The sequence below is a fragment of the Camelina sativa genome, chromosome 3, assembly GCF_030686135.1.
Source record: "Camelina sativa cultivar CO46 ecotype springtype chromosome 3, ASM3068613v1".
Lineage (NCBI taxonomy): Eukaryota > Viridiplantae > Streptophyta > Magnoliopsida > Brassicales > Brassicaceae > Camelina > Camelina sativa.
In genome coordinates this window covers 19,579,810-19,651,898 of record NC_141882.1, presented here as the reverse complement: position 1 = coordinate 19,651,898, position 72,089 = coordinate 19,579,810, and the positions used below count along the sequence as shown (strand labels likewise).

At 39.0% G+C, this 72,089-nt stretch overlaps 4 non-coding genes and 1 pseudogene across 4 annotated transcripts; 4 read left to right on the top strand and 1 right to left on the bottom strand.

The window, feature by feature from the left end:
• Positions 1 to 5,490: 5,490 nt before the first annotated feature.
• LOC147947550 (small nucleolar RNA R71) lies at positions 5,491 to 5,597 on the bottom strand. The gene has a single exon (XR_015595659.1). It is a non-coding gene; the product is annotated as a small nucleolar RNA R71 (small nucleolar RNA).
• A 13,891-nt stretch (positions 5,598 to 19,488) lies between these two features.
• LOC147947549 (small nucleolar RNA R71) lies at positions 19,489 to 19,595 on the top strand. The gene has a single exon (XR_015595627.1). It is a non-coding gene; the product is annotated as a small nucleolar RNA R71 (small nucleolar RNA).
• Positions 19,596 to 20,113: 518 nt separating this feature from the next.
• Positions 20,114 to 20,185, top strand: TRNAD-GUC (transfer RNA aspartic acid (anticodon GUC)). The gene has a single exon. It is a non-coding gene; the product is annotated as a tRNA-Asp (tRNA).
• A 10,286-nt stretch (positions 20,186 to 30,471) lies between these two features.
• Positions 30,472 to 50,052, top strand: LOC147947547 (uncharacterized; annotated as a pseudogene).
• Positions 50,053 to 52,368: 2,316 nt separating this feature from the next.
• On the top strand, positions 52,369 to 52,475 carry LOC147947546 (small nucleolar RNA R71). Its single transcript, XR_015596086.1, has one exon. It is a non-coding gene; the product is annotated as a small nucleolar RNA R71 (small nucleolar RNA).
• The last annotated feature ends 19,614 nt before the right edge of the window (positions 52,476 to 72,089 follow it).

Sequence of the window (72,089 nt, the reverse complement as noted above, 5' to 3'; positions counted from 1 at the left end):
AGCATTGTGTCACTTGAAAGTATTTTCTTCTAGTGTAAAGCTTGCATGATCATTGGTGTATCTCTTTATTATTTCGACTTTAATTTGATCTTTAAATTATCTTGCAAATGGACTACGAATGCTAGCTCATGGAAATTTCATTTGGGTTAACAATCTTTATTTGTCACTCTATTTTGATTAACCCAATCTCTTGTCATACCTTTGAACACCGACCTTTTCTTTCAAGCCTTGTGTTGATTTGTTGAGTGAGGCCTCTTTGTTGATAATGCTATAGGTTGTGAAATTTTGAGAGTACTGAGAATAACAAAGAACTGGCTCTTGTTTTAGCTAGGATTGAAATCTTTAGAACTAGCTAATAGGACTGATTTTGTAAGAAATAGGTGGTTAGAATGTTGATTTGGGAAAAGGTTGGAAACAAGAGAGATTAAAGGGGGAGAAAAGGTAAAAATTACTTGGTCAAAAGAAAATAAAATATTTGTTTCTAAGGTTAAATTTGGTTAAAAGCCCTAAGTCTCTTAAGAAGAAAACGAGAAAGAAAAGTCTAGCTGATGTCTCCTAGAAAAGTGTCATAAAAAAAAAAGAGAATGCTAACCATAGTTGAATAAGAATGGGAGTTCATCAAAAGAAGTTTCAAAGAAGCAAAAAAAAAAAAAAAAAAAAAAAGCTTATGTTTAAAGAGAAGCGCTAGAGCATTCCCATTGCACAACCCATGGGGATGTCTTTTATTTGTTTACTAATCTATACTAATAAAAAGTAGGAGCTATAAGCTCCTAAAGGCGTCCACATAGGATTTTAAACCTCCAATTGTGATTAGACACTTCACTAATTAACATTTTTTAAAATCTCCAGAATTTTCTATATTAATAATTATTTTAAATAACCAATCAGGATTTGACATGTCATTCATTAACATTTTTTAAATTTCCAGAATTTTTCAGAAAAAGGAAAATTTTAAATTTATGGAAATAAAAGAACTATGCACAATATCCCACATCGGCTAGAAAATTTTTAGACAATGGTTCAGAACCAGATCAAATAAGATTAATATGCTTCCAACAACGAATGAGCAAGAAAGCTTGATTTATCAGGCGTCTAAGTTTAAAAGTATATTCGGTTTGATCCGGTTTTTTATTTGATCAAATTAAAACTTTAAAAAGTTTGAAAAAAATAAATTATAATATTTAAAAATTTTAAATTTTTTAATATTATAAATATTGAAACTTTTAAAAGTTCTTAGCTTTTAAAAAGTTTTTAAATATTATAATTTTTAAATTTTAAAAGTTTAAAATATTAGAAATATTGAAACTTTTTAAAAGGTTCAAAATTTATATTTCGAAACCTTTCAAAAGGGTTTGAAACTTTTAAAAGTTCTTAGCTTTCAAAATTTATATTTCGAAACCTTTTAAAAGTTTAAAATATTATAAATATTTATGTAAAACATAAATTATCTTATTTATCTACGTTTGTGCTTTTTATTTCTTATGAGCTGTAAAACATATTTTTGTGTATGATTTTATAGATAAGTTGATATTTTTTCATTAATTTTTTATTTTTAATCTTATTTTTTATTTTTATGAGAAAAGAAATGATTTTGTTCTTGGAGTTTGAAGGATTAACAAGTTGTGTGATAGTAAAAAAAAAAAGGTTTTTTAGTGGAAGAAAGTGAAGAAGTTGGCGAGGATGAAGAAGAAAAAGAGTGTAGCGAAGAACCATACGGTAAAAGTAATGATGACGATTACCACAAAATTTGACAATAGAAATGACAAGAAATAATATGAAAAATAAGAAAACATTGAATAAAAAACACGAAAACTGAAACATGTTCTTTTTGTTATTGTGTGATGATTGATGATGGAGATGGATGCAAGGTGTTTCAATTACCCTTATGTAGTTGTAGCATAAAGGATGTCAAACCAAAATGAGTGTGATGCAATCAATCAGGATGTGAATACTTATCTAAGTCAAGCCAAATATAAAGGATGTTTATCACTAACAACCTAATGATGATTATGAGATGTAGAATATAAAGGCTACTAAGATAAACTGATGCAAGACAAGAAATGAAATAGGTGAATGCATAACAAAAACAAGAACTCTGAATGAGCTCGAGCATGCACTCGATCGATGCATAATCGAGTGGATGGTCGAGTTGGTAAACGGATGTAAGAAACAGAGCAAATATTGAAACAGAGCAACAGTAAACAAACTACAATACTTGAACTAGGAAATCAATAAACAAAGGAAGGTCCTGAAGATGGATTCATGGGTTGGGCTTAAACTATGGTTATCTAGATTGAGCAACAAACCTCAATCAATGAGCTAATCTCTAGACAATGATCTTCCATGGCAAGTTAATCCATTCTCATGGCAATAACAATCAAGCTCAGATACTTCTTAGACCCAGCTCTCACTGGCTATTACATGTAAGAACAGGCATTAAAACCCAGATCATTATTGTCAAAAATCAAACAAAGCACCTAATCTCTTAACATGCTCAATGATAATCTCTAGCCTTAGCCTTATCCAGCAACTTAAACATTGGTATGATGTTAAGAAGCCTGAGATCTATCCTCACCCTCTCAGTATAAGGATAGCATAGAGCTTATCTAAGCCAGAAAAGATATGCAACAAACAAGCTTGATCAACCTAAACAACCATAGCCTTTACCTATCCTAATCCATCCTCAAGATCCTAAGCTTTTGCTATCCATTTTGCTAGATGGTCTTTTGCTAGATGATCCAAAAGTAACTTGGACATTGATCCTAGATGGTCTATTTGCAAGCTTTAGGAGCTGAGATCCCACTTTCAAACCTCGCCTACCTTCTTATGTCTTGTTCATTTGCTTGAGGGCAAGCAAAGACTAAGTTTGGAGATGTTGATGTTCATATATTTTACCCTGTTTTCCCTTAATATATTCACATCTTTTGCATCTTTTGCTATCCATTTTGACCATTATTGCATAGCTTTAGGACTGTTCTTGCATTAGAGTTTAGTTGCATTGTATTTGCATCTTTTCTTGCATAAACATGTGATTTAAGGAGCATGGAAGCAATGCTGAGGAGAAGTGAAGCAATCATGAGGAGAAAACAAAGGAGCTAAGGCTGAAGAACCAAGGTCCGGAGTCCAACTCGACTGCCCACTCGACTAGGCACTCGACCATGTGCTGAGAGGGACTCGACCGAGTGGGAGGAGCACAAGAGGAGCCAACTCGAACGGTCACTCGACCGAGCACGAGGTCGAGTTGGTCGAGCCGCCTGGCTATTTTGTCTTTTAGCGTTTTTAGGGCTTCCACTACTTTTTCTATATAAGGGCTTGTACCTGCAGCCACCAAAAGGGTCATGCTTTTTGGAGAGTTAAAAACCTAGTCTTTACCTTTTTGGGATTATTCCTTTTGCACTTTTATTTTCTTAGATCTTGTACTTCTTTTAAAGGAGAAAAAGACTAAATTCTTCAATATTGTTGGTTTCATAACTTTCTTAATATTGAGAATTTGAGTTTGATTCTTTCTTCAATATTGTAGATCTTTGCTTTATCTATCTAATCATGCAAGTTTCATCATTTTCTGGGTTTATGATTTTGATGTTCATCATGTATGGTTGTGAGTAGTTGCTTAGGATCTTGAGGATGGGTTAGGCTGGGTTGTGTTTGAGGTTTGTCTGATTTGGTCAAGCTTGATTGTTGTAGATCTCTTCTAGACTAGATGTTCTTAATACTGATCCTATATCTGAGAGGGTAGGATCTGATTTCAAGCCTCTTAGCATCACACCAATGTCTAAGGAGCATAGATAAGGCTAGATCTAGAGACTATCATTAGGCTTGCTAAGAGATTAGAAGTCTTGTTTGATTATTGACATATTGCTTAATGCCTGCTTGTGTAGATTCTTTACTTTGTGAGAACAAGTCTAGAGATGCATGAGTTTGATTGTTTCTTGCCATGAGAGTGGATTAAACATGTCTTAGAAATATATGTCTAGAGATTAGCTCAACATGTCTTAGAAATATATGTCTAGAGATTAGCTCAAGTTGTTTGAGATTTGTTGACCAAGTTAGATGACCTCAATCATAGTCCAGCCCATGAATCCCTCCTCAAGACCTTTCTTGTTTATTGATTTCTTAGCTTAAATCCTGTTGTTTGATCGTTGTTTGATTCGTTTTGGTATTGCTCTGTTTTTCTTGTGTTGCTCTGTTTTGCGTATTTGTCCAGCTCGACCCTGCACTCGATCTACACTTGATCGAGTGCTTGCTCGAGTTCCAACCCAGAACTTGTGTTTATGATTTATGTTTATCCTGTTTCATTCTAGTTGCATTTTTGTTGCATTCATTTAGTATCTTGTTCATTACTTACCTTGCATTAGTTCAATACTTGCATTTCCATAGTTTCTATTTCTGTTTGTCATAATCATTCTGTTCTATTTGCATTTAGCTCCTAGTTCTTGTAGTTTTACTTTCTGCACTTTCCATTTCCTCATAGGATTGTTAGTGACAAACAACCTTTACATTTGGCTTGACTTAGACTCATATGCACATCTTGATTGTTCACAAACACTCAGATTGGATTGACACCTCTTATACTACAACTGCATAAGGGGAATTGAAACACCCTGCCATCCATTCATTCATAAGTCATCATTCCATACATCATTCAACCACCATACAAAAATATGTGTTTCAATTTGGCGCTGTTGCCCATTTGAGTTTGTTTTGTGACATTTATGATCATTATTAGTCTAAGATTAAGTTCGTTTATACACTTGTGAAGTTACTGAACTTGAATCTTCCTTTGCTTGGCTGTCTTGAGTTTCAGGTACCCACTCGACCACCCACTCGACCACCACTCGACCGAGTACTGATCGAGCACTTGATCGAGTCAGAAGCCGGATCCAAATAGCCATCACTTCCCAGTCAACTCGACCACCCACACGAGCCTGCACTCGACCGTGTACCTGTTCGAGTCTGTACTCGAGTTTGTTGATGCACACAAGGTCAAAAGGCAAAGACAGTCTTCAAAGGCCTATTGACAACATCCACAGGCTGCAAAAGGGTTTGAGACATAAGCAAAGAAGAGTAGTTCAAGAACAAGAAGAACAAGTAGTCATGTAGCAGCAAGATAACCATGATCATAGACCTAGACACATTGGTGTTGGGGATGCACCTAACACACACAACCAAAGAGCTGGTATTGTGCCTCCTGCTGTGGCCAATAATAATTATGAAATCAAGAGTGGATTGATCTCCATGATACAAGCCAACAAATTTCATGGGTTGCCAATGGAGGATCCTCTAGATCACCTTGATGAGTTTGACAGAATATGTGGACTCACAAAAATCAATGGAGTAAGTGAAGATGGCTTGAAGTTAAGGCTATTCCCATTTTCCCTTGGAGACAAAGCTCATCTATGGGAGAAGACTCTTCCTACTGGAGCTATAACCACATGGGATGCATGCAAGAAAGCTTTTATGGCCAAGTTCTTCTCCAATGCAAAGACTGCTAGGTTGAGGAATGAATTTTCTGGGTTTGCTCAAAGGAATAATGAGAGCTTTTGTGAAGCTTGGGAAAGGTTTAAAGGATTCCAGGCTCAGTGTCCTCACCATGGCTTCAGCAATGAGTCCCTTCTAAGCACTTTATAAAGAGGAGTGCTTTCCAAAATAAGAATGCTTCTTGATACAGCCTCCAATGGCAACTTCCTCAACAAGAATGTGGAAGAAGGATGGGAATTGGTTGAGAACCTTGCTCAGTCAGATGGTAATTATAATGAAGATTATGATAGAACCATAAGGATCCCCTCCACTGATCAAGAGGACAAATACAAGCAGGATTTTAAGATGGTCAATAAGAAGCTTGACAAGATTCTCCTAAGCCAGTCAAACACCATTCACTTCATTGGTGAAGAAGAAGCTCCAGTCCAAGAAGGAGATGGGGAGTTTGCTGAGTTGTGTTATATGCAGAACCAAGGAGGAGGATACAAAGGCTACAACCAAGGTGGAGGATTCAAGCAGAACAACCTCTCTTATAGGAACACTAATGTAGCCAACCCTCAAGACCAAGTCTATCCACCTCCTCAGCCTCAACAACAGAACAACTATGCATACAAGCAGCACCAACAAGTGTTCCAGCCCCAATTGTGTCCCCCACCAGGGTTTCAGACTAACCAAGGCCAGGAACAAGACCTAAGAGCAATGATACAACAGTTGTTGATTGGACAAACCAATGGAAAGATTGAGGAAGCCAAACAGTTTGCTGAGTTGAATCAAAGGTTAACATCACAGTATAATGATCTCAATATGAAGTTTGAAGGTCTGAACTCAAGAGTGAAGTATATGGAGAGCAATATAGCATCTACTTCAGCTCCAAAACCCACCCAACTCCCTGGAAAAGCAGTTCAAAACCCAAGGGAGTTTACTGCCAAAGCCATTCATATCTTTGAAGAAAAAAGTCACTGGGGACAGTGAAGTTCAAGTTGGGGAGGATTGGTCATTTCTTGAAGCTCAGAGTGAAGTTTGTGCAAAGCAGTCTGAATCTGGTATTGCACTCGACCAGGTGCTCGAGCAAGCACTCGACCGAGTGAGTGTACGAGTGGTCGATCGAGCTAAAGAGTCAGAAGCTGTCAAGTCTGCTAAGTACATCTGTAACGCCCCCAAGCCGTACTATGACCACCAAGGCCATAGCACAGCACCAAGACGCTACTTTGGAAACATTCGCCAATGGTCCAGCCGGGTACGAGAACAATTCAAGCCCTTCGGCCGGTCCTTTGGTGAGATTCCCGACCACATGGCACGTCCTTAAGGCTTTGCAACCCTACGGACACGCCGTGCGTTGAGCCGACTCGGACAGAGTCTATATCAGTACAACTCGTTCGATTAAAGAAAATCCGATTCATTGATACTTAAAAGAGTTTACTACAACGGTACACAAAAGGTTCACAAGGCCTACTGCCAAAGTTTGGGTTGCCAGACAACATACTTGAATTTTACAGTAGACACAAAATAAAAACTATTCCGGAGTCCTATCGTTCACCACGCCCTCTAGTTCCCTCTAGGGTTACCTGCAACACAAATATTTATCGTAAGTAATCTAAGATTACTTAGTGAGCTAAGGGTTCCTGCAAAGCGTTAAACCCCAATCCCAAACCCCAACAACAACATCAATATGCAAGCTTAAACAACAACATGCGAACATACACAACGACTTGCGAACATATATAAAACATATACGAAAGACATGTAAGCATAAGTAACTAACATGCAAGTATAAGCAACAACATTTGATAAGCAAGCGCACACTACACAATAGTCAGAGACAACATGCGGAAGCTAACAAGCCAAGCAAGATTGTTCTACAAGCAATCGCAACTACATGCACAACAAACAACAACATGCAACAATTTAACTTGAACTAAAACAACTGTTTTAACAAGTTTTATTCTATTGGGCCCGGCATGCATCCTTTTCCCTTAACCCCTCATGAATCTCCGAATCACAACCACTAAGGCATGCGATCGGATAACACTCAAAGCCACACCGTCGTGTAGACAGCCTCGGCCAGGGTAGCGAGCCCAGTAACCTCCGAGCTCTTCGTAACCAACCCTACACACACACGAACATGGGTTGCATGTCGCGGCTGTATGTGGTACGGAATGGGAAGGATAGCAATACCAAATCTTACAACGCTTAGCCGGAATTTCTCGCGGACTAAGACGCCTTAAGACTTCACCGAACTTAATACTTGAGTTTATATGGTTTTTAAGCTCATAAGTTTACAAGTATCTTAACTAGTTATCACCCTTGTCACTAGACCATTTCGATCTAGCAATCGATGTAACCTCACGCACATGCATTTAAACAAGAAAAATACCAAAGAAATTTCAAGTGAATGCAACTAAATGCTTCATGCAAACCGCGCACTAGATGGATGTCTTTAATTCCCCATCTAAGCCGGCAAAATATGTGCCTGAACTCACAGTAAACCGTCGATGATCAGTCTCCTTCGACGCTGCTTCTCTCGCGGCACACTCGGATCTTCTTCTTCGGTTAGAATCGATTTCCTTATCGATTTAACCTTGGCCGATTGTCGATAGTCTCAGCTTGCTCTTCTCTTCTTCTTTTCTCTCTTCTTTCGGCGGCAACTCTCTTCTTCTCTTCCTCGTGAATCCTCTCTTCTTTCTCTTCTCTTTCGCTCACTTTCTCTCTCAAATTTTCTCTCCTTACCCCCTTGATGACTTGTGCGAAAATGAGAGAGATGGGAGCTTATTTATAGATGATTTAGGTGGTGGCGGAAGCCAATGCATGTGGAGCGCTCTCTCCTCCTTAGTCGCTATTAGAGCATGTATAAACACATGGAGAGAAATCGAGCTAACACCTTGATTCCACTAAGTTTTCTTGATTTCTTTAATCCACCCACTAAACTCCACTAACCACCTTGAATTATTTAATTCTTCCACTAACTCCCATTAGATTAAATTAATCCTCCACCTTGAATAAATTAATCCTCCATTAGTGGGCTCCTTCCCACCTTGAAGTCGCATCCGCGTACGTCCTTGGTCATTCAGCGTTCGGCCGGTACGTTCTGACGCGCACGAACGTCCGGTACGGTACATGGTACATGGTACATGGTACCATTGACCATCTCTTGATTCGTCCAGAATTCCTCGGACATTACTTTTGTAATTCTTCTACTCTCCTCCCTTGCTTCCATTTGTGTCTCTTGCGCGTCCTTGGACCAGGGGTTTTTATTTTAAATTTCACCCCTTGGTGAGGGTCATTACAACATCCCTCCTGCTTACAAGCCTCCACTACCATTCCCAGGGCGTTCCAAGGCACAGAAGCTTAAGGAACTAAGGGAAATCATTGAGAAAAAAGAAATGTTGGATTTGCAACAAGTGGAAGAGAAAATTTTGAAGGAAGAGGTTGTGATTGAGAAACAAGAAGAAGTGATGGCCATACAAGAGATTATCATTGCTTACCAAGAAGAAGAGAGAGGATCTCCCTTGGAACAGTATGATCCATATCCTCTCTATAAGGATTTTTTGCTTGATTTATCAAAGAAGAAGGCTCAAGCTCAAGATGAGAAGGATCTTGAAGACCTTGGAGGAGTAATCATCCCAATTAAGCTTAAGGATCCAGGTCCATTCTATCTGCCTTGCACACTTAGCTATCTTCACTACAACCAGTGCTTATGTGACTTGGGAGCATCTATCAGTGTGATGCCCTATTCTATAGCACAAAAGCTTGGGCACATTGACTTCAAGTCCACCAACCTTCATATATGCCTAGCTGATGTTTCAAACAGAGATGTGGTTGGCAAGTTGGAGAATATTCCAGTCAAGATAGGAAGAGCAAGGGTTCATACAGATTTTGTGGTATTGGAGATGGACAAGGAACCTGAAGATCCTATCATCCTTGGGAGGCCATTCTTAGCCACAGTTGGAGCTGTTATTGATGTTAAGGAAGGTCATGTGACCTTGACCATTTCTGAGGGTATAGCTATGAAGTTTAACATCTATAACCCAACCAACCTTCCTACCATTGATGATCAACCTTTTACTATCAAGGACAAAGGTGGTCATGAAGGTTTAAGTGAAGAGGCAACTCCAAAGGACAATCTCTCTCTTCAAGAAGATTCTATGGAAAAGCTTAAGAGGTCAGTTCAAGAGTTGACTGGTATGGTTAGAGATCTCCAAGTCAAGCTAAACAAGAGGTCTTTAAGGAAAGCAAGACCAAGGCTCAAAATCAAGAAGAAATATGGTTTGTGTGTTAAGGGTGAGGTGATCAAGGATCAGACTCACAATGATCAAGAAGTACCAGGGAGGATTTCATCACCTCCTTGGTATCTAAACAAAGCCTAAGAAGGCAACCAAAGTCAAGCTTAGTGACTCTAAACAAGCTCACTAGGGAGGAAGTCCCTAAGGTATCCTTTGTAAATATGCTTTATTTTCTTAGTAGTTTTGATGTGTTTTCTTTTATGTTTGTGTTGGACAAGCCTTTCAATTAAAGTGTAGATGGGTATGGAGAGATTTGGACTTAGGGAAGGAGATTCGCAAGCCCACTCGACCAGCCCACGAGAGGTACTCGACCGAGTTGGCAAAGAAGTAAGGCCCACTCGATTCTCATTTCTCTAGAATGATCGAGTGGAGGGAAGAAAAAGAAGAAAATTTTTGAAATTTCAAACTTTTGTCAAGGAGCTCGACCACGTGCTGGTCGAGTGTGGGGTCGAATGGCAGCAAAAAGCAGGTCAAAGATTTCCATTTCAAATTTGAATGGTATGGACGCTCCACCCTTGTCTCCTTGTCCCCTTAGCTTCTTTAAATAGAGCCTCACACGATCATATATCTCTCACACTCTCTCATTTGCTCAAAACAACTAAAATCAAGTTTTAAAATCTCTCTCAAAGTTCATCATTTGCTCAAGCTTAGCTCTTTTAAGTTTTTGGGTCACTAACCTATTAACCTTAAGCTTTGAGTCTATTCCCTTCAGTTCTATTCGAAAATGTCTTCAAGGATTACTAGGAAGTCTCAACAAGCGGCTGCAAGCTCCATGGAACGTTGTGATGATCGCCTACAGTCAAGAAGAGAAGCTGGAAGAACCACTCGACGCCCCACTCGAGCATGCACTCGACGGAGTGGTGGTCCGAGTGGTCGATCGAGTCAGATGCCGTGTTCAAGAACTCAGTTAGTTGAGGAAGATCCTGAGAGAACCGAAAGTGAAGAAGAAAGGGAGCCAACTCTTAGTGAGTTCATGAGGAGAAACAAGGCCAAGGGGAAGAGGCCAGCAGTTGAGATTGAACAAGAGGAGATTGAAAGTGAAAGTGAGGAAGAAAGTGAAGAAGAAGAGTTAGAGGATGATGGAGAGGCAGAATCTTGTGGATTGACAAAGAGGCAACTTTATGAAGCCTTCTTGAGAATGGAGTTCCTGGGAACTAGGTATCCACACAAGGAAACCATGGAGAAGCTAGCCATTGATGAAGATGTGGAGTATCTTTTTGAGAAAAGCAACCTAACCAAGTTCATGGGGCTTTGCATGGAGGGGTATAAAGAAGAAAGTTGTGAGTTTGTAGCCACAGTCAAGCTGCACACATGTGCAAGGAAGGATGATGAGTTTGGAGCTGGTCATATTGCTTTAACAATCAAGGGGAAGAACTATGAGCTTTCATTGAAGAAGATAGCAAATTTGTTTGGTTTTGAAGTTGGTAGTAATAGGAGCTTGATGATACCAAGAGAGGAGCTCTATGCCATTTGGGAAACCATTGGAGACAACATCACCTATTCATCCTCTGAAACTGACTTTCTTCGTGGTGTGGTGAATGAATGATGTATGGAATGATGATGTATGGAATGAATAGAAGTCAGGGTGTTTCAATTCCCCTTATGCAGTTGCAGTATAAGAGGTGTCAATCCTATCTGAGTGACTGTGAACAATTAAGATGTGCATATGAGTCTAAGTCAAGCCAATTGTAAAGATTGTTTGTCACTAACAATCCTAAAATGAGATATGAAATGCAGAAAGTGAAAACAACTAAAACAAGATACTAAATGCAAACAGAACAGACAAATTAAAGCTATAATGAATCTAGAACAGAGATAGACACTATGCTAATGAACTAATGCAAGACAAGTAATGAACAGAAAACTAAATGAATGCAATGGAAATGAAACAGGAATGAAACAAGACAATCACAAATCAAAAACACAAGTTCTGGGGATGAACTCGAGCAGCACTCGATCGAGTGTAGGTCGAGTACGTGGTCGAGCTAGCCTAAACGTGAAAACAGAGCAACACAAGAAAAACAGAGCAATGCAAAAACTAATCAAACAACAAGCAAGCAATGATATTTGGACTAAGATATTAATAAACAAAGAAGGTCTTGAGGAGGGATTCATGGGCTGAGCTAATCATTGTGGTTATCTAACTTGGTCAACAAATCTCAAGCAAACTTTGAGCTGATCTCTAGACATACTATTATAAGACATGTTTAATCCACTCTCATGGCAAGAAACAATCAAACCTATGCATTTCTAGACTTGTTCTCACAAAGAAAAGAATCTACACAAGCAGGCATTAAGCAATACATCTCAAACTAAACAAGACTTCTAATCTCTTAGCAAGCCTAATGGTAAGCTCTAGATCTAGCCTTATCTATGCTCCTTAGACATTGGTGTGATGCTAAGATGCTTGAAATCAAACCCTACCTTCTCAGATATAGGATCAGCATTAAGATCATCTAGCCTAGAATAGATCTACAACAATCAAGCTTGACCAAATCAAACAAACCACAAGATCAACCCAGCCTAACCCATCATCAAGGTCCTAAACAAACTACTCACAAGAACACATGGTGAAATATGTCTAAAACCCAGAAAATATTGAAACTTGCATCATTAGAAAGATGAAACAGAGATCTACAATATTGATGAAGGAATAAAACTCGAAATCTTAATACTTTGAAAGTTATGAAACAAACAAAATATAAGAATCTAGTCTTTCTCTCTTAAACAAGTACAAAATCTAAAATAAAAGAAAGTGCAAAAGGAATAAAATCTAAAAAAGATAAAAACTAGGTTTTAGACTCTCTAAAAAGCTAGACTCTTTGGTGGCTGCAGGTACAAGGGCCTTATATAGGAGGTGAGGTGGAAGCCCTAAAAATACAAAAAGTCAAAGCAGTCAACGGCTCGGTCAACTCGACCAGTGCTCGGTCGAGTGGCTGGTCGAGCTGGCTGGTCGAGCTGGCTTCTCTCATGCATTCTCCACTCGGTTGAGTCCTTCTCAGCACACGGTCGAGTGGTGCGGTCGAGTTGGACTCCGGACCTTGATTCTACAGCCTTAACTCTCTTGTTTTCTCCTCAGGATTGCTTCACTTCTCCTCAGCATTGCTTCCATGCTCCTTAAGCTCCAAAATCACCTGTTTATGCATGAAAAGATGCAAATGCAATGCAACTATACTCTAATGCATGATTAGTCCTAAAGCTACACAATAATGGCCTAAATGGATAGCAAAAGATGCAAAAGTTGTGAATAAACTAAGGGAAAACAAGGTAAAATATATGACATCAACACCCCCAAACTTAGTCTTTGCTTGCCGTCAAGCAAATAATCAAGACAAAAGAAGGTAGGTCAGGTTTGAAAGTGGTATCTCAGCTCTTAAAGCTTGCAAATAGACTATCTAGAATCAATGTCCAAGTTACTAGTACTATGATGCAAGTTGAATGAGCTATACTTAAAGACTTTAGACAAGCATATCACAACCTTTACTGATTTGAGCCTTAGATGTCCACATGCATTCAAATCAACCATTCCCTTTAACATTCATTAATCAAGAACATGAATCAATTATGTGCAATGCTTAAACTCATTTGGCTTGGCAGTAAAAGGTTTAGAGACAATGATGGTCTCTCTTTAGAGTAGGGTTTATCAATATCAAGGTTCTCTCATAAAAAATGGATTGAGCTTTAGAAGAATGCTAAAGGTAAGAACACTTAGACACATACAAGAACAAAACCTTGTCTACCCAAAGGCACCCAAAGTGTTTATCCTATCAATCTAAACCCAATTGATCCTAGTGCTACCCTTTAACTTCTTCTCTTCTTTTTCACCCTTTTCTCTTTTGGTTTTAAAGTCTTAGGAGGGGTTTCTTATTTGATCTTTCTAGTGGAATGGAGGATTCTTACTTATTTGCTATGGTTCTCTTTTCTTCTTATTCTTAAGACATATAAGCATTTTGCTAGACTTCTCTTTTCTTTCTTTCTTTTCTTTAACTAGAACCATCTTTAAACAACCTTATTCTTCCCATTCTTTCACTAGACTTTAAATTTACTTAAACACATTCCCCTCCTAAAGACTCTAACCTTTTCTCTCTCTTTTTCCTCTTTTCTTTTCATGACAGCCAAGTCCCAAACCCAACAAGTGAACCACCTAGTCCTAACACTTTCTACAAAGCTCAATCCCAAAAATAGGCCTCACACACACAAGAATAAACATGGCTTGAAAGAAGGTTTGGTTAGGGGTAGGGGAACTGATTCTTAATAAGGAAATCAGCTACTTGGATCAACAAGAGTGGTAAAAAGGAAGAAGATGATCCAAAAATGTATATGGTATCCATGAGTTTAAAGCAATGCACACACTGATAATTGAAAGTCAATATTAGGTTCTTATAAATAGGAAATGGTTTCAAATCTCAACATGCTTCAATTTAGACCAAATGCAATGTAGGAATTCAAGGCTTGGTTCAATCTTATTCTTCTAACCACTCAACTAGCATCAAAGTACTATTAACTTGGGCATTGATCCTAGTCTAGTGAATAAACAAGCTAACAAGGGAATACTCATCATAGATCCCTAATGCAAATACTATACAATCCTACATGAAACATGCTAAACAGGATCCTAATGTGCAGTGCAAACTACATGAAGACTCTTTTTTTATAAAGATTTTTGCAAAAAATTTCAAATTTTCAGAGTTTTTCTATGCCTTAGATGCTATGCAAGTATTAACATGATGATGCTAAAAATTTGAAATAAGAATCACAAAACACAATGTCAAATGCTATCTCAAACCCTCCCCCAAACTTAAATCACACAGTCCCTGTATGAAAGAAATTTGAGTGAGGATTCAAGATGAAAAACAAAAAACAAAACACAATGTCAAATGCAATGATATCTACAAGTGAAGGTGATAGTGGTACCTTAGGGAATGTGGAAGTAGTTGTCCACATCCATCTGCATGCTGTCATAGGAGTAGTTGGGGTCTTGCTGGTGACTTGGAGGTGGAGATTGGGGCATCTCGACGATGGGAATCGACCGGGACTCGGTCGAGTACGTGCTCGAGTGGGGGGGTCGAGCTGGACCACGAGTGTCAAAATTCTGACCTTGCTGCTGGTAGAACTGCTGGTAGAGTGCTAGATCCATGAAGTACTGGGTGGGATGGGAGGGTAACCTGGATATCCTGGATAAGCAGCTGGAGGTGGGAAGCCATAGGGTGATCTGGGCTGGAACTCGGCCGAGTGCATTGGAGGTGCTCGGTCGAGTGGGTGCTCGAGTGACCCGGTCGAGTACCTTGAAAATGGTTGTTCTCGGGTACTTGAGCTCCTCTTCGCCTGATTTGGCTCATACATTGAAGCCCTAACTGGTTTCACAGGGTTCGCAACTCTAGAAAGTGCTCTAGTTGAGCTACTCCTCCTCAAAGAGCTTGATGGTGTAGGTGAAGAATTCCCACTCTTCAACTCAGCAATCTCCTTCTTTAAGCCCTTGATAGACTTAGCCATATTGGTCACCTTCTTCTTCAGCTTGTCAAACCTCTTCCCATGCCATTTGTTCCATTTTTGCAAAAGGGTTAGTCTCTTGGTAGCCTCCCTCACTCCTCTACTATCTCTTGGGTTGAGCTCATAATCCTCAAAGTAAAATTGCTCCTCCCCATCAGCCATTTGCACATCTCCAGCTTCATCAACTCTAGGTTGAACTATCCCATCAAACAAATGCTCCTCAGCTGGCCAAAAGTCAATGTGGGATCCTTCTTGAATGGTGGTGAGCTCTTGGTTAGGCAAAATCAGTTGCTTTTTCCCAAGTGTTGGAAGTTCAAAGTTGAAAATGTGATTCCCTTGATGCATCTCCTTGGCTAGGATGAGAGTAGAGGTGAGGTAGCTAGAGTCAATCCATCTTGGTGAAACCCTTTCTCCTCTAAGTGGAACCTTAGCAGCTTGTAGGATTGGAGTAATGATGTCTCCAATGGTTAGTGCTCCTCTTGATCCTTTGTTCTCCAACTTGCCTACCCAACTTCTCAAGTAAATCATGTGATCAATGAGCACCATTGCTAGGTCAGTCTCCACAGTGTTCCCAAGAATGATGGTACCATTTCTTGCTTGGAAAATGATTCCATTGATAGCCAAATCAATCATCTTTAGCTCCCCCTCATTAATGTTCCCAGTTTCCTTCCTAGCAAAGAAGGTGTTGGCAAGAGCTTTGTGGAAGTACCTTAGGACTGGGCTCCTTATCCTTGAGCTCTTGGAGTTGGAGGATGAGTAGTATTTGTTATCCCCAATGGTTTCCCACACAGCATAGAGCTCTTCTCTTGGAATCATTAAACTCCTATTGCTCCCAACCTCAAAACCAAACACATTGGCTATCTTCTTCATTGAAAGTTCATACCTTTTCCTTTTGATTGTGAAAGCAATGTGACCATCTCCAAACTCAGTATCCTTCCTTGCATATGTATGCAGCTTGACTGTGGCTAGAAACTCACAACTCTCTTCTTTGTAGCCCTCCATGCAAAGCCCCATAAACTTGGTTAGGTTGCTCTTCTCAAAGAGATACTCTACATCTTCACCAATGGCTAGCTTCTCCATGGTTTCCTTGTGTGGATATCTAGTCCCTAAGAACTCCATTCTCATGAAAGCATCATAGAGTTGTCTCTTTGACAACCCACAAGACTCAGCTTCTCCATCATCCTCTATCTCTTCCTTTTCACTTTCTTCCTCACTCTCATTCTCACTCTCCTCTTGTTCAACCTCAACTGCTGGCCTCTTCCCTTTGGCCTTGTTTCTCCTCATGAAATCACTAAGAGTTGGCTCCCTTTCTTCTTCACTTTCAGTCCTCTCAGGATCTTCCTCAACTGACTCTCTCCTTGGACACGACATCTGAATCGACCGGGTGCTCGAACGGCCACTCGGTCGAGTGCATGATCGAGTGGGGCGTCGAGTGGCCCTTCCAACTTCTCCTCTTGATTCAAGGCTAGCATCATGACGTTCCATGGAGGTTGCAGCGGTTTGTTGAGACTTCCTAGTGATTCTTGAAGACATTTTTTCAAAAAGAACTGAAGGGAATAGACTCAAAGCTCAAAGTTAATAGGTTAGTGACCCAAAAACTTGAAAGAACTAAGCTTGAGAAAAAGATAAACTATGAGAGAGACTTTAAACCTTTAATTCAATTGTTTTGAGCAAATGAGAGAATGTGAGAGGTATAATCTCGTGCAAGGTCTATATAAAGAAGCTAAGGGGACAAGGAGACAAGGGTAAAGCGTCCATACCATTCAAATTTGAAATGGGAATCTTTGACCTGCTTTTTGCTGCCACTCGACCCCACACTCGACTGTACATGGTCGAGCACCTTGACCAAATTTTGAAATTTCAAAATTTTTCTTCTTGTTCTTCCCTCCACTCGATCGTTCTAGCGATTTGAAGATCAAATGGGCCTCAATTCCTTCCTAGCTCGGTCGAGTACCTCTCGTGGGCAGGTCGAGTGGGCTTGCGAGTCTCCTTCTCCAAGTCTAAATCTCTCCTTACCCAACTACATTTTCACCTAAAGGCCTGTCCAACACAAATATAAAAGAAAACACATCAAAACTACAAGGAAAATAAACCATATTTACAAAGGATACCTTAGGGACTTCCTCCCTAGTGAGCTTGTTTAAAGTCACTAAGCTTGACTTTGGTTGCCTTCTTAAGCCTTGTTTAGATACCAAGGAGGTGATGAAATCCTCCCTGGAACCTCTTGATCACTGTGAAGTTGATCCTTGATCACCTCACCCTTAACACACAAACCATGTTTCTTCTTGATTTTGAGCCTTGGTCTTGCTTTCTTTAAGGACCTCTTGTTCAGCTTAACTTGGAGATCCTCAACCATACTAGTCAACTCTTGAACTGACCTCCTAAGCTTTTCCACAGAATCATCTTGAAAGGAGAGTTTAGCCTTTGGAGTTGCTTCACCACTTGAACCTTCTTGACCTCCTTTGTCCTTGATAGTAAAAGGTTGATCATCAATGGTAGGAAGGTTGGTTGGGTTATAGATGTTAAACTTCACGGCTATATCTTCAGCATTGTTTAAGGTCACAAGACCCTCTTTGACATCAATAACTGCTCCAACAGTGGCTAGGAATGGCCTTCCAAGAATGATTGGATCTTCAGGTTCCTTGTCCATCTCCAACACCACAAAATCAGTGTGAACCCTTGCCTTCCCTATCTTGATTGGGACATTCTCCAACCTTCCAACTATCTTCTTGTTTGACCCATCAGCTAGACATATATGAAGGTTGGTGGATTTGAAATCAGTTCTCCCAAGCTTTTGTGCTATGGAGTATGGCATCACACTTGTTGAAGCTCCCAAATCACAAAGGCATTGGTTGTAGTGAAGATAGCTAAGTGTGCAAGGCAGATAGAATGGACCTGGATCCTTAAGCTTGATTGGAATGATAACTCCTCCAAGGTCCTCAAGATCCTTCTCATCTTGAGCTTCAGCCTTCTTCTTTGACAAATCAAGCAAAAAATCTTTGTAGAGAGGATATGGATCATATTGTTCCAAGGCAGGTCCTCTCTCTTCTTCTTGGTAAGCAATGGTGATCTCTTGTATGGCCAACACTTCCTCAACCACAGCTTCTTCAATCACAACCACTTCCTTCAAAACCTTCTCTTCCTCTTGTTGCTTAGCCATCATCTCCTTTCTCTCAATGATTTCCCTAAGCTCCTTAATCTTTTGTGCTTTGAAACGTCCTCGGAATGGAAGAGGTGGCTTGTAAGCAGGAGGAATGTACTTAGCAGGCTTGACAGCTTCTGAGTCTGCAACTCGATCGACCACTCGAGCATGCACTCGGTCGAGTGGCTGTTCGAGTACTTGGTCGAGTGCAATAACGGACTCCAGTTGCTTTGCACAAACGTCACTTGGGGCTTCAGTAACTAATGAATTCCCCCAAACTTGGACTTCACTGTCCTCAGTGACTTCCTCATCAGATTTTGAACAGCTTTTCCAGGGAGTTGGTTGGGTTTAGGAGCTGAAGTAGAGGCAATGTTGCTCTCCATATACTTCATTCTGGAATTGAGACCTTCAAACTTCATGTTCAGATCATTGTACTGTGATGTGAGCCTTTGATTCAACTCAGCAAACTGTTTGGCTTCCTCAATCTTGCCTTGTGTTTGCCCAATCAACAGTTGTTGCATCATTGCTCTTAAGTCTTGTTCCTAGCTTTGGTTAGTCTGGAACCCTGGTGGGGGACACAATTGGGACTGGAACACTTGATGTTGTTGCTTGGGGATGTAGTTTTGTTGTTGTTGATGTTGTTGAGGTGGATAGACTTGGTCTTGAGGGTTGGCCACATTGGTGCTCCTATAAGAGAGATTGTTGTTTTTTAAACCTCCTTGGTTGTAGCCTTTGAATCCTCCCTGGTTTTGCATGTAGCACAACTCAGCAAATTCAGGCTCCCCCTCTTGAACTGGAGCTTCTTCTTCACCAATAAAGTGAGTAGACTTGGACTGGCTGAGGAGTATCTTGTCAAGTTTCTCATTGACCATCTTCAAATCCTTCTTATACTTGTCCTCTTGATCAGTTGAGGAGCCCCTTATGGTCCTATCATAATCCTCATTATAATTGCCATCAGATTGAGCAAGGTTCTCAACTAATTCCCATCCTTCTTCCACATTCTTGTTGAGGAAGTTGCCATTAGAGGCTGTATCAAGAAGCATTCTTATCTTGGGGAGCACTCCTCTATACAAGGTGCTTAGAAGTGACTCATTGCTGAAGCCATGGTGAGGACACTGAGTCTGGAATCCTTTAAACCTCTCCCAAGCTTCACAAAAACTCTCATTATTCCTTTGAGCAAACCCAGAAATTTCATTCCTCAACCTAGCAGTCCTTGCATTGGAGAAAAACTTGGCCAGAAAAGCTTTCTTGCATGCATCCCATGTGGTGATAGCTCCAGTAGGAAGAGTCTTCTCCCAAAGGTGAGCTTTGTCTCCAAGAGAAAATGGGAAGAGCCTTAATTTGAATCCATCTTCACTCACTCCATTGATCTTAGTGAGTCCACATATTCTGTCAAACTCATCAAGGTGATCTAGTGGATCCTCCATTGGCAACCCATGAAACTTGTTGGCTTGTATCATTGAGATCAATCCACTCTTGATCTCAAAGTTATTGTTTGCTACTGAAGGTGGCACAATTCCAGCCCTTTGGTTGTGGGTATTGGGTGCATCTCCTGCACCAATGTGCCTTGGTCTCTGCTCATGGATAGCTTGTTGCTCCATGATGTCTTGACCTTGTTGTTGTTGAACCACTCTTCCTTGCTTATGTCTCAAACCCTTGTTGTTGTCAATAGGCTGTTGAAGACTGTCTTTGCCTTTTGACCTTGTGTGCACCAATGTGCCTTGTCGTTGTAGTATAGTGGTAAGTATTCCCGCCTGTCACGCGGGTGACCCGGGTTCGATCCCCGGCAACGGCGCCAAATTGAAACTGACTTTCTTTGTGGTGTGGTGAATGAATGATGTATGGAATGATGATGTATGGAATGAATAGAAGTCAGGGTATTTCAATTCCCCTTATGCAGTTGCAGTATAAGAGGTGTCAATCCTATCTGAGTGATTGTGAATAATTAAGATGTGCATATGAGTCTAAGTCAAGCCAATTGTAAAGATTGTTTGTCACTAACAATCCTAAAATGAGATATGAAATGCAGAAAGTGAAAACAACTAAAACAAGAAACTAAATGCAAGCAAAACAGACAAATTAAAGCTATAATGAAACTAGAACAGAGATAGACACTATGCTAATGAACTAATGCAAGACAAGTAATGAACAGAAAACTAAATGAATGCAATGGAAATGAAACAGGAATGAAACAAGACAATCACAAATCAAAAACACAAGTTCTGGGGATGAACTCGAGCAGCACTCGACCGAGTGTAGGTCGAGTACGTGGTCGAGCTAGCCTAAACGTGAAAACAGAGCAACACAAGAAAAACAGAGCAATGCAAAAACTACTCAAACAACAAGCAAGCAATGATATTTGGACTAAGCTATTAATAAACAAAGAAGGCCTTGAGGAGGGATTCATGGGCTGAGCTAATCATTGTGGTTATCTTACTTGGTCAACAAATCTCAAGCAAACTTTGAGCTGATCTCTAGACATACTATTCTAAGACATGTTTAATCCACTCTCATGGCAAGAAACAATCAAACCTATGTATTTCTAGACTTGTTCTCACAAAGAAAAGAATCTACACAAGCAGTCATTAAGCAATACATCTCAAACCAAACAAGACTTCTAATCTCTTAGCAAGTCTAATGGTAAGCTCTAGATCTAGCCTTATCTATGCTCCTTAGACATTGGTGTGATGCTAAGATGCTTGAAATCAAACCCTACCTTCTCAGATATAGGATCATCATTAAGATCATCTAGCCTAGAAGAGATCTACAACAATCAAGCTTGACCAAATCAAGCAAACCACAAGATCAACCCAGCCTAACCCATCCTCAAGGTCCTAAACAAACTACTCCCAAGAACACATGGTGAAATATGTCAAAAACCCAGAAAATATTGAAACTTGCATCATTAGAAAGATGAAACAGAGATCTACAATATTGATGAAGGAATAAAACTCGAAAGTTTAATACTTTGAATGTTATGAAACAAACAAAATATAAGAATCTAGTCTTTCTCTCTTAAACAAGTACAAAATCTAAAATAAAAGAAAGTGCAAAAGGAATAAAATCTAAAAAAGGTAAAAACTAGGTTTTAGACTCTCTAAAAAGCTAGACTCTTTGGTGGCTGCAGGTACAAGGGCCTTATATAGGAGGTGAGGTGGAAGCCCTAAAAATACAAAAAGTCAAAGCAGTCAACGGCTCAGTCAACTCGACCAGTGCTCGGTCGAGTGGCTGGTCGAGCTGGCTTCTCTCGTGCATTCTCCACTCGGTCGAGTCCTTCTCAGCACACGGTCGAGTGGTGGTCGAGTGGTGCGGTCGAGTTGGACTCTGGACCTTGATTCTACAGCCTTAACTCTCTTGTTTTCTCCTCATGATTACTTCACTTCTCCTCAGCATTGCTTCCATGCTCCTTAAGCTCCAAAATCACCTGTTTATGCATGAAAAGATGCAAATGCAATGCAACTATACTCTAATGCATGATTAGTCCTAAAGCTACACAATAATGGCCTAAATGGATAGCAAAAGATGCAAAAGTTGTGAATAAACTAAGGGAAAACAAGGTAAAATATATGAACATCATCCTCCAAGACCAAGAGTTCAAAGATAAGAAGCCCAGTCCTAAGGTACTTCCACAAGGCCTTAGCAAATACATTCTTTGCTAGGAAGGAGACTGGAAATCTCAATGAGGGTGAGCTCAAGATAATTGACATGGCTCTCAATGGAATCATCCTTGAGGCAAGAAATGGAACCATCATTCTTGGGACCACTGTGGAGACTGACCTTGCAATGGTGCTCATTGACCACATGATATATTTGAGAAGTTGGGTAGGCAAGCTACAAAACAAAGGGTCAAGAGGAGCCTTGGCCATTGGAGGCATCATCACTCCAATACTACAAGCTGCCAAGGTCCCACTTAGAGGAGAGAAGGTTTTGCCAAGATGGATTGACTCAAGCTACCTCACCTCTACTCTCATATTGGCCAAGGAAATGCATCAAGGAAATCACATTTTCAACTTTGAGCTTCCAACAGTTGAGAAAAAACAGTTGATCTTACCTAACCAAGAGCTCACCACCATTCAAGAAGGAGCAAACATTGACTTTTGGCCAGCTGATGAGTTCTTGTTTGATGGGATAGTTCAACCTAGAGTTGATGAAGCTGGAGATGTACAAATGGCTGATGGGGAGGAGCAATTTTACTTTGAAGATTATGAGCCCAACCCAAGGGATAGTAGAGGAGTGAGAGAGACTAGCAAGAGGTTGACTCTCCTACAAAAGTGTAGCAAGTGGCATGGGAAGAGGTTTGATAAGCTTAAGAAGAAGGTGACCAATATGGCTAAGTCCATCAAGGGCCTAAAAAAGGAGATTGATGAGCTGAAGAGTGCAAACTCATCTCCAAGCCATTCAAGCCCTTTGAGGAGGAGTAGCTCAACTAGAGCACTCTCACGAGTTGCAAACCCTGTGGAACCAGCTAGAGCTTCAATGTACGAGCCAAACCAGAGGAAGAGGAGTTCAAGTAGCCGAGAACAATAATTTTCGAGGCACTCGACCGGGTCACTCGAGCACCCACTCGACCGAGCACCCCAGATGCACTCGGCCGAGTTCCAGCCCAGATCACCTTATGGCTTCCCACCTCCAGCTGCTTATCCAGGATATCCAGGTTATCCTCCCATCCCACCCCAGTACTTCATGGATCCAGCACTCTACCAGCAGTTCTACCAGCAGCAAGGTTAGAATTTTGACACTCGCAGTCCAGCTCGACCCTCCCACTCGAGCACGTACTCGACCGAATCCCGGTCGATTCCCATCGTCGAGCTGCCCCAATCTCCACCTCCGAGTCATCAACAAGACCCCAACTACACTTTTGACAGCATGCAAGAGGATGTGGACAGATTCTTCTCCAATCCTTGAGGTACCACTAAAACCTTCCCTTGTAAATACCATTGCATTTGATATTGTGTTTTGTTTTTGATTTTGAATCCTCTTACAAATTTCTTTCACATAGAGGACTGTGTGATTTAAGTTTGGTGGAGGGTTTGAGATAGCATTTGATATTGTGTTTTGTGTTCTTATTTCAAATTTTTAGCATCATCATGTTAGTATTTGCATAGCATCTAAGGCATAGAAAAACCCTAAAAATTTGAAAATTTTTGCAAAAATCTTTATAAAAAAAGAGTGTTCATGTAGTTTGCATTGCATATTAGGATCTTGTTTAGCATGTTTCATGTAGGATTGTATACTATTTGCATTAGGGATCTATGATGAGCTTTGCCTTGTTAGATTGCTTGATTCACTAGACTAGGATCAATGCCCAAGTTAATAGTACTTTGATGCTAGTTGAGTGGTTAGAAGCATAAGATTGAACCAAGCCTTGAATTACTGCATTGCATTTGGTCTAAATTGAAGTATGTTGTGATTTGACACCATTTGCTACTTATAAGAACTTAATATTGACTGTTAAATATCAATGTGTGCATTGCTTTAAAATCATGGATACCATATCCATATTTGGATCATCTTTCTCCTTTTTACCACTCTTGTTGATCCAAGTAGCTGATTGAATCATTAAAATCAGTTTCCAATACCCTTAACCAACCCTTCTTTCAAGCCATGTTTATTCTTGAGTGTGTGAGGCCTTTTTGAGATTGAGCTTGGTAGAAAGTGTTAGGTTTGAACTGACAAGAATAATGCCTTGTGTAGTTCTAGTTTGCATTTTCCAAACTAGATAGGACTAGGTGATTTCATTGTTGGGTTTGGGATTTGGTTGTTTGAAAAAGAAAGAAAAGAAAAGAGGAAAAGAGAAAGCAAAGGTTAGAGTCTTTAGCAGGGGAATGTTTTTAAGTAAAATCAAAGTCTAGTGAAAGAATGGGAAGTATGATATTGTTTAAAGATGGTTTCAGTCAAAGAAAATAAAGAAAGAAAAAGAAGAATATAGCAAAATGCTTTTATGTCTTAAGAATAAGAAGAAAAGAAAATCATAGCAAATAAGTAAGAATCTCCCATTCCACTAGAAAGATCAAATAAGAAACCTCTCCTAAGACTTTAAAATCAAAAGAGAAAAGGGTGAAAGAGAAGAGAAAAAGTTAAAGGGTAGCACTAGGATCAATTGGGTTTAGATTGATAGGATAAACATTTTGGGTGCCTTTGGGTAGACAAGGTTTTGTTCTTGTATGTGTCTAAGTGTGCTTACCTTTAGCATTCTTCTAAAGCTCAATCCATTTTTATGAGAGAACCTTGGTATTGATAAGCCCCACTCTAAGGAGAGACCATCATTGTCTCTAAACCTTTTACTACCAAGCCAAATGAGTTTAAGCATTGCATAGAATTGATTCATGTTCTTGATTAATGAATGTTAAAGGAAATGGTTGATTTGAATGCATGTGGACATCTAAGGCTCAAATCAGTAAAAGTTGTGATATGCTTGTCTAAAATCTTTAAGTACAGTTCATTCAACTTGCATCATAGTACTAGTAACTTGGACATTGATTCTAGATGGTCTATTTGCAAGCTTTAGGAGCTGAGATCCCACTTTCAACCCTCACCTACCTACTTATGTCTTGATTATTTGCTTGAGGGCAAGCAAAGACTAAGTTTAAGGGTGTTGATGTTCATATATTTTACCCTGTTTTCCCTTAATATATTCACATCTTTTGCATCTTTTGCTATCCATTTTGACCATTATTGCATAGCTTTAGGACTGTTCTTGCATTAGAGTTTAGTTGCATTGCATTTGCATCTTTTCTTGCATAAACAAGTGATTTTGGAGATTAAGGAGCATGGAAGCAATGCTGAGGAGAAGTGAAGCAATCATGAGGAGAAAACAAAGGAGCTAAGGCTGAAAAACCAAGGTCCGGAGTCCAACTCGACTGCCCACTCGACCAGGCACTCGACCGTGTGCTGAGAGGGACTCGATCGAGTGGGAGGAGCACAAGAGGAGCCAACTCAACCGGTCACTCGACCGAGCACCAGGTCGAGTTGGTCGAGCCGCCTGGCTATTTTGTCTTTTAGCGTTTTTAGGGCTTCCACTACTTTTTCTATATAAGGGCTTGTATCTGCAGCCACCAAAAGAGTCTAGCTTTTTAGAGAGTCAAAAACCTAGTCTTTACCTTTTTGGGATTATTCCTTTTGCACTTTTATTTTTTTAGATCTTGTACTTCTTTTAAAGGAGAAAAAGACTAAATTCTTCAATATTGTTGGTTTCATAACTTTCTTAATATTGAGAATTTGAGTTTAATTCTTTCTTCAATATTGTAGATCTTTGCTTTATCTATCTAATCATAAAAGTTTCATCATTTTCTGGGTTTATGATTTTGATGTTCATCATGTATGCTTGTGAGTAGTTGCTTAGGATCTTGAGGATGGGTCAGGCTGGGTTGTGTTTGAGGTTTGTCTGATTTGGTCAAGCTTGATTGTTGTAGATCTCATCTAGGCTAGATGTTCTTAATGCTGATCCTATATCTGAGAGGGTAGGATCTGATTTCAAGCCTCTTAGCATCACACCAATGTCTAAGGAGCATAGATAAGGCTAGATCTAGAGACTATCATTAGGTTTGCTAAGAGATTAGAAGTCTTGTTTGATTTTTGACATATTGCTTAATGCCTGCTTGTGTAGATTCTTTACTTTGTGAGAACAAGTCTAGAGATGCATGAGTTTGATTGTTTCTTGCCATGAGAGTGGATTAAACATGTCTAAGAAATATATGTCTAGAGATTAGCTCAAGTTGTTTGAAATTTGTTGACCAAGTTAGATGACCTCAATCATAGTCCAGCCCATGAATCCCTCCTCAAGACCTTTCTTGTTTATTGATTTCTTAGCTTAAATCCTGTTGTTTGATCGTTGTTTGATTCGTTTTGGTATTGCTCTGTTTTTCTTGTGTTGCTCTGTTTTGCGTATTTGTCCAGCTCGACCCTGCACTTGATCTACACTCGATCGAGTGCTTGCTCGAGTTCCAACCCAGAACTTGTGTTTATGATTTATGTTTGTCCTGTTTCTTTCTAGTTGCATTTCTGTTGCATTCATTTAGTATCATGTTCATTACTTACCTTGCATTAGTTCAATACTTGCATTTCCATAGTTTCTATTTCTGTTTATCATAATCATTCTGTTCCATTTGCATTTAGCTCCTAGTTCTTGTAGTTTTACTTTCTGCACTTTCCATTTCATCATAGGATTATTAGTGACAAACAACCTTTACATTTGGCTCGCCTTAGACTCATATGCACATCTTGATTGTTCACAAACACTCAGATTGGATTGACACCTCTTATACTACAACTGCATAAGGGGAATTGAAACACCCTGCCATCCATTCATTCATAAGTCATCATTCCATACATCATTCAACCACCATACAAAAATATGTTTTTCAATTTGGCGCCGTTGCCCATTTGAGTTTGTTTTGTGACATTTAGGATCATTATTAGTCTAAGATTAAGTTCGTTTATACACTTGTGAAGTTACTGAACTTGAATCTTCCTTTGCTTGGCTGTCTTGAGTTTCAGGTACCCACTCGACCACCCACTCGACCGAGTACTGATCGAGCACTTGATCGAGTCAGAAGCCAGATCCAAATAGCCATCACTTCCCAGTCGACTCGACCACACCCACACGAGCCTGCGCTCGACCGTGTACCTGTTCGAGTCTGTACTCGAGTTTGTTGATGCACACAAGGTCAAAAGGCAAAGACAGTCGTCAAAGGCCTATTGACAACATCCACAGGCTGCAAAAGGGTTTGAGACATAAGCAAAGAAGAGTAGTTCAAGAACAAGAAGAACAAGTAGTCATGGAGCAGCAAGATAACCATGATCATAGACCTAGACAGTTCTTAGCTTTCAAAAGGGTTTGAAACTTTTAAAAGTTCTTAGCTTTCAAAATTTATATTTCGAAACCTTTTAAAGTTTAAAATATTATAAATATTTATGTAAAACATAAATTATCTTATTTATCTACGTTTGTGCTTTTTATTTCTTATGAGCTGTAAAACATATTTTTGTGTATGATTTTATAGATAAGTTGATATTTTTTCATTAATTTTTTATTTTTTATCTTATTTTTAATTTTTATGAGAAAAGAAATGATTTTGTTCTTGGAGTTTGATGGATTAACAAGTTGTGTGATAGTAAAAAAAAAGGTTTTTTAGTGGAAGAAAGTGAAGAAGTTGGCGAGGATGAAAAAGAAAAAGAGTATAGCGAAGAACCATACGGTAAAAGTAGTGATGACGATTACCACAAAATTTGACAATAGAAATGACAAGAAATAATATGAAGAATAAAAAAAAATTGAATAAAAAACACGAAAACTGAAACATGTTCTTTTTGTTATTGTGTGATGATTGATGATGGAGATGGATGCAAGGTGTTTCAATTACCCTTATGTAGTTGTAGCATAAAGGATGTCAAACCAAAATGAGTGTGATGCAATCAATCAGGATGTGAATACTTATCTATGTCAAGCCAAATATAAAGGATGTTTGTCACTAACAACCTAATGATGATTATGAGATGTAGAATATAAAAACTACTAAGATAAGCTGATGCAAGACAGGAAATGAAATAGGTGATGCACAACAAAAACAAGAACTCTGAATGAGCTCGAGCATGCACTCGATCAATGCACAATCGAGTGGATGGTCGAGTTGGTAAATGGATGTAAGAAATAGAGCAAATATTGAAACAGAGCAACAGTAAACAAACTACAATACTTGAACTAGGAAATCAATAAACAAAGGAAGGTCCTGAGGATGGATTCATGGGCTGGGCTTAAACTATGGTTATCTAGATTGACCAATAAACCTCAATCAATGAGCTAATCTCTAGACAATGATCTTCCAAGGCAAGTTAATCCATTCTCATGGCAATAACAATCAAGCTCAGATACTTCTTAGACCCAGCTCTAACTGGCTATTACATATAAAAGCAGGCATTAAAACCCAGATCATTATTGTCAAAAATCAAACAAAGCACCTAATCTCTTAACATGCTCAATGATAATCTCTAGCCTTAGCCTTATCCAACAACTTAAACATTGGTATGATGTTAAGAAGCCTGAGATCTATCCTCACCCTCTCAGTATAAGGATGGCATAGAGCTTATCTAAGCCAGAAGAGATATGCAACAAACAAGCTTGATCAACCTAAACAACCATAGCCTTTACCTATCCTTATGTGATCATGGATGGAGCTAAGGAGGATAACCTTGTAGCTGAGCTTGACCTGAGGAATCTGTGGCTGAGCTTGAACCTGAGGAGCTTGTAGCTGAGGAACCATTGCTTGTACCTAAAGGACCAATGACTAGAGCAAAAGCTAAGCAGCTAAGTAATGCACTAAATATGATTATTCAAGAGCTTATGGCCAAAGAGAGCATGGGAAATTCTATTGGGGATGATACCTATCAAGTCCAGCCCACTTTGAGCCTAATTCAAGTCCAAAAAAGCCCAAAATAATCCCTTTATTTTGTGGTCCAAGAGGAGTGACGAAAATAAGTTCCAGAGTCACTTTGGAGGAAGGGATACATGCAAAAGAATTGGGTCTTCATTCAACCATCTATCTTAAATATTATTTTTAGTTTCAAGACTAGTTAATACTTGGCTTTGTTACCAAGTTTTCTTTCCTATCTAAACTCATGTAAGATCAATGAAATAATCATCCAACTTTTTATCATAACCTTTTCTTTTTGAGAGTGATTATCTTCTGTTCTTTTTGAACAAAACCGATTGCTTGGTGTGATTCCAACAATCAAAACCTACTACTTGGTGTGATTCCAATAGTCAAAACCCTGATCTCCTTGGTGTGAGGCTGAGAGATCCGATCTTTTTGGTGCGAGGCTGAAAGATCAAACCGGTATATCAAGAGTCTTTCCGCAACTCTTGTGCGACCATTCATTCCACCATCCTTATTATTAAGGCTTCATTGTCTCTTTATTAAGGTGTCTCTATCAACCAACTCAAAGGTGCCGAATCCTTGGGAGGATCATATCAAGTGGTATCAGAGCACACCCTTGAGTTTTGGTATTCTATCATTTTATCATTTTCTAACCTTTCATCTTCTTTCTATCAATTTTCATATTTTCATCTTCTTTCTATCTTTCATCTTCTTTCTTTTCATCTTTATTTATTTAAATTTGTTTTCAGTCAAAAAAAAAAAATAAATAAATAAAGGATTTCATTCTATTAAAAAAAAGGGGGGTTCTGTTCTATTCTATTTAAAAAAAAAAACAGTTCTGTCTTTAAAAAAAAAAAAAATCGTTTTCTTCTATTAAAAAAAAATAAAAAGAAATTCTACTTTGATCAATTTGTTCTATTTTATCTTCTGGTATCTCATTGAGTTTGATTCTGTTTCGATTGTTTTGGAAAACACATTGAGTTTGATTGGTTTTTGTTCTATTAGAACCTTTGAGAGTCACTGCAACATACTTTGAGAGTTGAGAGTAAAACACTTGTGAGTAAAAAACTTGTCAGTGAAACACTTGAGAGTAAACACTTGTGAGGATTTTGTTTTCGTGAGTTTGTTCATCTTGCAGGTTTCTTTAACTATGGCTGATGGAGAAAATAACAACCAAGAAGTAGAACAACCCAGGAGACTTCAAAATATCCAGATGGAAGCATTGTTGGGAGAAATGCGGAGGATGATGAGGGTTGAGATGAATGTCGTCTATGAAAGATTGGACGAAGTTCAAGCAGAAGCGCAATAAAGGCAACCACAAAACTTGCCTAATCAACAAAGAAGAGTAGGAGAGGAGTTAAGAATGCCGAGAGATGTAGCAGCAGAAGATTACTACAGTCGTAGTGGAAACTCATCTTAAGGAAGCCAAAGGAGACATAGACGTGTGCGAGAAGGCAGGCAAAGAAACAATGACGACATTGGAGGAATGAAGTTTAAAATTCCACCATTCATTGGGAAGAACAGTCCAGATGTCTACTTGGAGTGGGAGAAGAAGGTAGAACAAGTTTTCAATTTTCAGTACTATTCTGAGATCAATAAGGTGCGAATGGCGTCTGTTGAGTTTAGTGAGTATGCGCTTAGCTGGTGGGATCAGTTGGTGACTTCACAAAGACGTAATGGCGAATATCCGATTGAAACTTGGGATGTGATGAAGGCTATAATGAGGAGAAGGTTCGTGCCCGTCCATTACCATCGCGATCTGCATCAAAAGCTAAGGAGACTGACTCAGGGAACTCGAAGTGTGGAGGATTACTATCAAGAGATGGAGATTCTTTTGATAAGAGCTGATGTGGTTGAGGACCGAGAAGCGACAATGGCTAGATTCATGAGTGGGTTGAACCGAGATGTCCAGGATAGGCTTGAGATGGAGCATTATGTGGAGATTGAAGAGATGTTACATAAAGCAATCTTGGTGGAAAAGCAACTCAAGAGAAAAAGTTCTACGCGGATAACTTATGGTGCTGGTTCATCTAACCCAAAAACAAGTTATCAGAAGGAAGAAAAGTCAGTTGCTCTTCCAAAGTCTGAAGCGAAGCCAATTGTTGCCAATCAAGTTATCAAGGACAAAGCTGAGGCTACCAGAACCCGAGCTCGAGATGTGACGTGTTTTAAGTGTCATGGTAGAGGACACTATGCACATGAATGCTCCAACAGAAGAACCATGATTCTCTATGAGAATGGAGAGATCGAATCAGAAAATGAAGAGGTTGTTTCTGATTCATTAGAAGAACTTGAAGAAAATCCAGCAAAAGGCAAGATATTGGTGGCAAGGAGGTCACTTAGTGTCCAAAGTGCAATTGTGGAACATGAGCAAAGGGAGAATCTATTTCATACAAGGTGCCATGTCCGAGATAAGATATGTTGTCTGATAATTGATGGCGGGAGTTGTACGAATGTGGCGAGTGAAACAATGGTGAAGAAGCTTAGGCTAACTACGGAGAAGCACCCAAAGCCATATAAGCTACAATGGCTTAATGATGATGGTGAGATGAAGGTTAGTATCCAAGTAAAGATTCCTATTGTCATTGGGAAGTATGAGGATGAGGTTTTGTGCGATGTCCTACCTATGGAGGCTAGTCATATTCTTCTAGGAAGACCATGGCAATCTGACAGGAGAACAAGCCATGATGGTTTCACCAACCATTATTCTTTTGAGTTCAAAGGCAAGAAGATCATCTTAGTTCCGTTGACACCTCATGAAGTTTATCAAGATCAGTTGATTCTCAAGCAGAGGAAAGAAACAAACACCATGAGCGACCCCACAAACACAATTCACCAAAAAGAGAGCGAGAGTTTGAGAAAAACCAAGTCAAAGGCCTATGAGAGAAAACCCGTGAGGCATTCAAATCTCTTTGTGAGAAAAGGAGAGGTTAAGAGAGCTTTATTTTCAAAACAACCTTTGATTATATTTGTTTACAAAGAAACGCTCATGAGTTTTTCTGACCTTGAACCGGTGTTACCGAGTGAGATAACCTTTCTTTTGCAGGGTTTTGAGGACGTATTTTCGGAGGACAATCCGAAAGGTCTACCACTTATCTGTGGTATTGAAAACCAAATAGACTTTATTCCTGGTGCATCCCTTCCAAACAGACCAGCTTATAGTACTAATCCCGTGGAGACATTGGAGTTGCAAAGACAAGTTAATGAGCTCATGGAGAAAGGACATATTAGAGAGAGCATGAGCCCATGTGAGGTCCCAGTCCTACTTGTGCCCAAAAAGGATGGAAGTTGGCGCATGTGTGTTTATTGTAGAGCTATTAACAACATCACGGTAAAGTATCGTCATCCTATTCCTAGGCTTGATGATATGCTAGACGAACTGCATGGTTCTTGTGTCTTTTCTAAGATAGATCTCAAAAGTGGATATCACCAAATAGGCATGAAAGAGGGTGATGAATGGAAAATTGCTTTCAAAACTAAGCATGGGTTGTAAGAGTGGTTGGTTTTGCCTTTTGGGCTAACAAATGCACCCAGCACTTTTATGAGATTAATGAACCATGTTTTGAGAAAGTTCATTGTAATCTTTGTTGTAGTTTACTTTGAGGATATCTTAGTCTATAGCAAGAATCTGGAAGAACATGTTCAGCATCTAGAAGCGGTTCTTACAACTCTTAGAGAGGAGAAGTTGTTTGCCAATCTTAAGAAATGCACTTTTTGTACGGATAACCTTGTCTTTCTAGGTTTTGTTGTTAGTGCAGATGGCATTAAGGTTGATGAGGAGAAAGTTAAAGCTATAAGAGACTGGCCAAGTCCTAAGACCGTTGGAGAAGTAAGGAGCTTTCATGGACTAGCTGGATTCTATAGGCGCTTTGTGAAGGACTTCAGCACTATAGCTGCACCAATTACAAAAGTCATCAAGAAGGATGTTGGATTCAAATGGGAGAAAGCACAAGAAGAAGCGTTCCAGGCCTTGAAAGAGAAGCGTACAAACGCCCCACTTTTAACTTTGCCTAATTTCCTTAAAACCTTTGAAATTGAGTGCGATGCTTCTGGTGTAGGTATTGGAGCTGTTTTGATGCAAGACAAAAAAACCCATTGCATCAATGAGAAGCTTGGAGGAGCAACGTTGAACTATCCCACATACGACAAAGAGCTATACGCGTTGGTTCGTTCAAACATGGCAACACTACCTATGGCCCAAAGAGTTTGTGATTCACATTGATCATGAGTCCCTCAAACATTTGAAGGGTTAGTAAAATCTCAACAAACGGCATGCCAGGTGGGTGGAGTTCATAGAAACGTTTCCCTATGTCATCAAGTATAAGCAAGGTAAGGAAAATGTTGTTGCTGATGCCTTGTCCCGAAGGTATTCTCTAATCTCTACTCTTGATGTTAAACTGATGGGATTCGAACAAGTTAAAGAGATGTATGAGAAGGATCCTGACTTTACGGATGTGTACAAAGCTTGTGAAAAGTTTGCTGCAGGCAAATACTATAGGCATGATAGGTACCTTTTCTACGACAATCGTTTTTGTGTGCCAAATTGTTCTCTTCGAAAATTGCTTGTTAGGGAAGCGCATGGAGGGGGATTGATGGGTCATTTCGGAATAGCAAAAACGCTTAAGGTGATGCAAGATCATTTTCATTGGCCGAACATGAAGAGAGACGTCGAAAGGATATGTGGAAGGTGTGTCACTTGCAAACAATCTAAGTCAAAGGTACAACCCAACGGTTTGTACACTCCCTTGCCTATTCCTACTCAGCCTTGGCATGATATTTCTATGGATTTTGTGCTTGGTTTTCCTAGAACTAGGACTGGTATAGATTCAGTTTTTGTGGTTATTGATCGATTTTCAAAAATGGCGCATTTCATACCTTGTCACAAAACTGATAATGCTTTGCATGTTGTTGAGTTGTTCTTCAAGGAAATTGTTCATTTGCATGGAGTGCCTAAGTCAATTGTTTCTGATAGTGATACAAATTTTTTGAGTTACTTCTGGAAAACACTTTGGTCTAAACTAGGGACTAAGTTACTATTCTCCACTACTTGTCATCCACAAACTGATGGTCAAACTGAAGTAGTTAATAGAACTTTGTCTACTCTCTTGCGAGCTTTGATAAAAAAAACATTAAAACTTGAGAAGAATGTTTACCACATGTTGAGTTTGCATACAATCAATCAGTTCATTCTTTAACTAAGTTTTCTCCATTCAAATTGTTTATGGCTTTAATCCTTTATCTCCATTGGATCTAACCCCTTTACCTTTGAGTGAAAGAGCTAGCTTGGACGGGAAAAAGAAAGCTGACCTTGTCAAACAGATCCATGAGAAATCTAGAATAAACATTGAGGAGAAGACGAAGCAGTATGACAAACAAGCAAACAAAGGAAGGCGCAAGGTGGTTTTTAAACCTGGAGACCAAGTGTGGGTTCACGTGAGAAAAGAACGGTTTCCAGCTGAAAGGAAGTCAAAACTGATGCCTAGAATCGATGGACCCTTTGAGATCACAAGAATGATTAATGACAATGCTTACCAACTTGATCTTCAAGGTAAGTACAATGTGAGTTCAAGCTTTAACGTTTCTGATTTAGTTCCTTTTGTGGCAGATGATCCAGATTTGAGGTCAAATCCTTTTAAAGAGGAGGGGGATGATGTGATCATGGATGGAGCTAAGGAGGATGAGCTTGTAGCTGACCTTGAACCTGAGGAATCTATGGCTGAACTTGAACCTGAAGAGCTTGTAGCTGAGGAACCATTGCTTGTACCTGAAGGACCAATGATGATAGCAAAAACTAAGCAGCTAAGTAATGCATTAAATGGGCTTATTCAAGAGCTTATGGCCAAAGAGAGCATGGGAAATTCTATTGGGGATGATACCTATCAAGTCCAGCCCACTTTGAGCCTAATTCAAGTACAAGAAAGTCCAAAATAATCCCTTTATTTTGTGGTCCAAGAGGAGTGACGAAAATAAGTTCAAGAGTCACTTTGAAGGGATACATGCACAAGAATTGGGTCTTCATTCAACCATCTATCTTAAATGTTATTTTTAGTTTCAAGACTAGTTAATACTTGGCTTTGTTACCAAGTTTTCTTTCCTATATAAACTCATGTAAGATCAATGAAATAATCATCCAACTTTTTATCAAAACCTTTTCTTTTTGAGAGTGATTCTCTTCTGTTCTTTGTGAACAAAACCGATTGTTTGGTGTGATTCCAACAATCAAAACCGACTACCTGGTGTGATTCCAATAGTCAAAACCCCGATCTCCTTGGTGCGAGACTGAGATATCCGATCTTTTTGGTGCGAGGCTGAAAGATCAAACCGGTATATCAAGAGTCTTTCTGCAACTCTTGTGCGACCATTCATTCCACCATCCTTATTCTTAAGGCTTCATTTTCTCTTGATTAAGGTGTCTCTATAAACCAACTCAAAGGTGCCGAATCCTTGGGAGGATCATATCATATCCTAATCCATCCTCAAGATCCTAAGCCAATTACTCACAATCACAGAACATGATGAACAAAGTGATAAACCCAGAAATCAATGAGACTTGCATTATTAGATAGATGAGTAAGAGATCTACAATATTGAAGAAGGAATCAAACTCAAATACTTAATACTTAGAAAGTTATAGAACCAACAAGTATCAAAGATTTCTTAGTTTTACAAGGTGGCTAGAGAATCTAAGGAAAAGAAAGTGCAAAAGTAAAACAATTTCCAAAAGGGTAAATACTAGGTCTAGAATATTGTACTTTAAAAATCTCTCCTGTTTTGGTGGCTGCAGGGTACAAGGCTTATATAGCAAAAGGAAGGGACGCCCTAAAAATGCTAAAAGACAAAATAGGAGGGCGGCTCTGTCAACTCGACCACATGCTCGGTCGAGTACTGGTCCACTGGCCATCTTCTTCTGCTTCTTCCATCTGGTCGAGTCTTTATCCGCACACGGTCGAGTGTCTGGTCGAGTGGGCGGTCTAGTGGACTTCCGGACCTTGATTCTTTAGCTCTAAATCCCTTGTTTCCTTCACTTGACAGCTTCAATCTTCTTCCGCATTCCTTCCATGCTCCTTAGGATCCAAAATCACCTGTTCATGCAAGAAACTATGAAAATGCAATTCAAACCTACTCTAATGCATAAAAAGTTCTAAAGCTATACATTAATGGACAAATATGATGGAAAAGCATGCAAAAGATGTGAATATGTTAAGCGAAAACAGGGTAAAATATATGAACATCAACACCCCAGAACTTAGTCTTTGCTTGCCCTCAAGCAAATGAAAGACATAAGAAGGTAGGTGAGGTTTGGAAGTGGGATCTCAGCACCTAAAACTTGCTAATAAGCTAGCTAGAATCAATGTCCAAGTTACAAGTACTAGGATTCAAGTTGAATGAGCTGTATTTAAAAATTTTAGACAAACCTTTCACAACCTTAACTGATTCAAACCTTAGACTTCCACATGCATTCAAGTCAACCATTTCCTTTAACATTCATTAAACAAGAATATGAATCAACTCATGCAATGCTTAAACTCATTTGGCTTGGTAATAAGGTTTTAGAGACAAAAATGGTGTCTCTTTTGAGTGGGGCTTATCAAATACAAGGTTTCTCTCACAAAAAGTGGATTGAGCTTTAGAAGAAGGCTAAAGGTAAGATCACTTAGACACATACAAGAACAGAACCTTTTCTACCCAAAGGTACCCAAAGTGTTTGTTCCTATCATTCTAATCCCATAATGTCCTAGTTCTACCCTTTAACTTTATCTCTTCTCTTTTACCCTTTTCTCTTTTACCCTTTTCTCTTTTCTGTTTTTAAAGTCTTAGGAGAGGTTTCTTATTTGAAACATCTAATGTAATGGGTTTTCTTTGTTATTTGCTATGGTTCCTTTTTCTTCTCAATTCTTAAGACATAAAAGCTTTTTGCTAGACTCTTCTTTTCTTTCTTTCTTTTTCTTTGAACAGAACCATCTTTAACAATTTCATACTTCCCATTCTTTCACTAGAGCTTATATTTACTTAAACACATTCCTCTCCTAAAGACTCTACCCTTTACTTTCTCTTTTCCCTCTTTTCTTCTCTGTTTTTAAACACACCAAGTCCCAACCCAGAATTTAAACCTCCTAGTCCTATCTAGTTTGCAAAATGCAAACTAGAACTACACAAGGTTTCATTCTTGTCAGTTCAAACCTAACACTTTCTACCAAGCTCAATCCTAAAATAGGCCTCACACATACAAGATATAACATGGCTTGAAAGAAAGGTTGATTAAGGGTAGGGGAAACTGATTCAATAATGAATTCAGCTACTTGGATCAACAAGAGTGGTAAAAATGGGAAAGATGATCCAAATATGTGTAAAGTATCCATGAGTTTAAAGCAATGCACAAGCTGATATTTAAAAGTCAATATTAGGTTCTTATAAATAGGAAATGGTTTCATATCACAGCATGCTTTAGTTTAGACAGAATGCAATATAGAAATTCTAGACTTGGTTCAATCTTATATTTCTAGCTACTCAACTAGCATCAAAGTACTATTAACTTGGGCATTGATCCTAGTTTAGTGAATTCAAACAAGTTAACAAGGCTAAACTCATCATTGATCCCTAGTGCAGCATGAAACAGTCCTAACAAGATCCTAATATGCAGTGCAAACTACATAAACACTCTGTTTCTTTTTCAAGGATTTTTGTGAAAATTTTTCAAATTTTTTTTGTCTTTTCTATGCCTTAGATGAAATGCAAATACTAACATGATTGTGCTAAATATTTGAAATAAGAAAATAGAAAACAATGTCAAATGCTATCTCAAACCCTCCCCCAAACTTAAATTACACAGTCCCTTGTGTAAGAAACATTTGTATAGGATTCAAGATTGAAAAGAAAACTAAACACGATATTAAATGGTATTTACAATGAAGTGGTGATGTTGGTACCTTATTGGTTGTGGAAGAAAGTGTCTACATCCTCATTCATGCTGTCAAAGGTGTAGCTGGAGCTTGGATTTGGATTTGGAGGTGGATAAGGAGGCAACTCAACTATAGCCATCGACAGGTACTCGGTCGAATGCTTAGTCGAGTGGGGTGGTCGAGTTGGCTTCCTTGGTGCTGGTAGAATTGCTGCAAGAGGTCTGGATCCATGAAGTATTTGGGAGGGATGGGAGGGTAGGCTAGGCCATAGGGATAGCTTGGATAACCTGCTGGAGCTGGGAAGCCATATGGAGGTCTGGGCAAGTACTCGGCCAAGTGCATTGGTGGTACTCAGTCGAGTGTGTGCTCGAGTGAACCGGTGGAGTGCCTCGGAAACTGTCGTTCTGGGCGACTTAAACCTCTCCTCCTCTGAATTGGCTCATTCATTGAAGCTCTAGCTGGCTCCACTTGGTTTTCAGCTCTAGATAGTAGAGACATTTGACATTGTAGAGGCTATGAAGAAACCAACAATTGGAGGACAAGTCTTTTGGGTTGAAGAGTTGGACAACTTATCAGGAGAATTGATGGAAGAGCTAGCAGAACAAGATCACCTTAAAACTGTTCTGACCAAAAGTGGAGAGGAAGGGTTTATCCATGAAGAAACTAAGGCCTATGAAGATATATTGGACTCCTGTGAAGAATCACACCATCCAGAGGTTTTTGAGGGGTTACCAGCATTAAGAGAGGAAGTTTGGGCAGTTCAAACAGCAGATACGGATAGCTCGACCACCCACTCGAGCACACACTCGGCCGAGCGCCAACACTACTCGACCGTGTGCACTGCCGAATCCCCCACAGAAGACTGGTCTGAACTGAATGCACCAAAAGTAGAGCTAAAACCTCTCCCTTCTGGGCTAAGGTACGTCTTTTTAGGTGAGAACTCTACTTATCCTGTGATAGTAAATGCTAACTTGGGTAGGAAAGAGCTTGATTTGCTAGTTGTTGAGCTAAGGAAGTTTAGAAAAGCTATTGGTTATACTTTGGATGACATTAAAGGAATTTCACCTTGTCTCTGCATGCATAGAATCCACCTTGAAAATGAATCCTACTCTAGCATTGAACCTCAAAGAAGGCTTAATCCCAACCTAAAGGAAGTAGTCAAAAAGGAGATTCTAAAATTGCTTGGAGCTGGTGTGATCTATCCTATTTCTGATAGTACTTGGGTCTCACCAGTCCACTGTGTCCCTAAAAAAGGAGGAATCACTGTAGTAAAGAATGATCGTGATGAGTTAATTCCCACTAGAACCATAACAGGACATAGAATGTGCATTGACTATAGGAAGCTTAATTCTGCTACTAGGAAAGATCATTTTCCTCTTCCATTTATTGATCAAAAGTTGGAAAGATTAGCCAATCATACTCATTACTGTTTCTTGGATGGATATTCTGGATTTTTCCAAATTCCTATTCATCCCAATGATCAAGAGAAGACAACATTCACATGTCCATATGGTACCTTTGCATATAGGAGGATGCCATTTGGATTATGTAATGTTCCAGCTACCTTTCAAAGGTGCATGATGTCAATCTTCTCTGATCTTATTGAGGATGTGGTTGAAGTTTTTATGGATGACTTCTCTGTCTATGGAGATTCCTTTTCTTCTTGTCTTACTAATCTATGTAGAGTTTTAAAGAGATGTGAGGAGACAAATCTAGTCTTGAATTGGGAAAAATGTCACTTCATGGTTGAAGAAGGGATAGTTCTTGGTCATAAGATTTCAGAGAAGGGTATTGAGGTTGACAAAGCAAAAATTGAAGTCATGGTTCAACTTCAACCACCAAAAACAGTCAAGGACATAAGAAGCTTTCTTGGTCATGCTGGATTTTATAGAAGGTTCATCAAGGATTTCTCAAAGATAGCTAGGCCATTGACAAGGTTGCTTTTCAAGGAGACTGAGTTCAACTTTGATGAAGATTGCTTGAAGGCTTTCAAGGAGATCAAGGCTGCTTTGATATCAGCCCCAATAGTCCAAGCTCCAAACTGGGATCTTCCATTTGAGATTATGTGTGATGCTTCAGATTTTGCAGTAGGAGCAGTTTTGGGACAGAAGAAAGATAAGAAGCTGCATGTTATTCACTATGCAAGCAGGACCTTGGATGAAACTCAAGGAAGATATTCAACAACAGAGAAAGAGCTTCTAGCAGTGGTCTTTGCCTTTGAAAAATTCAGAAGCTACTTAGTAGGGTCCAAAGTAATTGTGTACACCGATCATGCTGCTTTGAGGCACATCTACTCAAAGAAGGACACAAAACCAAGGTTGTTAAGATGGATTCTGCTTCTCCAAGAGTTTGACATGGAAAAAGTTGATAAAAAAGGGATAGAGAATGGAGTAGCTGATCATTTGTCCAGAATGAGGATAGAGGAGGAGATTCCAATCGATGATTCAATGCCTGAGGAGAAGCTGATGCAGATAGGGACAACTCGGCCTCCAACTCGACCGCCTACTCGAGCACGCACTCGACCGAGTATGTTTGGGCACACGATCGAGCAGGATGAGATGGAGGAGTGGATGGCACTTGAAAGTGAAGATCTACCTTGGTATGCTGACATAGTCAATTACAAGGTGTGTGAAGAAGTCCCAGCAGATATGGACCCTTATAAGAAGAAAAAGCTCCTCAAGGACATCAATGGGTACTATTGGGATGAACCTTACTTATACAAAAAGGGATCAGATGGGTTGTTTAGAAGGTGCATAGCAGAAAACGAAGTTGAAGGAGTGCTAGGGCATTGTCATGGTTCTATTTATGGAGGCCATTTTGCAACTTTCAAGACTGCCCAGAAAGTCTTACAAGCTGGTCTATGGTGGCCTACACTATTCAAAGAAACTCACAAGTTCATCACAAAGTGTGATGCTTGCCACAAGAAGGAATGAAATGCCCCAAAACCCAATTCTGGAAGTTGAGATATTTGATGTGTGGGGAATTGATTTCATGGGACCTTTTAATCCTCCTTCAAATGGGAATGTCTACATATTAGTGGCAGTGGACTATGTCTCCAAGTGGGTAGAGGCTATTGCCAGCCCTACTAATGATCACAAAGTGGTACTTAAACTTTTTAAGACCATAATCTTCCCAAGGTACGGAATTCCAAGAGCTGTGATTAGTGATGGAGGAACACACTTCATCAACAAGATCTTTGAAGGAATGCTAAGGAAGTATGGAGTCAAACACAAGGTGTCTACAGCCTACCACCCCCAAACAAGTGGACAAGTTGAAGTGTCAAACAAACAAATCAAGGCCATTCTATCAAGAATAGTAGGAGCAACAAGAAAGGATTGGTCTAGTAAACTTGATGAAACACTTTGGGCCTATAGAACAGCTTTCAAGACACCTATAGGAAGAACCCCATTCCAACTGGTCTATGGCAAGTCTTGCCATCTCCCAGTTGAAGTTGAGTACAAAGCCCTATGGGCAATCAAACTTTTGAACTTGGATCTAGAGACAGCCCAAGCTAAGAGAAGCCTTGAATTGCATGAGCTTGAGGAAATCAGATTGGAAGCTTATGAAAACTCCAAAATCTACAAGGAAAGAACTAAAGCCTTCCATGATAAGAAGATTCTCATCAAAGACTTACAGGCTGGAGACCAAGCTTTGCTTTACAATTCAAGACTCAAGTTATTCCCTGGGAAGTTGAAAAGTAGATGGGGAGGCCCTTTTAAGATAAAGGAGATCCTACCATATGAGGCTGTCACACTTCTCAACAAGGATGGTAGTGAGTTCACAGTCAATGGTCAGAGAGTTAAGAAGTATTTGGGAGAAAAGGAAACACCTGAGAAGTTCACAATGCTTCTCCAAGATGCTCCACAAACCTAAAAAGGCATCAAAAGTCAAGCTTAGTGACTTTAAACAAGCTCACTAGGGAGGAAGTCCCTAAGGTATCCATGTACATATTGTTTAAGGTTTTTGGTATTTTGATTTTGTTTTGGTATTTTCACGATCAGGGAAGCAAGGGAGACCAGATAGAAGAGGAAAATAAGATCCGTGGTCCAGCTCGACCCCCCCACTCGAGCACGTACTCGACCGAGTCCCGGTCGATTCCCATCGTCGAGCTGCCCAATCTCCCCTTCCAAGTCAACAGCAAGACCCCAACTACTCCTATGACAGCATGCAGATGGATGTGGACAACTACTTCCACAATCCCCAAGGTACCACTATCACCTTCACTTGTAGATATCATTGCATTTCATATTGTGTTTTGTTTTTTGTTTTTAATCTTGAATCCTCAATCAAATTTCTTTCACACAGGGACTGTGTGATTTAAGTTTGGGGGAGGGTTTGAGATAGCATTTGACATTGTGTTTTGATTCTTATTTCAAATTTTTAGCATCATCATGTTAATACTTGCATAGCATATAAGGCATAGAAAAACCTTAAAATTTTGAAATTTTTTACAAAAATCTTTATAAAAAAAAAAGAGTGTTCATGTAGTTTGCACTGCACATTAGGATCTTGTTTAGCATGTTTCATGTAGAATTGTATAGTATTTGCATTAGGGATCTATGATGAGTATTCCCTTGTTAGCTTGTTTATTCACTAGACTAGGATCAATGCCCAACTTAATAGTACTTTGATGCTAGTTGAGTGGTTAGAAGCATAAGATTGAACCAAGCCTTGAATTCCTACATTGCATTTGGTCTAAATTGAAGCATGTTGAGATTTGAAACCATTTCCTATTTATAAGAACCTAATATTGACTTTCAATTATCAATGTGTGCATTGCTTTAAACTCAAGGATACCATATACATATTTGGATCATCTTCTTCCTTTTTACCACTCTTGTTGATCCACGTAGCTGATTTCCTCATTAAGAATCAGTTCTCCTACCCCTAAACCAAACCTTCTTTCAAGCCATGTTTATTCTTGTGTGTGTGAGGCCTTTTTGGGATTGAGCTTGGTAGAAAGTGTTAGGTTTGAACTGACAAGAGTAAAGCCTTGTGTAGTTCTAGTTTGCATTTTTCAAACTAGATAGGACTAGGTGGTTCACTTGTTGGGTTTGGGACTTGGCTGTCATGAAAAGAAAAGAGGAAAAAGAGAAAGAAAAGAGGGTATAGTCTTTAAAAGGAGAATGTGTTTAAGTAAAAGTCTAGTGAAAGAATGGGAAGAATAAGGTTGTTGAGAATGGTTCTAATTAAAGAAAAGAAAAGAAAGAAAAGAGAAGTCTAGCAAAATGCTTATATGTCTTAAGAATAAGAAGAAAAGAGAATCATAGCAAATAAGTAAGAATCCCCCATCCCACTAGAAAGATCAAATAAGAAACATCTCCTAAGACTTGAAAACCAAAAGAGAAAATGGTGAAAAAGAAGAGAAGAAGTTAAAGGGTAGAACTAGGATCATTTGGGTTTAGATTGCTAGGATAAAACACTTTGGGAGCCTTTGGGTAGACAAAGTTTTATTCTTGTACGTGTCTAGGTGTTCTTACCTTTAGCATTCTTCTAAAGCTCAATCCATTTTCATGAGAGAACCTTGGTTTTGATAAGCCCTACTCTAAAAAGAGACCATCATTGTCTCAAAGCCTTTATTTCCAAGCCAAATGAGTTTAAGCATTGCATAGAATTGATTCATGTTCTTGATTAATGAATGTTAAAGGAAATGGTTGATTTGAATGCATGTGGATGTCTAAGGCTCAAATCAGTAAAGGTTGTGATATGCTTGTCTAAAGTCTTTAAGTATAGCTCATTCAACTTGCATCATAGTACTATTAACTTGTACATTGATTCTAGATAGTCTATTTGCAAGTTTTAGGAGCTGAGATCCCACTTTCAAACCTCACCTACCTTCTTTTGTCTTGATTATTTGCTTGAGGGCAAGCAAAGACTAAGTTTGGGGGTGTTGATGTTCATATATTTTACCTTGTTTTCCCTTAGTTTATTCACAACTTTTGCATCTTTTGCTATCCATTTAGGCCATTATTGTGTAGCTTTAGGACTAATCATGCATTAGAGTATAGTTGCATTGCATTTGCATCTTTTCATGCATAAACAGGTGATTTTGGAGCTTAAGGAGCATGGAAGCAATGCTGAGGAGAAGTGAAGCAATCCTGAGGAGAAAACAAGAGAGTTAAGGCTGTAGAATCAAGGTCCGGAGTCCAACTCGACCGCACCACTCGACCACCACTCGACCGTGTGCTGAGAAGGACTCGACCGAGTGGAGAATGCACGAGAGAAGCCAGCTCGACCAGCCACTCGACCGAGCACTGGTCGAGTTGACCGAGCCGTTGACTGCTTTGACTTTTTGCATTTTTAGGGCTTCCACCTCACCTCCTATATAAGGCCCTTGTACCTCCAGCCACCAAAGAGTCCAGCTTTTTAGAGAGTCTAAAACCTAGTTTTTACCTTTTTTAGATATTATTCCTTTTGCACTTTCTTTTATTTTTAGATTTTGCACTTGTTTAAGAAAGAAAGACTAGATTCTTGTATTTTGTTTGTTTCATAACTTTCGAAATATTAAGATTTCGAGTTTTATTTCTTCATAAATATTGTAGATCTCTGTTTCATCTTTCTAATGATGCAAGTTTCAATATTTTCTGGGTTTTTGACATATTTCACCATGTGTTCTTGTGAGTAGTTTGCTTAGGACCTTGAGGATGGGTTAGGCTGGGTTGATCTTGTGGTTTATTTGATTTGGTCAAGCTTGATTGTTGTAGATCTCTTCTAGGCTAGATGATCTTAATGCTGATCCTATATCTGAGAAGGTAGGGTTTGATTTCAAGCATCTTAGCATCACACCAATGTTTAAGGAGCATAGATAAGGCTAGATCTAGAGCTTACCATTAGGCTTGCTAAGAGATTAGAAGTCTTGCTTGGTTTGAGATGTATTGCTTAATGTTTGCTTGTGTAGATTCTTTACTTTGTGAGAACAAGTCTAGAAATACATAGGTTTGATTGTTTCTTGCCATGAGAGTGGATTAAACATGTCTTAGAATAGTATGTCTAGAGATCAGCTCAAAGTTTGCTTGAGATTTATTAACCAAGTTAGATAACCATAATGATTAGCTCAGCCCATGAATCCCTCCTCAAGGCCTTCTTTGTTTATTAATATCTTAGTCTAAATATCATTGCTTGCTTGTTGTTTGATTAGTTTTTGCATTGCTCTGTTTTTCTTGTGTTGCTCTGTTTTCACGTTTAGTCTAGCTCGACCCTGTACTCGACCTACACTCGGTCGAGTGCTGCTCGAGTTCGTCCCTAGAACTTGTGTTTATGATTTGTGATTGTCTTGTTTTATTCCTGTTTCATTTCCATTGCATTCACTTAGTTTTCTGTTCATTACTTGTCTTGCATTAGTTCATTAGCATAGTGTCTATCTCTGTTCTAGTTTCATTATAGCTTTAATTTGTCTGTTATGTTCGCATTTAGTATCTTGTTCTAGTTGTTTTTACTTTCTGCATTTCATATCTCATTTTAGGATTGTTAGTGACAAACAATCTTTACAATTGGCTTGACTTAGACTCATATGCACATCTTAATTGTTCACACTCACTCAGATAGGATTGACACCTCTTATACTGCAACTGCATAAAGGGAATTGAAACACCCTGACTTCTATTCATTCCATACATCATCATTCCATACATCATTCATTCACCACACCACAAAGAAAGTCAGTTTCAAAGACACAGAAGCTGTTAAGCCTGCTAGATACATTCCTCCTGCTTACAAACCACATCTACCATTCCCAGGACGTTTCAAGACACAAAAGCTGAAGGAACTAAGGGAAATTATTGAGAAAAGAGAAATGATGGCTTTGCAACAAGAGGAAGTGATTGAAAAGAAGGAAGTGATGGACATACAACAAGAGGTTGTCATTGAGAAGAAAGAGGAAGAGAGAGGACCTCCCTTGGAAAAATATGCTCAACATCCTGTCCTCAAAGACATGCTTCTTGAATTATCCAAGCAGAAGGCTCAAGATCAAGACATGAAGGATTTGAAAAAGATTGGGAAAGCTATTATCCCAACAAAGCTTGAAGATCCAGGGTCATTTAACATACCTTGTTCCATCAGCTATATGCACTTCAACAAGTGTCTATGTGACTTGGGAGCTTCAGTGAGCTTAATGCCATATTCAGTTGCTGAGAAGTTGGGGTATGAACATTTTAAGCCCTGCAATCTCTATATTGGCCTAGCAGATGGATCAAAGAGGGATGTGATTGGATTAATTGAAAATTTTCCAGTCAAGATAGGGGAGGCTAGGATTCCAACTGATTTTGTGATCATGAACATGGATCAAGAGCCAGAAGATCCTCTCATCTTGGGGAGACCATTCTTAGCCACAGCTGGGGCTGTAATTGATGTTAAGATGGGAACCGTTAAGCTTCACCTTGCTAAACAATTCACTATGAAGTTTGACATCAAGAATTCAACATATCAACCTACTATTGAAGGTCAGCACTTTGTGGTAGAGAGAAAAGCTAGTTCTGAAGTTTTTGAGGATGGAGAGGACCCTAGGATTAAAGGTTCAACCCAAGCCAAGACTGTCCAAGAGCTCAAGGAATCAGTTCAAGTGTTAGCTGGTTTAGTGAAGGAACTTCAAGTTCAGCTCAACAAGAGGTCTTTGAAGAAGGCAAGACCAAGACTCAAGTTTAAGAAGAAACAAAGTTCAAGTGTTAATGAGGTAGTGATCAAGAAACAGCACCAAGGTTATCAAGTAGAACCAGGGGGGATTTCAAGACCTCCTTGGACTCCAAACCAAGCCTGAAAAGGCATCAAAAGTCAAGCTTAGTGACTATAAGAACCTAATATTGACTTTAAATTATCAATGTGTGCATTGTCTTAAACTCATGGATACCATATACATATTTGGATCATCTTCTTCCTTTTTACCACTCTTGTTGATCCAAGTAGCTGATTTCCTCATTAAGAATCAGTACCCCTACCCCTAAACCAAACCTTCTTTCAAGCCATGTTTATTCTTGTGTGTGTGAGGCCTTTTTGGGATTGAGCTTGGTAGAAAGTGTTAGGTTTGAACTGACAAGAGTAAAGCCTTGTGTAGTTCTAGTTTGCATTTTTCAAACTAGATAGGACTAGGTGGTTCACTTGTTGGGTTTGGGACTTGGCTGTCATGAAAAGAAAAGAGGAAAAAGAGAAAGAAAAGAGGGTATAGTCTTTAAAAGGAGAATGTGTTTAAGTAAAAGTCTAGTGAAAGAATGGGAAGAATAAGGTTGTTGAGAATGGTTCTAATTAAAGAAAAGAAAAGAAAGAAAAGAGAAGTCTAGCAAAATGCTTATATGTCTTAAGAATAAGAAGAAAAGAGAATCATAGCAAATAAGTAAGAATCCCCCATCCCACTAGAAAGATCAAATAAGAAACATCTCCTAAGACTTGAAAACCAAAAGAGAAAATGGTGAAAAAGAAGAGAAGAAGTTAAAGGGTAGAACTAGGATCATTTGGGTTTAGATTGCTAGGATAAAACACTTTGGGAGCCTTTGGGTAGACAAAGTTTTATTCTTGTACGTGTCTAGGTGTTCTTACCTTTAGCATTCTTCTAAAGCTCAATCCATTTTCATGAGAGAACCTTGGTTTTGATAAGCCCTACTCTAAAAAGAGACCATCATTGTCTCAAAGCCTTTATTTCCAAGCCAAATGAGTTTAAGCATTGCATAGAATTGATTCATGTTCTTGATTAATGAATGTTAAAGGAAATGGTTGATTTGAATGCATGTGGATGTCTAAGGCTCAAATCAGTAAAGGTTGTGATATGCTTGTCTAAAGTCTTTAAGTATAGCTCATTCAACTTGCATCATAGTACTAGTAACTTGGACATTGATTCTAGATAGTCTATTTGCAAGCTTTGGGAGCTGAGATCCCACTTTCAAACCTCACCTACCTTCTGTTGTCTTGATTATTTTCTTGAGGGCAAGCAAAGACTAAGTTTGGGGGTGTTGATGTTCATATATTTTACCTTGTTTTCTCTTAGTTTATTCACAACTTTTGCATCTTTTGCTATCCATTTAGGCCATTATTGTGTAGCTTTAGGACTAATCATGCATTAGAGTATAGTTGCATTGCATTTGCATCTTTTCATGCATAAACAGGTGATTTTGGAGCTTAAGGAATAAGGAGCATGGAAGCAATGTTGAGGAGAAGTGAAGTAATCCTGAGGAGAAAACAAGAAAGTTAAGGCTGTAGAATCAAGGTTCGGAGTCCAACTCGACCGTGTGCTGAGAAGGACTCGACCGAGTGGAGAATGCACGAGAGAAGCCAGCTCGACCAGCCACTCGACCGAGCACTGGTCGAGTTGACCGAGTCGTTGACTGCTTTGACTTTTTGTATTTTTAGGGCTTCCACCTCACCTCCTATATAAGGCTCTTGTACCTGCAGACACCAAGAGAGTCCAGCTTTTTAGAGAGTCTAAAACCTAGTTTTTACCTTTTTTAGATTTTATTCCTTTTGCACTTTCTTTTATTTTAGATTTTGTACTTGTTTAAGAAAGAAAGACTATATTCTTGTATTTTGTTTGTTTCATAACTTTCAAAATATTAAGATTTCAAGTTTTATTTCTTTATCAATATTGTAGATCTCTGTTTCATCTTTCTAATGATGCAAGTTTCAATATTTTCTGGGTTTTTGACATATTTCACCATGTGTTCTTGTGAGTAGTTTGCTTAGGACCTTGAGCATGGGTTAGGCTGGGTTGATCTTGTGGTTTATTTGATTTGGTCAAGCTTGATTGTTGTAGATCTCTTCTAGGCTAGATGTTCTTAATGCTGATCCTATATCTGAGAAGGTAAGGTTTGATTTCAAGCATCTTAGCATCACACCAATGTCTAAGGAGCATAGATAAGGCTATATCTAGAGCTTACCATTAGGCTTGCTAAGAGATTAGAAGTCTTGTTTGGTTTGAGATGTATTGCTTAATGCCTGCTTGTGTAGATTCTTTACTTTATGAGAACAAGTCTAGAAATGCATAGGTTTGATTGTTTCTTGCCATGAGAGTGGATTAAACATGTCTTAGAATAGTATGTCTAGAGATTAGCTCAAAGTTTGCTTGAGATTTGTTGACCAAGTTAGATAACCACAATGATTAGCTCAGCCCATGAATCCCTCCTCAAGGCCTTCTTTGTTTATTAATATCTTAGTCTAAATATCATTGTTTGCTTGTTGTTTGATTAGTTTTTGCATTGCTCTGTTTTTCTTGTGTTGCTCTGTTTTCACGTTTAGTCTAGCTCGACCCTGTACTCGACCTACACTCGGTCGAGTGCTGCTCGAGTTCATCCCCAGAACTTGTGCTTATGATTTGTGATTGTCTTGTTTCATTCCTGTTTCATTTCCATTGCATTCACTTAGTTTTCTGTTCATTACTTGTCTTGCATTAGTTCATCAGCATAGTGTCTACTTCTGTTCTAGTTTCATTATAGCTTTAATTTGTCTGTTCTGTTTGCATTTAGTATCTTGTTCTAGTTGTTTTTACTTTCTGCATTTTATATCTCATTATAGGATTGTTAGTGACAAACAATCTTTACAATTGGCTTGACTTAGACTCATATGCACATCTTGATTGTTCACAAACACTCAGATTGGATTGACACCTCTTATACTACAATTGCATAAGGGGAATTGAAACACCCTGACTTCTATTCATTCCATACATCATCATTCCATACATCATTCGTTCACCACACCACAAAGAAAGTCAGTTTCATTATTCTTCCCACCTTCCTCTTCAGCTTGTCAAAGTTCTTCCCATGCCACTTGTTCCACTTTTGTAGAAGTGTCAACCTCTTGCTAGTCTCTCTCACTCTTCTATTATTTTTTGGACTTGGCTCATAATCTTCAAAGTAAAATTGCTCTTCTCCATCTACCATCTCAACATCTCTATCTTGATCTTCTCTAATTTGGGCTGTCCCATCAAACAAAAAGTCAGCATCTGGCCAAAAATCAATGTTTAACCCTTTACTTATGGTGGTGAGTGCCTTGTTTGGTAGAACAAGCTGAGTCTTCTCTAATGTTGGATGCTCAAAGTTGAAAAGGTGCTTTCCATAGTGCATCTCCTTGGCTAGAATGAGAGTGGAGGTGAGGTAGCTTGTGTGAACCCATCTTGGTTTGGCTTGCTCTCCCTTGAGTGGCACCTTAGCAGCTAATAACATTGGAGTGATGATGCCTCCAATGGTTAGGACTCCAACTGAGCCTCTTTTGTGCAACTTGCTCACCCAGCTTCTATAGTAGATCATTTGGTCAATAAGGAGCATGGCAAGATCAGTCTCCACACTACTCCCAAGGATGATGGTGCCATTTCATGCTTGGAGGATGATACCATTGAGGGCCACATCAAACATCTTCAGTTCTCCCTCATTCACATTTCCTGTCTCCTTTCTAGCAAAGAAAGTGTTTGCTAGCAATTGTGGAAGTACCTTAGGACTGGGTTCCTTATCTTTGAGCTCTTGGATTTGGAGGATGAGTAGAGGTTGCTATCTCCAATGGTTTCCCAAACAGCAAAGAGTTCTTCTCTTGGTATAAGAAGCGATCAGCAGCTGAGCGCTACTTCCAAGGAGCGATCAGCAGCTTGTTGAGATGACCTTGTAGACCTTGAAGACATTTTGAAAGAAAGAACTGAAAGAGATAGACTCAAAGCTTAAACTTAATAGGTTAGTAACCCAAAAACCAAAAGAACAAAGCTTGAGCAAAGAGATGAACTTGAGCAAAGCTAGATTTTGATTGTTTTAAGATAGATTTGAGAGTGTGAGGAGCCTTGGACCGAGTTTACCTCTATATAAAGAGGCTAAGGGGACAAAGAGACAGGGGTGGAGCGTTTTTGGCATTCAATTTTGAATTAGGAATCTTTGACTCTCTTTTTCTGCAACTCGACCTCACCACTCGACCTAACGTGGTCGAGTAGTTGACTAAAATTTGAATTTTGAACTGCTTTCTCCCTCCACTCGATCGTCCAAGAAAAATTTGAATCGATTGGGCTTGATCTCCTAGTCCACTCGATCGAGTACCTCTCATGGGCTGGTCGAGTGGGCTTGCGAGTCTACTTGCACAAGTCCAATTCTTTCCAAAACCATCTACACCTTCATAAAATAACCTTCCCAACATAAACATAAAAGAAAAGAAATCAAAACTACAAGGAAAATTAAACATATTTACAATGATACATTAGGGACTTCCTCCCTAGTGAGCTTGTTTATAGTCTCTAAGCTTGACTTTGATTGCCCTTTTCATGCTTGGTTTAGAGACCAAGGAGGTAATGAAATCCTCCCCGGTACCTCTTGATCACTGTGGTGTTCTTGCTTGATCACTACCTCCTTAAAACTTGAACCATGTTTCTGAATCTTGAGCCTTGGTCTTGCTTTCTTGAAAGACCTCTTGTTGAGTTGCACTTGGAGATCCTTTACTAGACCAGTTAATTCCTGAACTGAACTCTTGAGCTTCTCAACTGATTCCTCCTGAGAAAAGAGCTTAGCTTTTGAAGTTTCTACTTCACTTGGGATCTCATGATCTCTCTTGTCATTGAGAACAAAAGGCTGATATCAAGAGGGCAAGTTGGTTGGGTTGTTGATGTCAAATTTCATAATCAAACCCTCATCTATGTTCAAGGTTACCAATCCCTCCTTAACATCAATTACAGCTCCAGCAGTAGCTAAGAATAGTCTTCCTAGGATAATAGGGTCTTCCAGCTCCTTATCCATATCTATTATCACAAAATCTGTAGGAATCCTAGCCTTACCCAACTTAACTGGAAAATTTTCCAATTTTCCAACCACATCTCTATTGGATCCATCAGCCAGACTTAAGTACATGTTGCTAGACTTGAGTTCAGTATGCCCAAGCTTATGTGCTATTGAGTAAGGCATCACACTGATAGATGCTCCTAAGTCACACAAACACTTGTTGAAGTGTAGATAGCTAAAGGAGCAAGGCAGATTAAATGGACCAGGATCTCTTCAAGGTCCTTTTCATCTTCCTTTTGAGCTCTCTTCCTTGATATCTCAAGTAGTATGCCTTGGTAGAGAGAATATGGGGTATATTGTTCCAAAGTAGGTCCTCTCTCTTCTTTCTTGAATGCTATAACAACATATTCCTTTAAAGCCATTACTTCTTCTTTCTTCTCAATGCCTTCCTTTTGTAGCATTTGTTGCATCATAGCTCTCAAATCTGGTTCTTGGCCTTGGTTAGTCTGAAACCCTGGAGGGCGACACATTGGGGCCTGAAAACCATTATGTTGCTGCTTAGGGGCATAGTTGTTTTGCTGTTGGGGCTGTTGAGGAGGATATACTTGGTCTTGTGGGTTTGCCACATTGGTACTCCTATAAGAGAGATTGTTGTTCTTGAACTGGTTGTAAGGTTTGTAGCCACCTTGGTTCTGCATATAACACAACTCAGCCAACTCATTCTCCCCAGCTTGAATTGTTGTGTCTTCTTCAGCAAGGAAGTGAATATTCTTCTGTTGACTAAGAAGAATCTTGTCCAGCTTCTCATTGACAACCTTCAAGTGCTTATTATACTTCTCATCTTGATCAGTGGAGACAACCCTTACTGTTCTATCATAGTCCTCATTGTAGTTCCCATCAGATTGTGCTAGGTTCTCCACTAGCTCCCATCCTTCTTCTACATTCTTATTGAGGAAGTTTCTATTGGAAACTGTGTCCAATAGCATCCTTATCTTAGGTAGAACTCCTCTATATAAGGTACTGAGTAGAGATCCATTGCTAAAGCCATGATGTGGGCATTAAGTTTGGAAGCCTTTGAATCCCTCCCATGCCTCACAAAAGCTTTCATTATTCTTCTGTGCAAAACCAGAAATCTCATTCCTCAACCTTGCAGTTCTTGCATTAGAGAAGAACTTGGCTAAGAAGACCTTTTTGCAAGCATCCCAAGTGGTGATAGCTCCTGTTGGCAAGGTCTTCTCCCACAAGTGCGTCTTATCTCCAAGGGAAAAAGGAAACAGTCTTAACTTGAAGCTATCTTCACTTACACCATTGATCATGGTGAGGCTACAGATTCTATCAAACTCATCAAGATGGTCCAAAGGGTCTTCCATAGGAAAACCATGGAACTTATTTGCTTGAATCATAGAGATCAACCCACTTTTGATCTCATAGTTATTATTAGCAACTATTGGAGGTACAATACCAGCTCTTTGGTTGTGTGTGTTTGGTGCATCTCCTACACCAATGTTCCTAGGTCTTAGATCTTGATTGTTTTGTTGCTCCATTAGCAATTGAGTCTCTTGTTCTTGAAGGATTCTTGTTCTCTGCTGTCTTAGGTCTCGTGGTAGTCGATTGATGTGATCAAGGTACCTCTGAAGATTCTGATTTCCCTTAGATCTGGTTTGCATCAACTGACTCGACTAGGTAAGTATAGTGGTAAGTATACAACAAGGAAAGCAACCTAGCTGGTTCTACTACAACAAGGAATAACCAACATAAGGGCAAGGCTATCATGCAAATTACAGAATTTGCTAATGCAATCAATCTACGCAGTGGAAGGGTGTTACCGGAACGACAAGGAGTGCAATCAAACACTGAGGACAGTGAAGAGCATGATGGGGAGGGTTTCTAGCAAGAAGAAACTCAGACTGAAGATGCAATTGAACTCGACCCACCACTCGAGCACTCACCCGATCGAGTGAGTGATCGAGTACCTTCTCAGGAGAAGATGAAGCCAGTTGCTACCAAGGAAAAAGAGGCCAGGTTCATTCCTCCTCCTTACAAGCCTCCACTACCTTTCCCAGGAAGGTTTAAAAAGCAGATGGTTGAAAAGTACAAGGCCTTGTTTGATAAACAAGTTAGAGAGATAAAGCTTAGGATGCCTCTAATAGATGCTTTTGCCATGATCCCTCCTTTTCAGAAATTCTTGAAAGATGCTGTGATGGAGAGAATCAAAGAAGTTCAAGGGATGGTGATTCTTAGTCATGAGTGTAGTGCCATAATCCAAAAGCAAGTGAACCCTTAAAAGTTGAGAGATCCAGGTTCCTTCACTCTACCTTGCTCTATAGGCCATTTGACCTTCAACAGATGCCTTTGTGATTTGGGAGCTTCCGTAAGCCTAATGCCTCTATCAGTTGCTAAGCGCCTAGGGTTTACAAGGCATAAACCATGCAATATATCTCTGATCTTAGCTGATAGATCAGTAAGATTACCACATGGAGTTTTGGAGGACTTACCAGTTAGACATGGAACAGTGGAAGTCCCAACAGACTTTGTAGTTTTGGAAATGGATGAAGACCCAAAGGATCCTTTGATTTTGGGTAGCCACAACAAGAGCAATAATTGATGTGAGAAAAGGGAAGATTGATCTCAACTTAGGAGAGGACCTTAGAATGACATTTGACATTGTAGAAGCCATGAAGAAACCAACAACTGGAGGGAAAGTTTTATGGGTTGAAGAAATGGATAAATTAGCAGGAGAGTTGATGGAAGAGCTAGCAGAACAAGATCACCTTAGAACTGTCTTGACCAAAAATGGAGAAGAGGGGTTCGTCTAAAAAGAAACCAGAGCTTATGAGGAAATACTGGACTCCTGCAGAGAATCTGACAGTCCAAAGGTTTTTAAGGTACTACCAACATTAAGGGAGGAAGTCTGGTCAGTTCAGATAGCAAACACGGAGTGCTCGACCACCCACTCGAGTAAGCACTCGATCGAATATCCGATCGAGTCGGCATGCGGATTAAAAGAATCACTCGCCTCAGTCAGCTCGACCATCCACTCGAACCTGTACTCGACCGAGTGTCAGCTCGTGCCCCCTGCAGAGACGCTTACAAATGACTGGTCTGAACTACAAGCACCAAAGGTAGAGCTTAAACCTCTCCCATCTGGGCTAAGGTACATTTTTCTAGGTAAGAATTCCACTTATCCTGTAATAGTCAATGCTAACTTGAAAGGTGAAGAACTTGATTTGCTAGTTCTTGAGCTAAGGAAATTTAGGAAGGCTATTGGATATTCTTTGGATGATATTAAAGGAATTTCACCTAGTCTATGCATGCATAGAATTCACCTTGAGAATGAGTCTTATTCTAGCATTGAGCCACAAAGAAGGCTTAACCCAAACCTTAAGGAAGTAGTAAAAAATGAGATTCTTAAATTGCTTGGAGCTGGTGTGATCTATCCTATCTTTGATAATACTTGGGTTTCACCAGTGCATTGTGTCCCTAAGAAAGGAGGGATTACTGTGGTAAAAAATGATCATGATGAGTTAATTCCTACTAGAACCATAACATGACATAGAATGTGCATTGACTATAGAAAACTCAATTCAGCTTCTAGAAAATATCATTTTCTCCTTCCATTTATTGATCAAATGTTAGAAAGATTAGCAAATCACAACCATTACTGTTTCTTGGATGGATATACTGGATTTTTCGAAATACCAATCCACCTAATGATCAAGAAAAGACAACTTTCACATGTCCATATGGTACCTTTGCTTATAGAAGAATGCCATTTGGACTACGTAATGCTCCAGCTACCTTTCAAAGGTGCATGATGTCAATTTTCTCTGATCTTATTGAGGATGTGGTTGAAGTTTTTATGGATGATTTCTCTGTCTATGGAGACTCTTTCCCTTCTTGCCTTGCTAACCTAAGCAGGGTCTTAAGGAGATGTGAAGAGACAAATCTGGTTCTTCATTGGGAAAAGTGTCATTTCATGGTTGAAGAAGGGATAGTTATTGGTCACAAGATTTCAGAGAAGGGTATTGAGGTTGATAAAGCAAAGATTGAGATCATGGTTCAGCTTCAACCACCAAAGACAGTCAAGGATATAAGAAGCTTTCTTGGTCATGCTGGGTTCTACAGAAGATTTATCAAGGACTTCTCAAAGATTGCTAGGCCATTGACAAGGTTGCTTTGTAAAGAGACTGAATTCAACTTTGATGAACGCTGCTTGAAGGCTTTCAAGGAGATCAAAGCTGCCTTGATATCAGCTCCAATAGTCCAAGCCCCAAACTGGGACCTACCATTTGAGATAATGTGTGATGCATCTGACTTTGCAGTAGGAGCAGTCCTAGGACAGAAAAAAGACAAGAAACTGCATGTTATTCACTATGCAAGTAGGACCTTGGATGAAACTCAAGGGAGATATTCAACAACAGAGAAGGAGCTTCTTGCAGTGGTATTTTCCTTTGAAAAATTTAGAAGCTACCTAGTGGGTTCAAAGGTTATTGTGTACACGGATCATGCTGCTTTGAAGCACATCTACTCAAAGAAAGACACCAAACCAAGGTTGTTAAGGTGGATCCTACTCCTCCAAGATTTTTACATGGAAATAGTTGATAAGAAGGGTATAGAGAATGGAGTTGCTGATCATCTATCCAGGATGAGGATAGAGGAAGAACTACCAATTGATGACTCAATGCCGGAAGAGAAACTGATGCAACTCGAGGTCACTCGACCCACCACTCGAGTAGACACTCGATCGAGTATGTTTGAACACTCGGTCGAGCAGATCCAAATGGAGGAATGGATGGCACTAGACAATGAAGATTTGCCATGGTATGCTGATATAGTCAACTACAAAGTTTGTGAAGAAATCCCAGCAGACATGGACCCTTACAAGAAGAAGAAACTGCTCAAGGACTTCAATGGTTACTATTGGGATGAACCTTACTTGTACAAAAAGGGAACAGATGGACTGTTTAGGAGGTGCATAGCAGAGAATGAAGTTGAAGGAGTGTTGGGACACTGTCATGGTTCTGCTTATGGAGGCCATTTTGCAACTTTCAAGACTGCCCAGAAAGTCCCACAAGCTGGTTTGTGGTGGCCTACATTAGTCAAGGACACTCACAAGTTCATTACAAAGTGTGATGTCTGCCAAAGAATGGGGAATATAACAAGAAGGAATGAAATGCCCCAAAACCCAATTCTGGAGGTTGAGATATTTGATGTATGGGGAATTGAGTTCATGGGACCTTTTAATCCTCCTTCAAATGGGAATGTCTACATATTAGTAGCAGTGGACTATGTCTCCAAATGGGTAGAAGCTATAGCAAGCCCTACTAATGATCATAAGGTGGTTCTCAAACTCTTCAAAACCATAATCTTCCCAAGATATGGAATTCCAAGAGTTGTGATCAGTGATGGAGGGACACACTTCATCAACAAAATCTTTGAAGGAATGCTTAGGAAATATGGAGTTAAACACAAGGTGTCAACAGCTTATCACCCTCAAACAAGTGGGCAAGTTGAAGTCTCAAACAAGCAAATCAAGGCCATTTTATCAAGAATAGTGGGACCAACAAGAAAAGACTGGTCTAACAAACTTGATGAAACACTTTGGGCTTATAGAACAGCTTTCAAAACACCAAAAGGAAGGACCCCATTCCAACTTGTCTATGGAAAGTCTTGCCATCTTCCAGTTGAGGTTGAGTACAAGGCTTTATGGGCAATCAAACTTTTGAACCTAGATCTAGAGACAGCACAAGCTAAGAGAAGCCTTGATTTGCATGAGCTAGAGGAGATCAGGTTGGAAGCTTATGAGAGCTCCAAAATCTACAAGGAAAGGACAAAAGCTTTCCATGACAAGAAGATTGTCGTTAAATACCTAAAGGCTGGAGACCAAGCTTTTCTTTTCAACTCAAGGCTGAAACTGTTTCCTGTAAAATTGAACAGTAGGTGGGGAGGTCCTTTTGAAATAAAAGAGGTGCTACCATTTGGAGCTGTAACACTTCTCAATAAGGATGGTAGTGAGTTTACAGTTAATGGTCAGAGAATTAAGAAATATTGGGGAGAAAAGGAAAAACATGGGAAATGCACAATGTTTCTCAAGGATGCTCCTACAGCTTGAGAACCTAAAAAAAAAAAGTCAAGCTTAGTGACTTTAAACAAGATCACTAGAAAGGAAATCCCTAAGGTATCTCTGTTTATATAGTTTAAGGCTTTGGGTATTTTTAATCTATTGTTTTGGTGTACTCATAGTTAACAAGGCAAGGGAGTCAGATTAGAAGAGGAAAAGAAGGCTCGCATGCAACCTCGACCACCCCACTCGACTGAGCACTCGATCGAGTACCAGTCGATGGCTATAGTCGAGTTGCCTCCTTCTCCACCTCCAAATCCAAATCCAAGCTCCAGCTACACCTTTGACAGCATGAATGAGGATTTAGACACTTTCTTCCACAACCAATAAGGTACCAACATCACCACTTCATTGTAAATACCATTTAATATCATGTTTAGTTTTCTTTTCAATCTTGAATCCTCATACAAATGTTTCTTACACAAGGGACTGTGTAATTTAAGTTTGGGGGAGGGTTTGAGATAGCATTTGACATTGTTTTGTATTTTCTTATTTCAAATTTTTAGCACAATCATGTTAGTATTGCATTTCATCTAAGGCATAGAAAAGACCAAAAAAATTTGAAATTTTTTCACAAAAATCCTTGAAAAAAAAAACAGAGTGTTCATGTAGTTTGCTGAAACGAGTTCCTTTCTTGTGTGTGTGTGAAATGGAATGTGAATGAATGATGTGATGATGATGATGAACAATGGTGAAAGCAGGGTGTTTCAATTCCCCTTATGCAATTGTAGTATAAGAGGTATCAATCCTAAATGAGTGAATGCAAGCAATCAAGGTGTGCAATACTTGTCTAAGTTAAGCCAATTATAGAGGGTGTTTGTCACTAACAACCTATTGCAGAATGTAAAATGCAGAATGTAAAATGCAGAATGTAAAAGCTGAATGGACAAGATACTAAATGTAATGGAACAGAATGATTATGGCAATAATGAAACTAGAACAGAGATCAAACTATAGTAATGCAGGTAATGAACTAATGCATGGAAAGTAATGAACAGGAAACTTAAATGAATGCAACAGAAATGCAACTAGAATGAAATAAGAAACAAGACAGAACAGACACAAATCATAAACAAGAGTTCTGGGAATGAACTCGAGCAAGCACTCGATCGAGTGTAGATCGAGTGCAGGGTCGAGCTGGACAAAAACGTAAAACAGAGCAATGCATACAAAACAGAGCAAGACAAAAGTAAATCAAACAATGATCAAACAACAAGATTTAGACTAAGAAATCAATAGAAAAGGAAGGTCTTAGGGATGGATTCATGGGCTGAACTTAGATTGTATTTATCTAACTTGATCAACAAACCTCAATCAACATGAGCTAATCTCTAGACATTAATCTCTAAGAACATGTTAATCCACTCTCATGGCAAAAACAATCAAGCTCATATATTTCTAGACTTGTTCTCACAAAGTAAAGAATCTATACCAGCAAGCATTAAGCAATATGTCAAGAATCAAACAAGACTTTTAATCTCTTAGCAAGCCTAATGATAATCTCTAGATCTAGCCTTATCTATGCACCTTAGACATTGGTGTGATGCTAAGAAGCTTGAGATCAAACCCTACCCTCTGAGTTATAGGATCAGCATTAAGAACATCTAGCCTAGAAGAGATCTACAACAATCAAGCTTGACCAAATCAAATAACCACAACATCCATCCAGCCTAAACCATCCCTAAGAGCTAAGGAAACTACTCACAATCACACATGATGAACAGCAAAGTCATAAACCCAGAAAAACACGAAACTTGCATGATTAGAAAGATAAAACAGAGATCTACAATATTGGAGAAGGAATCAAACTCGAATTTTTGATACTTTGAAAGTTATGAAACAAACAAGTATGAAGAATCTTGTGTTTTTCCTTCAAAAGAGGAACAAGATCTAAGAAAATAAAAGTGCAAAAAGCATAAATTCCCAAAAAGGGTAAAATACTAAGTTTGAGAATATCTAAAAAGCTGCCCCCTGGTGGCTGCAGCGTACAAGGTCCTTAAATAGGAAAAAGGAGGGGAAGCCCTAAAAATGCTAAAAGACAAAATAGCCAGGCGGCTCGGCCAACTCGACCCGGTGCTCGGTCGAGTGACCGGTCGAGTTGGGTTTTCTTGTGCTCCTTCCACTCGGTCGAGTCTCTCTCAGCACATGGTCGAGTGTCTGGTCGAGTGGGCAGTCGAATGGGACTCCGGACCTTGGTTCTCCAGCCTTAACTCATTTGCTTTCTCCTCATGATTGCTTCACTTCTCCTCAGCATTGCTTCCATGCTCCTTAAGCTCCAAAATCACATGTTTATGCAAGAAAAGATGCAAATGCAATGCAACTACACTCTAATGCAAGAAAAATCCTAAAACTATGCAATAATGGTCAAAAAGGATAGCAAAGGATGCAAAAGATGTGAATATATTAAGGGAAAACAGGGTAAAATATATGAACATCAACACCCCCAAACTTAGTCTTTGTTTGCCCTCAAGCAAATAAACAAGACATAAGAAGGTAGGTGAGAGTTGAAAGTGGGATCTCAGCTCCTAAAGCTTACAAATAAACCAGCTAGAATCAATGTCTAAGTTACTAGTACTATGATGCAAGTTGAATGAGTTGTACTTCAAGATTTTAGACAAACCTATCACAAGCTTTACTGATTTGAGCCTTAGATGTCCACATGCATTCAAATCAACCATTTCCTTTAACATTAATTTAATCAAGAACATGGATCAATCTTATGCATTGTTTTAAACTCATTTGGCTTGGAAATAAAGGTTTAGAGACAATGATGGTCTCTGTTTAGAGTGGGGCTTATCAATATCAAGGTTCTCTCATAAGAACACTTAGACACATACAAGAACAAAACCTTGTCTACCCAAAAGTAACCCAAGTGTTTGATCCTATCATTCTAAACCTAAATGATCCTAGTTCTACCCTTTATCTTATTCTCTTCTCAAATACCCTTTTCTCTTTTGTTTTCAAGCCTTAGGAGTGGTTTCTTATTTAAATCAACTATTGGAATGAGGCTTTCTTTCTTATTGCTATGGTTCCCTTTTCTTCTTATTTCTTAAGACATAAAAGCATTTTACTATACTCCTCTTTTCTTTCTTTCTTTTCTTTGATTAGAACCATTTTTTCACAAATCTTATACAGTAAAACCTCTATAAATTAATACTCTATAAATTAATAAACACTATAAATTAATAAATTTTGCTAGTCCCAAGTCGGGACAGTGTAAAAAATAATAAAATTCGATAAGATAATAAGATAATAAATTTTTTGAAATCCCTATGTAAAATATGGTCCCAATAATATCATAAATAATAATCATGTAAAATTACATATATATATATATATGCTGATATAGTAAAATATGTTTCTCTTAAACCTCATATCCATAAAACAATTGTTATATTGTATCTTTAAAATATAATGATATAAAATATTCTATAACATTCCATAAAGCACGTCAAATTTTTTTAAGTTTTCAATTTCTAAATATGCATCATTTACATTTGGATAGATTGATAGACTATTAAAATACGATAATTGATATTCTTATTCATAAATTTGAATATTTATGTCATGTATATAAGTAAATTTGTCTACAATATTTGTAATTCATTGTCAAAAATATTTTTTAATTATTTCAAATTCAATTCCAATAACATAAAATTTACAACATCCAAAATTTTAATCTTATTCTGCAAAAATTGTCTCAGTTCATTATTTTAAAAAATTGAGCAATTAAAAATATACCTATAAATTAATAATTATTAATTTACACTATAAAATAATAATTATTAATTTATTGATAAATTAATATCACTATAAATTAATAAAATGTCTTAGTCCTAACATTATTAATTTATAGAGGTTTTACTGTACTTCCCATTCTTTCACTAGAACTTTACTTAAACACATTCCCTCCTAAAGACTTTAACATTTTCTTTCTTTCTTTCTTTTTTTTTTCTTCTTTTCTTTTTCACAACAGTCAAGTCCCAAACCCAACAATTAAACCACCTAGTCCTATCTAGTTTGAAAATTGCAAACTAGAACTACACAAGGCAATATTCTTGTCAGTTCAAACCTAACACTTTCTACCAAGCTCAATCCCAAAATAGGCCTTACACACTCAAGAATAAACATGGCTTGAAAGAAAGGTTGGTTAAGGGTATTGGAAACTGATTTTAATGATTCAATCAGCTACTTGGATCAACAAGAGTGGTAAAAAGGAGAAAGATGATCCAAATATGTATATGGTATCCATGAGTATAAAGCAATGCACAAACTGATAATTACAAGTCAATATTAGGTTCTTATAAATAGGAAATGGCATCAAATCACAACATGCTTCAATTTAGACCAAATGCAATGCAGGAATTCAAGGCTTGGTTCAATCTTATGCTTCTAACTACTCAACTAGCATCAAAGTACTATTAACTTGGGCATTGATCCTAGTTTAGTGAATTAAACAAGCTAACAAGGCAAAACTCATCACAGATCCCTAATGCAAATAATTAACAGTCCTACATGAAACATGCTAAACAAGATGCTATTATGCAATGCAAACTACATGAACACTCTTTTTATAAAGATTTTTGCAAATTTTTCAAATTTGTAGGGTTTTTCTATGTCTTAGATGCTATGCAAATACTAACATAATGATGCTAAAAATTTGAAATAAGAAAACAAAACACAACATCAAATACTATCTCAAACCCTCCCCCAAACTTAAATCACACAGTCCTCTGTGTGAAAGAAATTTGTTAGAGGATTCAAGACTAAAAACAAAACACAACATCAAATGCAATGGTATTTACAAGGAAGGTGATAGTGGTACCTCATGGATTCTGGAAGAAGCTGTCCACATCCTCATTCATGCTTTCATAAGTGTAGTTGAGGTCTGGTTGGTGACTTTTAGGGGGAGATAGAGGCAACTCGACGATGGCAATCGACTGGCACTCGGTCGAGTGCATGGTCGAGTGGGGGGGTCGAGTTGGCTACGGAGTCTCCTTTTCTTCTTTTGTTTTGACTCCCTTGCTTCCCTGATCATGAGAACACCAAAAAAAATATCAAAATACCAAAAACCTAAACAATATGTACAGAGATACCTTAGGGACTTCCTCCCTAGTGAGCTTGTTTAAAGTCACTAAGCTTGACTTTTGATGCCTTTTCAGGCTTGGTTTGGAGTCCAAGGAGGTCTTGAAATCCCCCCTGGTTCTACTTGATAACCTTGGTGCTGTTTCTTGATCACTACCTCCTTAACACTTGAACTTTGTTTCTTTTTAACTTGAGTCTTGGTCTTGCCTTCTTCAAAGACCTCTTGTTGAGCTGAACTTGAAGTTCCTTCACTAAACCAGCTAACACTTGAACTAATTCCTTGAGCTCTTGGACAGTCTTGGCTTGGGTTGAACCTTTAATCCTAGGGTCCTCTCCATCCTCAAAAACTTCAGAACTAGCTTTTCTCTCTACCACAAAGTGCTGACCTTCAATAGTAGGTTGATATGTTGAATTCTTGATGTCAAACTTCATAGTGAATTGTTTAGCAAGGTGAAGCTTAATGGTTCCCATCTTAACATCAATTACAGCCCCAGCTGTGGCTAAGAATGGTCTCCCCAAGATGAGAGGATCTTCTGGCTCTTGATCCATGTTCATGATCACAAAATCAGTTGGAATCCTAGCCTCCCCTATCTTGACTGGAAAATTTTCAATTAATCCAATCACATCCCTCTTTGATCCATCTGCTAGGCCAATATAGAGATTGCAAGGCTTAAAATGTTCATACCCCAACTTCTCAGCAACTGAATATGGCATTAAGCTCACTGAAGCTCCCAAGTCACATAGACACTTGTTGAAGTGCATATAGCTGATGGAACAAGGTATGTTAAATGACCCTGGATCTTCAAGCTTTGTTGGGATAATAGCTTTCCCAATCTTTTTCAAATCCTTCATGTCTTGATCTTGAGCCTTCTGCTTGGATAATTCAAGAAGCATGTCCAAGGGAGGTCCTCTCTCTTCCTCTTTCTTCTCAATGACAACCTCTTGTTGTATGTCCATCACTTCCTTCTTTTCAATCACTTCCTCTTGTTGCAAAGCCATCATTTCTCTTTTCTCAATAATTTCCCTTAGTTCCTTCAGCTTTTGTGCCTTGAAACGTCCGTGGAATGGTAGATGTGGTTTGTAAGCAGGAGGAATGTATCTAGCAGGCTTAACAGCTTCTGTGTCTTTGAAACTGACTTTCTTTGTGGTGTGGTGAATGAATGATGTATGGAATGATGATGTATGGAATGATGATGTATGGAATGAATAGAAGTCAGGGTGTTTCAATTCCCCTTATGCAGTTGCAGTATAAGAGGTGTCAATCCTATCTGAGTGAGTGTGAACAATTAAGATGTGCATATGAGTCTAAGTCAAGCCAATTGTAAAGATTGTTTGTCACTAACAATCCTAAAATGAGATATGAAATGCAGAAAGTAAAAACAACTAGAACAAGATACTAAATGCGAACATAACAGACAAATTAAAGCTATAATGAAACTAGAACAGAGATAGACACTATGCTAATGAACTAATGCAAGACAAGTAATGAACAGAAAACTAAGTGAATGCAATGGAAATGAAACAGGAATGAAACAAGACAATCACAAATCATAAACACAAGTTCTGGGGACGAACTCGAGCAGCACAAGAAAAACAGAGCAATGCAAAAACTAATCAAACAACAAGCAAGCAATGATATTTAGACTAAGATATTAATAAACAAAGAAGGCCTTGAGGAGGGATTCATGGGCTGAGCTAATCATTATGGCTATCTAACTTGGTTAACAAATCTCAAGCAAACTTTGAGCTGATCTCTGGACATACTATTCTAAGACATGTTTAATCCACTCTCATGGCAAGAAACAATAAAACCTATGTATTTCTAGACTTGTTCTCACAAAGTAAAGAATCTACACAAGTAGGCATTAAGCAATACATCTCAAACCAAGCAAGACTTCTAATCTCTTAGCAAGCCTAATGGTAAGCTCTAGATGTAGCCTTATCTATGCTCCTTAAACATTGGTGTGATGCTAAGATGCTTGAAATCAAACCCTACCTTCTCAGATATAGGATCAGCATTATGATCATCTAGCCTAGAAGAGATCTACAACAATCAAGCTTGACCAAATCAAATAAACCACAAGATCAACCCAGCCTAACCCATCCTCAAGGTCCTAAGCAAACTACTCACAAGAACACATGGTGAAATATGTCAAAAACCCAGAAAATATTGAAACTTGCATCATTAGAAAGATGAAACAGAGATCTACAATATTGGTGAAGAAATAAAACTCGAAATCTTAATATTTTGAAAGTTATGAAACAAACAAAATACAAGAATCTAGTCTTTCTTTCTTAAACAAGTACAAAATCTAAAAATAAAAGAAAGTGCAAAAGGAATAATATCTAAAAAAGGTAAAAACTAGGTTTTAGACTCTCTAAAAAGCTGGACTCTTTGGTGGCTGCAGGTACAAGAGCCTTATATAGGAGGTGAGGTGGAAGCCCTAAAAATGCAAAAAGTCAAAGCAGTCAACGGCTCGGTCAACTCGACCAGTGCTCGGTCGAGTGGCTGGTCGAGCTGGCTTCTCTCGTGCATTCTCCACTCGGTCGAGTCCTTCTCAGCACACGGTCGAGTGGTGGTCGAGTGGTGCGGTCGAGTTGGACTCCGGACCTTGATTCTACAGCCTTAACTCTCTTGTTTTCTCCTCAGGATTGCTTCACTTCTCCTCAGCATTGCTTCCATGCTCCTTAAGCTCCAAAATCACCTGTTTATGCATGAAAAGATGCAAATGCAATGCAACTATACTCTATTGCATGATTAGTCCTAAAGCTACACAATAATGGCCTAAATGGATAGCAAAAGATGCAAAAGTTGTGAATAAACTAAGGGAAAACAAGGTAAAATATATGAACATCAACACCCCCAAACTTAGTCTTTGCTTGCCCTCAAGCAAATAATCAAGACAAAAGAAGGTAGGTGAGGTTTGAAAGTGGGATCTCAGCTCCTAAAACTTGCAAATAGACTATCTAGAATCAATGTACAAGTTAATAGTACTATGATGCAAGTTGAATGAGCTATACTTAAAGACTTTAGACAAGCATATCACAACCTTTACTGATTTGAGCCTTAGACATCCACATGCATTCAAATCAACCATTTCCTTTAACATTCATTAATAAAGAACATGAATCAATTCTATGCAATGCTTAAACTCATTTGGCTTGGCAGTAAAAGGTTTAGAGACAATGAAGGTCTCTCTTTAGAGTAGGGCTTATCAATATCAAGGTTCTCTCATAAAAAATGGATTGAGCTTTAGAAGAATGCTAAAGGTAAGAACACTTAGACACATACAAGAACAAAACCTTGTCTACCCAAAGGCACCCAAAGTATTTATCCTATCAATCTAAACCCAATTGATCCTAGTGCTACCCTTTAACTTCTTCTCTTCTTTTTCACCCTTTTCTCTTTTGATTTTAAAGTCTTAGGAGAGGTTTCTTATTTGATCTTTCTAGTGGAATGGGGGATTCTTACTTATTTGCTATGGTTCTCTTTTCTTCTTATTCTTAAGACATATAAGCATTTTGCTAGACTTCTCTTTTCTTTCTTTTCTTTTCTTTAATTAGAACCATTCTCAATAACCTTATTCTTCCCATTCTTTCACTAGACTTTTACTTAAACACATTCTCCTTTTAAAGACTCTACCCTCTTTTCTTTCTCTTTTTTCCTCTTTTCTTTTCATGACAGCCAAGTCCCAAACCCAACAAGTGAACCACCTAGTCCTATCTAGTTTGAAAAATGCAAACTAGAACTACACAAGGCTTTACTCTTGTCAGTTCAAACCTAACACTTTCTACCAAGCTCAATCCCAAAAAGGTCTCACACACACAAGAATAAACATGGCTTGAAAGAAGGTTTGGTTTAGGGGTAGGAGTACTGATTCTTAGTGAGGAAATCAGCTACTTGGATCAACAAGAGTGGTAAAAAGGAAGAAGATGATCCAAATATGTATATGGTATCCATGAGTTTAAAGCAATGCACACATTGATAATTGAAAGTCAATATTAGGTTCTTATAAATAGGAAATGGTTTCAAATCTCAACATGCTTCAATTTAGACCAAATGCAATGTAGGAATTCAAGGCTTGGTTCAATCTTATGCTTCTAACCACTCAACTAGCATCAAAGTACTATTAAGTTGGGCATTGATCCTAGTCTAGTGAATAAACAAGTTAACAAGGGAATACTCATCACAGATCCCTAATGCAAATACTATACAATCCTACATGAAACATGCTAAACAAGATCCTAATGTGCAGTGCAAACTACATGAACACTCTTTTTTTTTTATAAAGATTTTTGTAAAAAATTTCAAATTTTTAGGGTTTTTCTATGCTTTATATGCTATACAAGTATTAACATGATGATGCTAAAAATTTGAAATAAGAATCAAAACACAATGTCAAATGCTATCTCAAACCCACCCCCAAACTTAAATCACACAGTCCCTGTGTGAAAGAAATTTGATTGAGGATTCAAGATTAAAAACAAAAAACAAAACACAATATGAAATGCAATGATATCTACAAGTGAAGGTGATAGTGGTACCTTAGGGATTGTGGAAGTAGTTGTCCACATCCATCTGCATGCTGTCATAGGAGTAGTTGGGGTCTTGCTGTTGACTTGGAAGGGGAGATTGGGGCAGCTCGACGATGGGAATCGACCGGGACTCTGTCGAGTACGTGCTCGAGTGGGGGGGTCGAGCTGGACCACAAATCTTATTTTCCTCTTCTATCTGGTCTCCCTTGCTTCCCTGATCGTGAAAATATCAAAACAAAATCAAAATACCAAAAACCTTAAACAATATGTACATGGATACCTTAGGGACTTTCTCCCTAGTGAGCTTGTTTAAAGTCACTAAGCTTGACTTTTGATGCTTTTTTAGGCTTGTGGAGCATCTTGGAGAAGCATTGTGAACTTCTCAGGTGTTTCCTTTTCTCCCAAATACTTCTTAACTCTCTGACCACTGACTGTGAACTCACTACCATCCTTGTTGAGAAGTGTGACAGCCCCATATGGTAGGATCTCCTTTATCTTAAAACGGCCTCCCCATCTACTTTTCAACTTCCCAGGGAATAACTTGAGTTTTGAATTGTAAAGCAAAGCTTGGTCTCCAGCCTGTAAGTCTTTGATGAGAATCTTCTTATCATGGAAGGCTTTAGTTCTTTCCTTGTAGATTTTGGTGTTTTCATAAGCTTCCAATCTGATTTCCTCAAGCTCATGCAATTCAAGGCTTCTCTTAGCTTGTGCTGTCTCTAGATCCAAGTTCAAAAGTTTGATTGCCCATAGGGCTTTGTACTCAACTTCAACTAGGAGATGGCAAGACTTGCCATAGACCAGTTGGAATGGGGTTCTTCCAATAGGTGTCTTGAAAGCTGTTCTATAGGCCCAAAGTGTTTCATCAAGTTTACTAGACCAATCCTTTCTTGTTGCTCATACTATTCTTGATAGAATGGCCTTGATTTGTTTGTTTGACACTTCAACTTGTCCACTTGTTTGGGGGTGGTAGACTGTAGACACCTTGTGTTTGACTCCATACTTCCTTAGCATTCCTTCAAAGATCTTGTTGATGAAGTGTGTTCCTCCATCACTAATCACAGCTCTTGGAATTCCGTATCTTGGGAAGATTATGGTCTTAAAAAGTTTAAGTACCACTTTGTGATCATTAGTAGGGCTAGCAATAGCCTCTACCCACTTGGAGACATAGTCCACTGCCACTAATATGTAGACATTCCCATTTGAAGGAGGATTAAAAGGTCCCATGAAATCAATTCCTCACACATCAAATATCTCAACTTCCAGAATTGGGTTTTGGGGCATTTCATTCCTTCTTGTGATATTTCCCATTCTTTGGCAAGCATCACACTTTGTGATGAACTTGTGAGTGTCTTTGAATAGTGTAGGCCACCATAGACCAGCTTGTAAGACTTTCTGGGCAGTCTTGAAAGTTGCAAAATGGCCTCCATAAGTAGAACCATGACAATGCCCTAGCACTCCTTCAACTTCATTTTCTGCTATGCACCTTCTAAACAACCCATCTGATCCCTTTTTGTATAAGTAAGGTTCATCCCAATAGTACCCATTGATGTCCTTGAGGAGCTTTTTCTTCTTATAAGGGTCCATATCTGCTGGGACTTCTTCACACACCTTGTAATTGACTATGTCAGCATACCAAGGTAGATCTTCACTTTCAAGTGCCATCAACTCCTCCATCTCATCCTGCTCGATCGTGCGCCCAAACATACTCGATCAAGTGCATGCTCGAGTAGGCGGTCGAGTTGGAGGCCGAGTGGTCCCTATCTGCATCAGCTTCTCCTCAGGCATTGAATCATCGATTGGAATCTCCTCCTCTATCCTCATTCTGGACAAATGATCATCTACTCCATTCTCTATCCCTTTTTTATCAACTTTTTCCATGTCAAACTCTTGGAGAAGCAGAATCCATCTTAACAACCTTGGTTCTGTGTCCTTCTTTGAGTAGATGTGCCTCAAAGCAGCATGATCGGTGTACACAATTACTTTGGACCCTACTAAGTAGCTTCTGAATTTTTCAAAGGCAAAGACCACTGCTAGAAGCTCTTTCTCTGTTGTTGAATATCTTCCTTGAGTTTCATCCAAGGTCCTGCTTGCATAGTGAATAACATGCAGCTTCTTATCCTTCTTCTGTCCCAGAACTGCTCCTACTGCAAAATCTGAAGCATCACACATAATCTCAAATGGAAGATCCCAGTTTGGAGCTTGGACTATTGGGGCTGATATCAAAGCAGCCTTGATCTCCTTGAAAGCCTTCAAGCAATCTTCATCAAAGTTGAACTCAGTCTCCTTGCAAAGCAACCTTGTCAATGGCCTAGCTATCTTTGAGAAATCCTTGATGAACATTCTATAAAATCCAGCATGACCAAGAAAGCTTCTTATGTCCTTAACTGTTTTTGGTGGTTGAAGTTGAACCATGACTTCAATTTTTGCTTTGTCAACCTCAATACCCTTCTCTGAAATCTTATGACCAAGAACTATCCCTTCTTCAACCATGAAGTGACATTTTTCCCAATTTAGGACTAGATTAGTCTCCTCACATCTCTTTAAAACTCTGCATAGATTAGTAAGACAAGAAGAAAAGGAATCTCCAAAAGACAGAGAAGTCATCCATAAAAACTTCAACCACATCCTCAATAAGATCAGAGAAGATTGACATCATGCACCTTTGAAAGGTAGCTGGAGCATTACATAATCCAAATGGCATCCTCCTATATGCAAAGGTACCATATGGACATGTGAATGTTGTCTTCTCTTGATCATTGGGATGAATAGGAATTTGGAAAAATCCAGAATATCCATCCAAGAAACAGTAATGAGTATGATTGGCTAATCTTTCCAACATTTGATCAATAAATGGAAGAGAAAAATGATCTTTCCTAATAGCAGAATTAAGCTTCCTATAGTCAATGCACATTCTATGTCCTGTTATGGTTCTAGTGGAAATTAACTCATCATGATCATTCTTTACTACAGTGATTCCTCCTTTTTTAGGGACACAGTGGACTGGTGAGACCCAAGTACTATCAGAAATAGGATAGATCACACTAGCTCCAAGCAATTTTAGAATCTCCTTTTTGACTACTTCCTTGAGGTTGGGATTAAGCCTTCTTTGAGGTTCAATACTAGAGTAGGATTCATTTTCAAGGTGGATTCTATGCATGCAGAGACTAGGTGAAATTCCTTTAATGTCATCCGAATTACAACCAATAGCTTTTCTAAACTTCCTTAGCTCAACAACTAGCAAATCAAGCTCTTTCTTACTCAAGTTAGCATTTACTATCACAGGATAAGTAGAGTTCTCACCTAAAAAGACTTACCTTAGCCCAGAAGGGAGAGGTTTTAGTTCTACTTTTGGTGCGTTCAGTTCAGACCAGTCGTCTGTGTGGGATTCGGCAGTGCACTCGGTCGAGTAGTGTTGGCGCTCGGCCGAGTGTGTGCTCGAGTGGGTGGTCGAGCTATCCGTATCTGCCGTTTGAACTGCCCAAACTTCCTCTCTTAATGCTGGTAACCCCTCAAAAACCTCTGGATGGTGTGATTCTTCACAGGAGTCCAATATATCTTCATAGACCTTAGTTTCTTCATGGATAAACCCTTCCTCTCCACTTTTGGTCAAAACAGTTCTAAGGTGATCTTGTTCTGCTAGCTTTTCCATCAATTCTCCTGATAAGTTGTCCAACTCTTCAACCCAAAAGACTTGTCCTCCAATTGTTAGTTTCTTCATAGCCTCTACAATGTGAAATGTCATTTTGAAGTCTTCTCCCAAGTTGAGATCAATCTTCCCTTGTCTCACATCAATTATTGCTCCTGCTGTAGCTAGGAAAGGTCTCCCCAAGATCAAAGGATCTTTTGGTTCTTCATCCATTTCCATGACTACAAAGTCTGTTTGGAGTTCCACTGCTCCAACTCTAACTGGTAGATCTTCCAAAACACCATGTGGTAATCTTATTGATCTATCAGATAGGATTAGGGAGATGTTGCATGGCTTATACCTTGTAAACCCTAGGCGCTTAGCAACTGATAGAGGCATTAGGCTTACTGAGGCTCCCAAATCACAAAGGCATCTATTGAAGGTTAAGGGCCCTATAGAGCAAGGTAGAGTAAAGGAACCAGGATCTCTTAGCTTTTGAGGGTTTACTTGCTTTTGGACTATGGCACTACACTCATGGCTGAGAATCACCATCCCTTGAACTTCCTTGATCCTTTCCATCACAGCATCTTTCAAGAATTTTTGGTAAGGAGGAATCATCACAAAGGCATCTATTAGAGGCATCCTAAGCTCAATCTCTCTAACTTGTTTGTTAAACAATGCCTTGTATTTTTCAACCATCTGTTTCTTAAATCTTCCTGGGAAAGGTAGTGGAGGCTTGTAAGGAGGAGGAATGAACCGGACTTCTTTTTCTTTGGAGGTAACTGGATTGATTTTCTCCTGAGAATTAGCTAGATCGGGTACTCGACCACCTACTCGGTCGAGTGAGTGGTCGAGTGGTACGTCGAATTCAATGGTGTGTTCATCCTGAGTTTCTTCTTGTTGGAAACCCTCCCCTTTCTGAATTCCACTGTCCTCAGTGTTGGGATGTGCTCCTAGCCTTGTTGGTAAGACTCTTCCACTGCGAAGATTGATAGCATTGGCAAATTCAGTAGTTTGTACAATGGTTGTGCCCTTGTGATGGTCATTCTTTGAGGCAGAAGCTTGGTGGTTCTCCATAGTCACAATCCTGGATGTCAGTGTGTCAAACTTGGCATGAAGTTCACTGTAAATATCATTATCCTCTTGTGCAGCTCAGCAATCCTGTTTGTTGTCTCAATCTTGCCTTGTGTTTGCCTAATCAACAACTGTTGCATCATTGCTCTTAAGTCTTGTTCCTGGCCTTGGTTAGTCTGAAACCCTGGTGGGGGACACAATTGGGGCTGCAACACTTGGTGTTGTTGCTTGGGGATGTAGTTTTGTTGCTGTTGAGGTTGTTGAGGTGGATAGACTTGGTCTTGAGGGTTGGCCACATTTGTGCTCCTATAAGAGAGATTG